A 72,089-nucleotide genomic window follows, 5' to 3' on the forward strand; every position below is an offset into this window, starting at 1 on the left:
AATGATTAAAATTCACATCCGTTTACTCACGTTTGTGAAGAATCTTTATTTTTAAATATAAATTTATGATTAAACCACCAAGTACTAAATATAAATATGGGTTCACGATTACAAGATTGACAAAGTGTAATAACTGCAAATAACTAACGTAAAAACATTCACCTACATTTAACAGATTACAACCTACACATGAAATCAACCACTAAATAACATATCAGTACACAACCAACATATGCCTACACAATTTTTTAACAGCCTACACAATATATATGTATTTAGAGAACGAGATTAACATATACCTACACAAACTTTTAAAAACCTACACAACGAATATGTATCAGCCTATACAACTAAAAATTTCTACACAAATTTTGGTTGTTAAATCCAGTTGTAGTTATTAGTTGTTTTTTTTTTTCTGTTTCTTCTTTGTAATAACTATGTAATATGTTAAAATAAAAAATATGTGTATGATGGGTGGTTGTGTAGGAAAAATTGTTTCTTCTGTGCAAGTTAATAAACCAATTATAATACATATATTTGTATTGTGTTAGAGATTCCTTTAATAGTTTTGTTAACGGTCACATCACATGTCTTTAATCATACATAAATCATGAGTTTACCCGCACACATATTTACCAATTAAGTGTAGGATTTTATCCGGTTCGTGTAGGATAGTATTTTCATTTTGGTTGTAAAACTTAAGTATTTTTATTTGTACATTATTATAAAAGTTATTTGATATTTGGGCATGTGGAAACCATCTATGAACTTGTTGTGAGATGGAAACCGAACCAATCCGATTTTTACTCACTTAAGACACGAAAGTGTGTTTTTAGCTATCAAGACTTCTATATTTCTTTAAAAATAGTTTACAAATTGATTTTAATTATTTTCTTAAGTACTTGGGAATGTTGGATCCAACTTGATCTCATAACAAAGTTTGGACCGACAAAACCAAACACTCGCTTAACGTGCGTTGTTAGTTCTAAAACAATAGAACTACATACTTGGTTAAGTGTAAATATATTTTTATGAGTTATCTCATAACATTTATTATTTTGGAAACTTGACTTTGGGTTTGACTAATTATCAAGACCCGAACCAACAACCCGAACACTCGTTAAAAACTCGTTTTAGTATCTATATTCCGAATGGACTTGCATTCTTGTATTTTTACCCACCTTATTACTTAACATAGGTTGAGTAAATATTAAAGTTAGATACTTTAACCCGGTTTCGAGCAAACTTACATTTTTAAAGGATTATTATTATAATTTCTTAAATAGTTACATTTTAAACCTTTAACTTTAATTGTTTACATTACTTAACATTTATTTTATCCTAAAGACTTCCAAGACAACTTTCCTATTACAAGACTTGTTTTAGTTTAGGCTTCGTTCGTTAAACCCCGACATACCCGTTAAACTCTAAATCAACCATCTTTTTAGTTTATTACTTGAAGGTGAGTACTTTCATACCCCGTTTTCCATATTTCGTATTGGGGTGACATTTCATACTATTCAACTAAACGCTTTATACTTGAATCTTAACCCACAAACGTTATTATATACTTTACATAAATAATTTCTCGATTTAGTGTTCTATGATTATATGCCTATGTGTTTATCGTTTTGGTTGGTGGAACTATAAAATCCTAGTCTATTTGGCAACCCCTTATAGCAAGGTGTCGTTAACGTAATGCAATTAACGATAACTATAAAATCCTAGACTATATAGCATCCCCTTATAGCTAGGTGTCGCTAATATGTTAGCGAGATCCATTTATCCAAGTATTTCTTTTATTTACCGTCTCGTATAAAAGTTTTATGGCTTTTTATTACTATATACTTATATGCTCAAACTTTTGAATTGCTCACCAACATTTGTGTTGATAAACTTTATTTTATGAAATGTTACAGGTTTGACTTTTGTTGACTCGAGTTCTTGACGAAAAACGTTACCAAGACTATTAGGATATTAGTAAAACAAACAATACAATTGTTTACTTGTATTCAATTTGTTTGTATGAACGAGATGTGTTGTTTATTGATCTATGAAATAAAATGAGTTGTTTAAATATTGTCACTTTAAATAGTGTCTTGTGTATTTGTCCAATCACGTTGCACCCCGGCATGTTCCGCCGCCTTTAGTCTGGGTGTGACATCAGTTGTCTTTAACAACGAACTAACCATATGAAGCCAAAACAACAAACAAAAGCGACACATTCTGAAGAGGTAGGTCCCAGCAGAGCCCAGTTGGACCCACAAGACTCACCTTGAAGGGGGACGTTTGCGCAAGGACCAACTGGTTCCGCAGGACCCACCATGCTCAGAGATGAAGACCTTACGCGCAGTACGCCAGCTGTTCACGCAGGGAAAGCCTCCCAATGGTGAAGTACCCCGCCTGTCCCCGCAGCTGCGGATACAAGCCATCAGGGAAGGCTACCCGCACTAATAGCAAGGCTACACGCACAAGGCACTAACTCAATAATTCAGTGACACCTGAAGGAATGAGCAAGGCGGGAATACTCCCGCCCAAATGAGCCAGTCCGTATGCTTCTGGAAGATCTTTTGTACTATACCTGCCAAGGTATGGACAAAATAGACAAGATCTGACCAAAGCAGCCCATGAACCAATCACAGGGTGACAGCTCACCGACAAACAGTACGAGGAGCATGCTCTAGTACTGTTTGTCACTATTAGCCGCTGCCTACTCACCAACCCTTGTCGTGGCACGCACATAGCCTGCAGTTGGTGGAAAAGGAATAGTACACAGCCGGCCGGGTCACTATCAGCCGCTGCCTACCCACAAACCAGCATGGCACGTGCGTAGCCCGTAGTTGGTAGAACAGGAATATTATACAGCTGGCTGTACCTGCTTGGTAACCTACCTTCGGCTATAAATACTCCAACACCTTGGAACGGTATGATCATCTGGTATTTTACCTTCACTAGCTATTTCTCTCAATAGACACTTATATTCAGAGCAATCTAGTCTGATTCTCACGTCGGAGGGTGGTCACAAGGAGGAACCCCCCCCCCATCTCAGTGACGAGCTCACGGTTTCTGTTTTGCAGGTCATCTGAAGAACATCCTTCTTTGCCGGACCTAACCCTCGTGGGAAACATTATTTAACCCCCAGATTATCCATAATCTACTTGGGGTCGATTAGTGTTTCTTCATTGGCGCCATCCGTGCATAAAAGCTAGAACTAATTCAGTTTTTTCAAAACTTCTGAAAAAATGGTTAACGTTACTCCGGTCCCAAGGCCAGTAAGTGATCAAGAAACCCCGGTAACCACAACCCCAGCTACTGGGGGGAACACCGGTGGTTACACAAATTTTACGAACACTACCCCGGTTACCCAAGCCGGGGAAAGTGCAGTAAACAATATTTCACTGGGGTTCACTGATGCCCAGTTGGAGAAACAGACGAGGCTCCCTCGCCAAACACTCGATCAAGTTAAGGCGTGGGCCGAAGCACGTCAGAAGGAATTCCAAGCTGAGTTGGATGAACGCTTGCGTTCACTCCAACAGGCTGACGAATTCGGGAGCACTCGACAACAGCTCAACATGAACAGTGAGTGCGAGTACTCGGACGATGATCGGGAGGAATCCGACACTGACGCGAACCCTCGCCATAGGGAGAAAGGGAAGCGTAAAGAAACGGACTTCCAACCAAGAAGGAATTTCGGAGAAACCTTCAAACCAAGGAACGCAGGGGGAAACCCACGCGGCTTCTCCAAAACCTTTAGACCAACTGCTGCAAATGCGGGAACATCCAAGTTTGCAAGGGACATTACGGAAGCAATCGCCCCGAGAAGTGCCAAACAGATGTCCAACATCGGCACTTATGATGGTCTATCCGACCCAGACGATCACTTGAACAGATTCATAGCGGGGGCAACCGTCAGTAACTGGACGGAACCCACGTGGTGTTATATGTTCCAGATGACGCTGGTTGGAGCGGCCAGGGCGTGGTTTGATCGTTTACCGGTCCACCACATCTATGATTGGGCGGACTTTCAACACAAGTTCAGCCAACACTTCAGTCAACAGAGGAAATATACTGAAGAGCAGTGGATGATCCTCAACTGCGTGAGAGAGGAAGATGAATCTTTACTAGACTTCATCACTCGCTTCAACTCCAAAAAGCTGAGTCTGGGCAACATAAGTGAAGATCTTGTTCGCGCCGCTTTCATCCAGGGCGCCGAATACCCAGAGCTTATCCGCACGTTGACGGGTAAGGACGGCATGCCATCCACATGGGATGCCATCATGACGGCGGCCAAGCGCTTTGCCGAGACGGAGAAGCAACTGGGTAGGGATCTTCCCCAAAGTACACATCTCTACACGCAGAGGACCAGAGAAAACAATGTTCGGATCGCCCGGCAGAACAAGAAGAGGAAGCTAGGTATTTGGCAGTCAAGGGTAAACTTTGACACCTCATCCAGCTCTCGCCCTCTTGTTGGCGGAAGGGATAACACGCACCCTTCAAGCCGAAAACACCGGTGGACGCCACTCACCAAAAGCGTCACGGAGATATTTGCCACCGAAAAACTCTCATGGCCAAAAGCTCCAATGATCCGACAACGACCTAATGCGGATCAGAGCAAATTCTGTGACTTCCACGGGACAAAGGGTCACAGTACAGAGGAGTGTACATCCTTGAAGGATATTGTTGAAACATTCGTCAAGGATGGAAGACTTGCACACTATGTGGCATCAATCAAGAATGGAGGAAGGAATGATAACCGGTATAAAGGCAATGGACAAAAGCCCGTTGACATCAGCATCCACATGGTTCATGGCAACATCAGAGGAAGAAAAAGACGAACGACAGAACCATGCGAATGGAAGGAAGCTGAGGTGCGCTTCCCGCGAGTGCCAGGAGGACCCAGCATGGAAGGCCCCATCGTCATCAAAAGCCAGCTGGGGCATTACATAACTTCCCGCACTCTTGCTGACAACGGCGCCTCGTCAACGGTTATGTACAAGCAGTTCTTCGACAAGCTAGACGACGAAGACAAAGAACGCCTGGAAACGGTTTACGCCTCAATGGAAGGGTTCGACGGCAGCACAAACACCCCCCTGGGTATCCTATCTTTCCCCGTCATTCTCACGGACGGGAAATACTCCCGCACAGAAGACGTGGACTTCGTCGTAATGAGGAAGCCACATCACACATACGACATTCTCTTCGGGAGAGACGGGATGGCAAGATTCAACGCCGTGGTATCTTCAGTCCACGGCATGATGGGATGGCCAACTGCTGAGGGTGTAGCGATGATCACCGGTATCCCCCAGGTATGCATCGCATCCGTCTCATCTAAACCCAAACCAAAGATGGCTAAACCAACCATTACCGAACCAGAAAAATGGGCCCTCAATGGCAGATACCCTGACCAGGCTGTTACAATTGGCCCAACAATCGCTGATCTTACGCGCACCTTACTCAAACGCTTATTACAGAGAAACGCTGACATCTTCGCGTGGACACCAGCTGACATGACTGGTGTACCTCGAAGTAAAGCAGAGCATAAGCTCAAGTGTGACCCGGCTTTTACGCCAGTCATACAAAAGCGCAGAGTAATGGGGGCGGAACAGGCTAACGCGTGTAGAACCCAAGTCAAGGAACTCCTTGACGCGGGCATCGTACGCGTTAGTAGATATCAAACATGGGTTGCAAATCCCGTTATGGTACCGAAGGCTAACAAACAATGGCGCATGTGTATAGATTTCAAAGATTTAAACAAAGCATGCCCCAAAGATTGTTACCCGTTACCCGAAATTGACCTCAAAGTGGATTCATTAGCACCGTTTCGCCTTAAATGCTTCTTTGACGCATATAAGGGGTACCATCAAATCCACATGGCTGTAGATGATCAGGACAAAACCGCATTTCGGACGCCCGATGGCACATTTTGTTATCAAATGATACCATTCGGACTTAAGAATGCAGGGTCCACATACCAACGCCTGATGGACAAAGAGTTTCATGCCCAAATTGGGAGAAACTTGGAAGTCTACATGGATGATTTGGTCATCAAAAGCCCTGAGCCAGAAGCGATGTTGAAAGACATCGAAGAAACTTTCAACACGCTCAGAAAGATAAACATGAAGCTCAACCCGAGCAAGTGTTCCTTTGGGATGGAAGAAGGGAAGTTCTTGGGAGTCATTGTTACTAAAGATGGCTTCAGAGCGAACCCTAAAAAGGTCGAAGTCATTATCAAAATGGAATCACCTACTACCATCAAGCAAGCTCAGACACTGAATGGACGCCTAGTCGCACTTAACCGCTTTTTGTCAAACCATGCGGATAGGTCGTTCCCATTCGTGTCAACATTGAGAAACTGTTTAAAGAAAACGCACTTCCGCTGGACACTAGAAGCGGAAGCAGCTTTTCAGGAAATTCGGTCACGCTTGATCGAACTCCCAACGCTCACAGCACCAGAAGCGGGGGAGGAATTAATCATATACCTTTCTGCCACAGATAGAGCGACCGGGGCAGTTCTGCTAGTAGAGCGGAAAGGTATCCAGATGCCTATTTACTATGTTAGCCGTGTCCTAACAGACGTAGAAACCCGGTACTCCACCCTGGAAAAATTAGTTTTAGCACTTGTACAAGCTTCACGCAGACTAAGACGATATTTCCAGGGTCACCCAATCACCATTCTCACCAACTTCAAACTCGCAATCGTTCTAGGCAAACCCGAATTATCGGGACGTCTAGCCAAATGGGCAATTGAGTTGGGGGAATATGCGATAAAGTACAAGCCAAGACCAGCTATGAAAGGCCAGGTCTTGGCCGACTTTATTGCAGAAGTCCCCGCTTCGCGGGAGAAAGAGTGCCAGGAGGAGGCTCAACCCTCCCCAGCACAGGACATCAATGATGTCTGGCGACTCTACACTGATGGAGCAGCCAGCACCGAGGGTTCAGGCGCAGGGTTGAAATTAACCAACCCAGCAGGCCAAGAATACACTTACGCTATTCGACTGGATTTTCCAAGTACGAATAACGAAGCCGAGTATGAAGCATTCTTGGCAGGGCTGAGAATTGCGCGTAAAATGGGAGTGAAAAACTTGGAAGCCCACGTGGATTCCATGTTAGTAGCCAACCAGATAAACGGAACGTACACGGCCGTGAACGACACAATGGCCCTGTACCTCGCACAAGCAAAAACCCTTATGCGCGATTTTAATGATTGTAAAGTCATACACGTCAAGCGTAGCGAAAACAAATCTGCGGATGCGTTAAGCAAGCTTGCATCATTAGCCTTCACCCATTTGGGAAAGGACATCCGCATTGAACTCCTTGAAGCACCATCAGTCCCGCACAAGGAAATTTGTGTCATCTAAACCGGTACAGAAACGTGGATGACACCAATAATAAATTACCTTGCAGCGGGTATACTACCAGAGTCAAAAACACAGGCAAGAAAAATACGTTGTAAAGCATTAAACTATCAACTCATCGATGACATCCTTTACAGACGTAACTTTCTTAGCCCACTCTTAAGATGCGTGGACAACCAAGATGCTGACTACCTCCTAAGGGAAGTAGACGAAGGCATCTGTGGAGTACACGCAGGTCCACGCGCTGTTGTAGCTAAGCTAAACAACGCGGGATACTTTTGGCCGGGGATGCATACGGATGCGCTGGCATACATCAGAAAGTGTAGGTCTTGCCAGCTCTACGCACCCAACACGCATCGCCCGAAGAATGAACTTGTTCCAGTCACCTCTTCATGGTCATTTCAGAAGTGGGCCATCGATGTGACAGGCCCATTTCCTACAGCAGCAGGAAACGTTCAGTTCCTAGTGGTAGCCATCGACTACTTCACCAAGTGGATAGAAGCAAAACCCTTAGCCCAAACAACCGCAAAACATATTAAAAAATTTATTTGGGAATTTATTATTTGTCGTTTTGGACTTCCACAGACTTTGGTGAGTGATAACGGCACCAACTTTGCTGACAAGAAGCTACAAAAGTGGCTAGAAGAACTTCAAATCACCCACACCTTTACCTCAGTGGCACACCCGCAAGGTAACGGTGAGGTGGAAAGAGCAAATAAAAGCATCGTCGAAGGCATAAAGAAAAGACTCCTGGAACACAGATCCGGCTGGGTAGACGAAGTTCCACACGTCCTTTGGGCAAACAGAACGCTGAAAAAGGCCAGTACGGGAGAAACCCCGTTCAGCCTCACTTATGGCACTGAAGCCATGGTCCCAGTCGAAATTGGTTTGCCCTCACCAAGGGTCTTGATTCAGCCAGAAGACAATGATGCGGAAAGACGGTTAAACCTTATGCTAACTAAGGAACGCAGAGACTTAGCCGCAGCGCGCGAAGAATACTACAAGCGACAAATGCAAAAGTACTACAACACGCAGGTAAAACTCTGCAACTTCAATGTAGGAGACTACATATTGCGTAACAACGAGGCTTCAAACCAAGAGCGCCCATGAAAACTGGCACCGGTCTGGGAAGGACCGTACATTATCAAAGAAGTTTTGGGAAAAGGCGCATACCGGCTCGAAAGGCTCGATGGCACTCCTATCCCAAGAACATGGAACGGAGCTCAATTACGCAAATGTTACATGTAGATCAATTCCAAACTTGTAAAGAAAAGGCCTAGAGCCACTTCTAATGGAAATGATTCTCCTTTCACATTGTGTTGATAGCCTTACCTTTATACTTATGAACTTCCCACGCTGATATGCGGTATTCACCGCATAAATATGGGAAGAAGTAAGTCGTTGCGTGTGGAAGGCGGCAAAACCCGCATAAACACATAAAACGGTAAAAATTTCTAAGGAAAACCTTCACGCAGGTCAGCTATAGGTGAAGTTCGGTCATCCCAATAAATGAAAGTGACGGTCCTACCCGCACAATCATGATAAAGGAAACTGAACATTGACCTATTGGCAACCGCGCGTCGAAAGGTTAACTTATTCAAAACACTTAAAAAATTTCAAAGGAAAAGATGAGGAAAACTTCCACACAGGTCAGATATAGGTAAAGTTTAGCCATCCTACTAAGTGAAAGTGACGGTCTTATCCGCACAATCACGAAAGAGGAAAAAAAACTTTAACTTATTATCTGTCACGTTGAAAAGTTAACTTATCTAAGTACTAAAGAAATTGCTAAGTTAAAACAAAATATGAGCGAAATAAATAAGGCAAGGCATTAACAAATAATTTTTATTCCATCAACATTCAAACATTACAAGAATTGCTGGGTACATACCCGCATACAAGATTAGAAGTCTACAAACATAAAAATCTACTCTAATGGTGGAAAGGGATCTAAAGTATCAAGCTTCAGGACCACTCCCACTTGGACCCGCACCATCAGTAGAGTGTGGCGGTTCAAGGAAAGCTTTGAGGATAGCTAGCCCATCATCAGCAGCAGCAATCTCGTTTACCTTCTCCACCACCGGATGCGGGAAGGCGGCATACTGATTCACTGCTTGGTCATACGCAGCTTCAGTATCCACATTGTAAAGAGGGAAGTTGGAAGGCGGAATGCCTTGTTCAACAAACCCTAGACCAAGCAGGAAGCCAGCCTTTTCCCCATCCTCATGAGAAGCGTTGAGGGTTGCGCTCATCGCATCGTCATATGATGTGTTCGTGAACACCCGATGCACAACCTAAAAAACAGAAGTATATCAAAAACTCTTCAAAGTGTAAGGAAAAGCGTAAAGAAATTGTGAAACTGCGCATACCTGCGACAACGCTGCTCGAAGAAGACATTTCTTGGTAACCAGAGCCTCCTGGAGGGCAGCTTGAGCTTCATTACGGGCGCGTTCGGCTTCGTTCTTTGTAAGGTTGGCAAGCAACACATCTTTGGCTGCAGCCTCTTCGACGCCCTTTAGCTTACGCTCAGTGTGGTCAAGCACCCCCATCTGGTCCAAGATCTCTTGGAGCTTCTGGGCATCTTCCATGGCCAAAGCATCATGAGCCTGCTGGAGCCTCTCTAATTTGGCTTTAAGTTCCTCATTCTCGATGCGTAGAGGCTCAGCAGCAGCTTCAGCCTTGGTGGCCCTCTCGGTTGCGTTCCGTGCAGTTTCCTTAGCCAACCGAAGCTGTTCATTAACAGCTTGGGCGGCCTTGGAACGGGCCTCGAGACGAGCCTGAACGTCAACCTCAAGGGCCTTGAAGGCCTTCTCCTTTTCCGCAGCAACGGCGGCAAGCTTCGCATTCTCCTCCCGGATAGCCCGCGCCTGAGCCACTTCAAGGCTACGCGCCGTCTTTAACTTGTCGTTTTCACGACAAAATAGCTCGACGCGCGGCTGCATCCGGGCGAGGAAGATTCGAAGCTCGTTGGACAGCCTACCCTCCTGGTAGCTGGCCATGGCCTCCCCCAGCGCACCGCTTGGGGCGGCGTGACGCGCCCATTCGACGCAATCTTCAGCAGTCCGGAGGGTCGTTCCCCGGCGGATCTTCCACCGAGGAGCGTACACCTCGTTGGAATCACGAACTGCAATAAAACAAAAAACAGTTGAGAGAAATGATGAAAGGGATATAGGCCAAAATAACCCTACGCACCTGTAGGGTCGATAACAGGCCGATAGCCACCAAACCCATCACCTGAACCTAAGGGATATCCATCCAAAAGGTCAAGGAGACGGGAAGGAGGCAGGGATTGGCTAGACGCCCCAACCCCAAACGTACCTGAAGGACTGGCCGTAGTCGCAGGCGCCGGAGGAGGCATGGTGGAGGCTGCCGCGGTAGAACTCACCGGAGGTGAACTCACAACCGTGGCCGCGGCTGCGGAAGAACCCGCAAGAGAAATCACCGCCGGCTCAGTGATGGATTCTGTGAAAATGGCACTGACAGCCGGCGGGGATAATGTTACAGCTGGAACAGTTGGCTCAACGGGATGAGCAACTGAACCAGTACTGCAAGCAGGCGTAGCCGCCTGGGTCATCGCCTCGGGTAGGTTGACCAAACCTACCTTCATGGGTCTAGAGCTGCTCCCTCCCGCTCCACTCTGGAATGCCGTAGCATCCACACCTGCACGAAGTCAAGATATATAAGTATAATAGCGGAAAGATATGAAGTTAAAGTTATGTGCACTTACGGGTCTTTTTGAGCTTGAAGGTGCGAACAGGCGGGGACGAACCCGATGGAGCCGACCTCTTCGTACCGGTCACCGTCGTCGTACTGGGCTGCTAGGAGGTGACAGCCGTTTCAACCTCCGGAGCAGTGGTCTCAACACCACCTGGGTTCCCCGCCGCCTCTTCACTCTCGGTCTCCGACTCAGACCGGTTCACCTGGTCGGCAGTGGAGGCTACCTTCGCCTTGCCCTTCCCGCCAGCAACCTTCTTCTTCTGCGCAAGAAAAGGACCATCTGCGGATTCCTCATCAGAAGATGACAAGATTAGAGGAATTCCGGCAGAGGTTTCAGCATTCAGAGGGCGAGGGTTAAATAGTCTTTTACCTGGCCGCGTGGCGCTCAGTATTTCGTGGCCTGGCGGGTAGGCCTCCACAAACCGATCCGCAGTCTGTGCAAGGATGGGCAACTTGTTCTCGTCAAGAGCCCGAGTACCCAACCGAGCGGGACCGTCAGCTTCCCGTGGATGCAGGAGGGACTGCAAGTCATTTCCCTCTGAAATAAAAAGAAAAACAGTTAGAAAAAACCTTAAATCAACAAAGAAGACGGAGCATACCGTAAGGGATAAAGTTCAAACCGTATTCAAGTACGATGGGAATCTGTTGCGCATCCGCCCCAGCATCCTTTCACACCTTGCTCATACCGAGCATCACCACCCCGGACTCCGGAAAGCAGTAAACCGGAGTCTGGATCCGGGAAATCTTGGAGAACCATTCCGCCTCCTGGTAGTTGGAGGCGTGAAGGCTGGGGAGAGCTCTCCTGTTCTTAAATGTCATCGCTATAGGGACGACAAGGGCAGAGATGTAAAAGAACTCCCGCTTCCAAGACCGAAGACTGCGCTCGGTAGCGCAGATCTTCAAACCCTTGATCCGGGTGACCAGGGTGTACCAGCCTTGGATGCACCTCCAGGAGTAGAAGGTCATCAGGCGGTCGATATGGGGATCCACGCCAAGAATGAGGCACACCCACTCAAAATGGCGGATCTTGGCGATCGCCATTGGGTGTACCTCCGTCAGGTGCACACCGTGTCTATCCAGAACACGGTATACAAACTTCGTCAATGGGAACCTAAGATTCCCATAGACGAAGAAGGCGGCATATACCCCTATTTTGCCCTTGGGGGCATCGTACACCGTCTGGTGTGGCTCCGGAAACTCAGGCTCGAACGGCTCGAGCATGAACTTCCGGACGATGTACCGGTAAAGCTCGATGGGAAGAGCACACTGGCATTCGCCAGCAGTGCTCTTATCGTCCTTATCGGACGTAGACATCGGGTTCTCGACATACAAGTCAGACTCCTCGACGATAGCTTCTGGATCATGAGTAGACGACATGTTTTGGAGGTAAAGAACGATTTCAGGAGAATGCTCGACAGAAAGAGTATTCGCCGGAAATCGCTTAGAAGGAGAAGAGAGAAGTGAAAGTGTGGAGTACCAGGAACTCTCTCCCCCTTTATATACTCATCGTAATGAATGCGATGAATTTAATGCGGAGGAGAGAGAAAAGAGCTGGTGCAATGAAACTATGACACGTGGAGAAAGCAAGCTGGCAACAGCTGTTGACGGGACGCGCGCCGTAAAATCCGTACCCACGCGCCCAAAAAATCGCGCCCACGCGCCTGAAAAAGCGTCTGGAATGACCATGTACTGTCACGTCGCCATAACTTCCTGCACGTCCTGAAACTGTCAGAAGAAACCGTCGGACGACGTTTCAACAGTTTGGACTGTTCTTATCCTTTCACCAACTCTTCGAATTTCAAAAAGATTCAAAAAGATTCAAAAGTAAGCGGGACTATACCCCTTACCTTGGCAACCAAGTAACTATAAGACAGGTGCGAGTACAGCGTTAAGGCAAAACCCTTCACATACTTAGCACCTGCAGGGAATTGAAGCCAAGAATACCTCGGCAACCAAGTAACTATAAGACGAGTGCGGGTACAGTGTCAAGGCAAAACCCTTCACATACTTAGCACCCGCAGGGAATTGAAGCCAGGAATACCTTGGAAGTAAAGTAACTATAAGACGAGTGCGGGTACAGTGTCAAGGCGAAACCCTTCACATACCTAGCACTCCGCAGGGAATTGAAACCAAGAAGGATCTGGGCCATGCTTGCGGAAACGGGAATAACAGCCCCGCATAGCGGGAACGTCGAGAACTAGATTGTTTGAAGCTCCAAGATGGAATTGGTTGTTTTAACATAATTGATCACTATGTTCAAAACTACCAGAACCTCATGGAGAATCTAAACAAGTGGAACTCAACGCTCCTGACTTGCGAGGAGGTTACAGACCTACCCGCATCATACCCAAAGATCAAGCAGAAAAGTCGGGAATTTCTGCACGTGACATTAGGAAAACCGCGGGAAGAATCCCCACGGAAAACCTTAAAACTTAAAACCCTTTTCAAAACCCTTTGCTTAAGTCCAAAAGTTCACCTCACTTATTTACAATTCATGAGAAGAACATTGGACTGGGGGGACTTGAAGAGGTAGGTCCCAGCAGAGCCCAGTTGGACCCGCAAGACTCACCTTGAAGAGGGACGTTTGCGCAAGTACCAACTGGTTCCGCATGACCCACCATGCTCAGAGATGAAGACCTTACGCGCAGTACGCCAGCTGTTCACGCAGGGAAAGCCTCCCAATGGTGAAGTACCCCGCCTGTCCCCGCAGCTGCGGATACAAGCCATCAGGGAAGGCTACCCGCACTAATAGCAAGGCTACACGCACAAGGCACTAACTCAATAATTCAGTGTCACCTGAAGGAATGAGCAAGGCGGGAATACTCCAGCCCAAATGAGCCAGTCCGTATGCTTCTGGAAGATCTTTTGTACTATACCTGCCAAGGTATGGACAAAATAGACAAGATCTGACCAAAGCAGCCCATGAACCAATCACAGGGTGACAGCTCACCGACAAACAGTACGAGGAGCATGCTCTAGTACTGTTTGTCACTATTAGCCGCTGCCTACTCACCAACTCTTGTCGTGGCACGCACATAGCCTGCAGTTGGTGGAAAATGAATAGTACACAGCCGGCCGGGTCACTATCAGCCGCTGCCTACCCACCAACCAGCATGGCACGTGCGTAGCCCGTAGTTGGTAGAACAGGAATATTATACAGCTGGCTGTACCTGCTTGGAAACCTACCTTCGGCTATAAATACTCCAACACCTTGGAACGGTATGATCATCCGGTATTTAACCTTCACTAGCTATTTCTCTCAATAGACACTTATATTCAGAGCAATCTAGTCTGATTCTCACGCCGGAGGGTGGTCACAAGGAGGAACCCCCCCCCCCCCTTCTCAGTGACGAGCTCACGGTGTCTGTTTTGCAGGTCATCTGAAGAACATCCTTCTTTGCCAGACCTAACCCTCGTGGGAAACATTATTTAACCCCCAGATTATCCATAATCTACTCGGGGTCGATTAGTGTTTCTTCACATTCGTTCATGTCGACTCCGTATATATATGGGGATTGATACGGTGCATGTAAAACCTTACTACGTTTTGCCAGTTTGAATATATAAGACCCTTAAACGACCGATAAGCATATAGTGGGCCTAATAGTGGCCAGCGGCCCTAACCATAGGGCCAATACAAGGCTAAATCGGCTCATAACTAACTGTTTTGAAACATTTACATAATAAATAATATTTAACACGAGTACCATAAACATAATTAATATCTATAAAAACCCATACGATGTAAAAGAGATTTAAAAGTCTAATTGTTATCTAGATAAGAATTAAAAATTTGAATGTTGTTTATTCTCACAAGTTTCCGATAATTAACCAAACATAAGTTTTATTTCCTCTTAACTATTTCCCTACTAATCCATAGCAATCATTACTACAGTATAGTAAAGGATGGCATGCATTTCATACACCCTACAAACCTGAAACCAAATTCTAACTATAAATATTCTTAATCAGTTAATATTGTTCTTCAATTTCATAAAGAGTAATCGCTAGTTTATATATTCCTTGATATATCAACCAATGACGTGTAGGTACCCACAATTGCAACAAAAATCCCGATGAACACAATAAATCCAATAAGCACCAACTCGAGTCCAAATCTCCTGTAACTACCCGAAATCTTCAAGTAACACAAAGATGGCAATATGATCGATACTGTGATACTTAAAAACGCTCCCACAAGTGACATCAAATATCCAAAGAAAGGAAGTGCCAGGGCCACAACTACTGTGCTTATTACAAATATTGTTCTCATCAAGATGATAAACTTTTTAGTGGTGTAAAAAGATAGAAATTTTTCTTCAATTGTGTGGACAACCGGGGTCACCATGAGTGCATATTTAGCTATTGGGTTAACCAGGGTGGTGCATATAGCCACTTTTGAGCTTATTTTGTTGGTAGGAAGGTCTAAGGTAATCTGCGAATCTACTTGTGAACCAAACATGAGGTAACCAACAACTGCCATTGACGAGTAAGTAATTGTGCAGAAGACAAAACACACCAGCAACACCTACATTTTAGAACCCATAATAAATCACTTTAGAACTCATCATAAAAGGTTATAGTAAGGTAAAAATCTAGGACAATTATATTTAAAAATGAGTAGACAAAACATTTTATCTCTAAACGCTGAATTAACAACCAATCTTAAAAGTTAATTCTAATGCATAAGAATGCAAGAAACTACGATGGAGCTAGTAAACGTCGAATGTATGGTTAACCACAACATACAAAATTATATATTAAAAAAAATAGAGAGAAGAAGAGAATTATTTAATTTTTATTTGAACTTAAATATTTTGGTTCACGAATCCTTAAGAAATTAGACAATTTCTATTACCTTTGAGAACTGATGTTGATTTCTCATTGCAGTATACAAAGTAGGGAAAACGGGATGAGCACAATAGCAGAAGGCATACAAACTAATTGCTGAAGGCATCCCATTCCAGTTTATGATCGTACCTTTTTCCTGGAACCCGACACCATCAAACTCACCAACCCACAAGATCGAGCCTAATACGATCAAAGACGCTAGGACACCACTTGCTGATACATACGAAAGAATGCTCATATTATTCAACCAAATTGTGGGAAGTATGATAGCAGCAACAATAATAACAAAGCTTTTTTTGCTATCCACATGAATCCCAAAAAGATTAATGTCAAATTCTGGTAATAAGTTGCTTAGATTGTCGCCTTCTAGGATCAAGAAACCTGTAGCAACTAAATAAAGTTCTATGTTCATGGTGACTGATACTATGATCCTTCCTGTTTTACCAAACGCTCGGTCTCCAATGTCTGGATAACTTCTTATTGTGGGATCAATATCCATACATCTTTTAATAAGTATCCCTATGTAGAAAGTTGAGATGGCAATTATGAAAAGCAGTAGTAAGCTCAACCACCCTCCTGATGCCAATGCATATGGTACTGATAAAATCCCAACACCTAAGGAAAAAACCGTTAATAGTAGTATATTTTTAAGATTCTTCAAGTCATCCAAGGAAGCCTCAATAAAAACATTTTTTTACTGCATCCTCCTAATTATCTTATGCTCTTAAATTTATGTAGTTTACAAATATATACACGAGATATTGCGTCACATAAGCACGAAACTTCACTGTGGTAGTAGTAAAAAATAAATTTGAGTTGCTGGTTTGCTGGTTTGCTGCATATATATAGTCATCCAAATTTATAAATATATATTTACTTGCAGTTTTGCTTGATGGAGCCATTCATTTTCGCAAACCTCAACAGAACTTTTCTTGATCATATATATCGTAGTTATTTGGGATCCAAAATAATCCCAAAAGGGGTTTCTCTTAAAAAATGCCTCCTGGCATTGTCTCGGTATGCTAGCTTAGTTGTAAGTTTAGACACATTTGGTAACACATTTATTATTTATACTATTGCATGCAATTCAATTTTATTAACTTAGTTACTACAAAGCGATTACAATAAAGTGGCAAGTAAACGGGCAACAAGCTGCGTCGCAACCCCCTTACGCATATTTGTCACTATTACATATAATGCATTTATTGCATGCATTACGCATATTTGTTTATTTTGTGTAACACATAAATTGGTAGAATGGAGTCCATTTTGAACTTTTTTAGTGTTTTGTAGGTACAGAGCGTTTACTAAAAACGACAACGGATATTGACAAAAACAATCGAAAGATTAGAGTTGCTAAAATGAAATATTATGCAATTTGTTGTTGGACTATGAAATGATTAACAAGGTGTATTGGCGGACCTACAAAAATTTTATAAAAAATTTAGGCTCGGTTTGGTCGTTCGGGTTAGGCCAAATCGGTATATACATTTATTGGTCCGGTTTAACCATCCTGATCTATTAGAAAATAAGTATAGAATAGTATTTTATTATTTAAAGTGTTTATTTGTGTATATCTTGTTGGTGTTTTAGATTGATTGGGTTTCCTTTTCATTGTATCTATGTAACAATATATATACCCTTTTGGTTAATAAGAATGATCATCGATCCATTCACCTTAACATGGTATCAAAGCCTAGTTTTTTTCTCTAATTTCTTCAGCCAAACCTACGTGCAGTTTTTGGTTTCGACCACTGCTATTATTTTATTATTATTATTTTTTCTTGATTACTCCACCTTACTCCACCTTTTGCTGCAACTTTTCACTACCATGGGTGATAAGCCAAGTGACGATAAACCAGTTGCTCTTCATCCGGTGTATACGGTTACGAACATTCAGAATAAGGTTCGTCTTCTTGATGGCAAAACCGTCACTTACTCTTCATGGGTAAAGTTGTTCAAACTAAACGCGAAAGGTTACAAGGTTATGTCTCACATTGATGGCACTCCAGCCCCTGCTGCCACCGACCCGAACTTCGCCATGTGGTCCGAAATCGACGCCATTGTCCTTCAATGGATTTATGGTACTTTGTCTATTGACCTTCTGGACCGCGTTCTTGAGACCGAATCAACTGCACACGAGGCATGGAAACGACTTGAAGCTATTTTCTTGAACAACAAGGCTTCTCGGGCCGTTGCTCTCGAGCATGAGTTCACGAACTTAACTTTCAAAGCCATGCCCTCACTTGAGGCCTATTGCCAACACCTTAAGGAACTCGCCAATCAACTCGCCGACGTCGACTAACCCGTTACCCAGAAACGCCTACTTCTACAATTGGTTCGCGGGTTACCTACTGAATTCGATGTTACCAGTTCCATAATCAATAACTCATCACCCTCTTGGGAAGATGCCCGAAACATGCTTGAACAAGAACAACAAAGACAGGTCGCTCGAGACACGATGACTGCTCCACCACCAGCCCCTGCCCTAGCCGCTACAGCCACATCTGAGTCACCACGTCTGCGACAGGACAACCCTAACGGGTCTCGCCAATCTGATTCTCGCAACAATTCCAATCGAGGGGGTTACAACAATCGGGGCAGAGGCAATAACCAAAGATGGAACAACAATAATCGGTAATCGGGTCAGAGATTCAATTCCGGTCAACGATGGAACAATAACCAACAGCCCCCGTATTGGCCTAACTGGTGGAATATGCCACCGCCTCCTTGTCCCTATCCAGCTGCTCAAGGCTGGGTACAACCTAACTGGACTACAAGACAACCCGGCGGCCAGTCTTCCGGTGGACAACCCTGTCCAACAACGTCAAGCCAACTTTAATGCACCTGAACCCACTGACTTGGGCCAAGCGTTTCAGGCAATGAACTTGAACCAGAACACTAACGATCCATGGCTCATGGATACCGGGGCCACCTCTCATTTAACTGCCAACCAAGGTAATATTTCTCAACCGTCGACTTGTTCAATTAACTCTATTTTAGTCGGTAATGGCAACCGTCTTCCAATTCTTGGGTCGGGACACACAATTCTACCACACGCACGCAAACAACTTAAACTTAACAATGTCCTTTATGCCCCTCAAATAATTAAAAATTTTGCTCTCGGTTCGTCAATTTACAATTGATAATTGGGTTTCCGTTGATTTTGACCCTTTTGGTTTTTCTTTGAAGGATTACCCGACTGGGGAGCTTTTATCTCGCCACGACAGTAGCGGTCCATTATACCCATTCACCACCACTCCTCCAGCATCTAGTTTTGTCGCAACCGAAGTTTCCAAATCATGGCATGATCGGCTCGGGCACCCGGGAAGACCTGTTATGGATTTTTTAGTCTCAAATAAATTTATTTCGTGCAATAAACTTTGTTCGTCTTTTGTTTGTCATTCATGTAACCTTTCAAAGCATAAGCGTTTACCTTTTCTTGATTCTGCTTCTAATACTTTGCTACCATTTGATATTGTTCATTATGATTTGTGGACCTCTCCTTTAATTAGTCATGCCGGATACAAATACTATATGGTACTTATTGATGACTTAACACAATTCACATGGGTTTATCCATTAAAATTTAAATCCGAGGTATATGAAAAATTTAAACAATTCCATGCCTTCATCAAAACTTAATTCCATGCATCCATTAAATCATTCCAAAGTGACATGGGACGAGAATTTGATAACCATCAATTTAAATTGTTTGCCGCTACAAACGGTCTACAATTTCGATTTTCATGTCCCCACACCTCGCAACAAAATGGTAAAGCCGAGCGTATGATTCGATGCCTAAACGAAATTATGCTCACACTCCTAACCCGAGCCTCCTTACCCGGCACTTTTTGGGTCGAGGCGCTTCACACATCGGCCTATCTTCATAACATTCTCCCCACACCTCTCCTTAAAAACATCACTCCCACTGCCACTCTATACCGTCGTAACCCAACCTATGATCATTTGCGTACCTTCGGATGCGCATGCTACCCTAATGCTATGGCCACCAGACCCCATAAACTTGCACCTCGATCCTCGTTGTGCATTTTTCTTGGTTACCCGGCTGACCATCGGGGATATCGATGTTTCGACATAACCACGGGAAAGGTAATTCTCTCTCGTCACGTTACATTCGACGAGCACACATTCCCATATGCCACCTCTATTAACAACCCGCAACCAGACTACTCATTTTTAGAACCCTCTCCTATTTTCTTTCAACAACCAATCCCATATGAACCTTTACCAACGGTACAAATTCAATCCACATCCCAACCGTTCACATCTACTTCCCCTCATGCCAATATGCCAGCCCAACCACTCAGCCCCATTCCAGTCCAGTCCACACCTTCCTATCATGTCCAATCTGCAGCTCCTACCCAACCCTCCACTACTCACGACCAATCATCTTCCCCTTCACAACCTAATCCACCATCAAACTCTCATCACATGACTACTCGTGCAAAGCATGGAATATCCAAACCCCATATCGTCTTTGACCTCCACACTCAACCTGCTCCTGCCATCTCACCCATACCTAAATCCTATAACCAAGCCTTAACTGACCCTAATTGGAAACATGCCATGATTGATGAATACAGTGCTTTGTTGAACAATGAGACATGGGACTTGGTCCCTCGGCCGCCAGATGCTCATATAATACGCTGCATGTGGCTATTTCGACATAAATTTCATGCAAATGGGTCGCTACAGAGGTATAAAGCACGTTTAGTTGTTAATGGTAAAACTCAAGAAGTTGGCATTGATTGTGACGAGACATTTAGTCCAGTAGTTAAACCTACCACAATTCGAACAGTTTTAAGTCTAGCCGTATCTCGAGGTTGGCCCATTCATCAGCTGGATGTCAAGAATGCCTTTCTTCATGGCGACCTACAGGAAATGGTTTTTATGTTTCAACCACCTGGTTTCACGGACACAGCACGTCCGGACTACGTGTGTAAATTAAAGAAGTCTTTGTATGGACTAAAGCAGGCACCTAGGGCTTGGTATCATCGGTTCGCTACTTTTATTACCCGTAGCGGTTTCAAAAGTTGTGTAAGTGACACTTCACTTTTCATTTATCGGCAGGGCACTCAATGTGCTTACTTATTACTTTATGTGGATGATATCATCCTCACCGCTTCCAGTGACACCTTACTATGACAGATCATCGGTACCTTATCTAAGGAATTTGCTATGACCGACTTGGGTGACTTACATTATTTTTTGGGCATAAACGTTATGAAGAAAAACGGCGGGTTATTTCTCTCACAGGCCTCTTATATCAACGATATTTTGTCTCGGGCTAATATGACTACTTGTCATCCGCTTACCACTCCCGTTGATACTCATTCTAAATTGAGTGCAAATAGTGGCCCTCTTGTGACTGATGGTACTCTATACCGGAGTTTGGCCGATGCACTTCAGTATTTAACGTTCACTCGCCCGGATATATCCTATGCTGTTCAACAAGTTTGTCTCTTTATGCATGATCCTCGAGAACCTCACATGGCATTCCTAAAGCGTATACTTTGTTACTTAAAAGGTACAATTGAGTTTGGTCTTCACATTTATCCCTCTAAATCTATGCATCTTACGGCTTATTCTGACGCGGATTGGGGGGGATGCCCAGATTCTCGTCGTTCCACATCTGGTTATTGTGTTTTTCTTGGTGAAAATTTGATTTCATGGTCCTCAAAGAGACAGGCTACTATTTCACGCTCTAGTGCCGAAGCAGAATATCGTGGAATAGCTAATGCTGTTGCTGAAACTAGTTGGATACGAAACCTTTTAATGGAGCTTGGTGTATTGACTCGTTCTGCTACTATTATTTATTGTGACAACGTGTCTGCCGTTTACTTATCTAGCAATCCGGTCCAACATCAACGCACTAAGCACGTTGAGATTGACATACACTTTGTTCGTGAAAAAGTTCAGGTGGGTCATGTACGTGTTTTACATATTTCAGCAGAATTCCAATATGCGGATATTTTCACAAAAGGGTTTCCTAAGGAGTTATTTACGCGTTTTCGGTCCAGTCTGTGCGTCCGACCTCCTACTACCGCTTCGACTGCGGGGGGCTATTAGAAGATAAGTATAGAATTTGATTGGGTTTCCTTTTCATTGTATCTATGTAACAATATATATACCTTTTTGGTTAATAAGAATGATCATCGATCCATTCACCTTAACATGATCGGTTCGAATCGGTTCGGGTCATATAAAAAATAATATAACCAAACAATATATTAGATAATCATATGTATTTAAAGTTGTTTTCTATGAGTTTTCATTTTTTGAAATCTAACCATTACACCATCTACTTTAACATTCATACATAATTCTTTCACAATGTAACAAATGCATATCCCTTAGATTTCATCACCCGCCTGATTACGCAAATCGAACTTCAAGTACTTCATTGCCGAAAAGCATCTTTCAACGCTTGCGGTTGCGACGGGTAATACGAGAGCTAACTTTAATAAACGATACACCAATGCAAATGAATGGTGTTTCTTTGTTTGAACCATCAATTGAACAAGACTTGCTAAACCATTCAAGTGGTTAAATCGTTTATCTCCTTTCAAATTTTTATGTATGCTGCGAGTTCAACCGGGAGTCTTCTTTTATCACTTTCATTGAAATCGTATGGGCACATCTCGATTAATCGTATTTTTTTTGGAATAGACGTGAAGGATTGAAGGGTTGAAACTTGAAAGTGAGTTGTGGGGTTTACCGCTTCAAAAATCAAACAAAATAGAATTGGATTGTGTTTTGGGCTAACAATTGGGTAGGTTTTGGGCTTAAAAATTGGGTTGGGTTTTGGGCTATTGGAATTAAAGGTTGGTATTAAAATCAAATATAATAGGAAAAATTGTTTATTATTTATATAATTATATATGTAAAAATTTCAATTTATTTTTATTGGGTCAGTCTCAAACTTTCATGGGGTCATATTAAAATTTAGCAGGGCCAGTGCCAAAATTTTACATGGGTCGTTAGGAAATTTTGTGGTGTATTAACACTAATTTTTTTACTGGGGACAACGAGACCCCTCACTTATGAGTAGGTCTACCAATGACAAGGTTGCAAAGTGCATTTACCCATTCATCACATAAGTGCAAAAATACTTCTCTCTAACATTTTTTTTCCTTTTTAGAAGCTTTTATAAGATTTTATTTGTTGGTTTGGTTTTATTTCAATAGTTTAGTTGATTTAGTCATTAATCATGTCCAGCTAACTCAATTTTAATTTCGACCCTTAGGTTTATATTTTTGGTTTGATGCAAACTCTTTTGTGAAATGATAATAAGATCCGATTTTTGAATGGTGTGTTTTCGTTTTTTCTTGGTTTTATATCCGATAGTCCAAAAACATATTAGGGGGTGTTTGGTAGAGGGAATTGAGGGGTGAGAAATGGAATTGGAAAGAATTCTCTTGTTTGTTTATGAAAGAAAGAGGTGAGAAATGGAAATAAACCATTTCCATTTCTCTGGTTTTGTTTCTCTACAAAAAGCGGAGAAATGGATTTCTCTGATTTCATTTCTCAGCCTCACGCCTCTCCCTGCCATCTGAGCTTGCCGCGTTTCAACGGACCAACAAAACCACTGGTAACGATTGCTTTATCTTCAACGGATTCAAACTATCCATAATCTGTAATATATTTTCAATTCAAGTTTGCAACCATTTGATTTTGATTTCTAGGGTTTTGATTCCTAAACATGAAACAAGCAGGAGTTCTCATTCTTTCTACAACACAACTAGGGTTTCTCTTTCCTCTTGAAGAACAAATCCCAAATTTCAAAACCCTCAAATCAATCTCTTGTTGCAGATCGAATTGGGAGGATGGGAAGAGGCAAGTTTAAGGGCAAGCCTACCGGCCGCCGTCAATTCTCCACTCCCGAAGAGATGTGTATATCAATTCAATACACTCCTGCTTTTATTACCATTAATATTCGTTTCTATTGTTGATTGATTGTTATTCGATTCATATCTGATGTATGTAAGTTTGCAATTCATGAGTGGATCCGTCTTACGCTGATTTAGGGTTCAATTTGGGGTTTTAGCTGAAGTTAGGTCTTGTGATTGGTTAATTTAAGATTGTGATTTCAAATTGATGATTATATGTGATGGTCATTGGAATAATCAGTTTGAAGATGTGAATCTGTTTGATTAATATGGGTTTAATTCACTACATGTTAAACAGAGGAGCTGCTGCTTTATGTATTAACTTATTAATTAATGTTAATATAAAATTAGTATGCAACAAAGGAGCAATGTTTTAAAAGATTCTCAATATGCCAGATGAGTGTTGACTATCGAGCAAGGTTGTGGTAGTCACTAGTCGGGGGTGGGGTGGAATATCTCTGGAAACCGCTGATTTTGGTTGGAATCAGGCCAGAAAACGCCGACCAAGTCTGATTTATTCCGAGTTTGGTTGGCCGTTAGACTGATTAGACCAAAATTAATTAGTAGGGTGGGGACCAATTATTAATCGGGGATTAATAGGCGCCTAGTCGGGATTTTTACAACCATGCTATTGAGTTTTGACCTTGTGCATGATCAATGAACCTTTCTTGTTAAATATATCTTTTTGTTGTAACGGTTGAAATTTGATAATTCTTTAGCGCGATAATTAATTTTGTTTTGTTTTTTTCTTGGTGGTTGCAGTTGCCGGTACTTCTTCTCGCCCACGCACGTTCAAAAAGGTAAATATGGAGGTTAATTTGTAACGGTTAGTAAATTCTTTCTTTTTTCATTTTTATTTCTTTTGTATCCACTTTGGTGTTTTAAAGAAGCCACAAGTATTGAATATGTTTTGCTTGAACTGGGTTTGGGCAAAACATGCCAGCTTTTCTCTGAACTACTTGAGGACTCCATGTATTAAATATCATCACAAAAGCTATTTTAGAAAAGTAATGATCTAATTTTCACAAACAAAGGGATTTATGATATTATACGCATTTGAGTAGTTTCAACAACTTTCAAGTTTCAATCAATTCACTTGTTATTTTTTCTTACCTGTTTGTTTTGCTATTGGTTTAAGTAAGCATATAATTATAATATCACCGGATGCTCATGAAAAACGAGGAAGCGCAAATGCATTTAAATCACGTGTTTAATTTTATGTTGCAGTGAAGAAATTGCGAAACAGAGGGCTCATGAAAGGTATATGAAGTTGCAAGAATAGGGTAAAACAGAACAAGCAAGAAAGGATTTGGGTGAGCATTCTGATATTTATTTGAAATTATATAATGGTTGTGCAAAATATGCACATGAAATTCATATAGCATTTATATATGTATATTTTTTTGGAAAAAAACTTGATAATTTTACTAATTTCTAATGCTACTATGGCCAATATATATATATATATATATATATATATATATATATATATAAATTCCAATAAATGTGACTTATAATTTAGCTCTTTGATTGATTTTTTATTTCATCTATATATATTCAAATGGTGACTTTGATTCGTGTATTGTATTTGCCAGAGCGTTTGGCTCTTATCCGACAACAAAGGGCAGAAGCTGCTAAGAAGCGAGAAGAAGAGAAGGCTGGTAATGTTCAAAGTTCTTTTTGTTTTTTAAAAGCTGGGTTTGGTAACGGGTCAACGATGGTTTCCATCAAAACGGTTTTTTTAGTCTTGTTCATGATTTGGTTAGGTTGACAACTTGACACAAAACACTATTTTAGAAGTTATAAATAGCAACTATGTTAAATAAAAACTATATTGTACACTGGTCTACTTTTCAGATAGTATGAATGTATGATTTTGGTTAATGAAGCTACCTATTTGGAACTAGATAGAAGTATAAAACATACTTTTTTGTACATAAAAAGTTGAACAAACTAAAGTGCTAACGTTTATATTACTTAGTAAAGCAATCTTTCGCGCTAGGCGCTCACTGATTATATAACCCCATTTTGTGTTTTCAGCCAAAGACCAAAAGAAGGCGGAAGCAAGGAAATGAGGCTGTTTGGCAACTGATGAATGATGGTTGGAAACCGGTAGTTTTTTATATTATGTGTAACGTTTAGTTGGTTTTATGTTGGAGATTTATACATGCCTATTGTTGGGGTATCTATGTTTTTATCATTTAAATTATCTTAAAAGCAACTTTGCATAAATCATTGATTGGTTTTGGTCTCTTGTTAACTCTGGTTATTTTTTGCCAAAATTTTCTCAAGTTTTAATGTTCTTTTTCTGTATGTTTTAATAAATGAAAACATCTTACATATTTATAAATGTACAAACATATATTATTCAACCTTGAACATTAGCTAGAGCAACACCCTGCATTATTTTTATTGACAGTAGGTACATCATCTTTCCCTCCAACATCAATTGTTTTGCCTTTTGATGGTACCGTAGAATCATTACTGACGTCGAGCGCCCGTTTGCTCACGACATGATAAATCCGAGTCAACACTTCGGTGAAAGCGTTCTCAACGTTTATCGATTCGAGTGCTGATGTTTCCATGAAAAAGTTGTTCTCTTTCTGCGCAAACATCTTTGCATCTTCTGTTTGAATGGCCCGTAGGTGTCGAAGGTCCGCTTTGTTCTCCACGAGCATGATCACAATGTTGTGATCTGTGTGGTCCCGAAGCTCTTTAAGCCATCTTTCAACGTTTTCAAATGTTACGTGCCTTGTGATGTATGGTTGAAGTATGTTTTGTATGTGAATTGGTTTTAACTATGGTTGACGTTTTTTGCTTAAAAACTATGTTTTGTATGTGAATTGGTTTGATCAATGCATATTTTGGTTGGAATTTATGCATCTTTTTATATGTTTTTTATTTTTTAATAAATATTTGTTATGAAAAAAATACTTGTGCTAATGATAAAGTTGATTTAATTCTCTGTTTATTTTCTATATACCAAACAAGAGAAATGATTCTCAGCTATATTTCTCTACTGAAATCTTTGTACTACCAAACAGAACAGTCAATTCTCATTCTCCAGACCAATTCCCTTTCTCTGCAATTCCATTTCTCTATTCCATTTCTCTACAATTCCATTCTCTGTACCAAACACCCCCTTAGTTTCTTGCTAAAAATTGGTCACTTTGGTTTAACATTTTAATAAGTTCAAGTAACTAAACCCTAATAAGTTTCTACTATTTATTAAAAAAGAAAAAACAATCGATTACGTTTGGTCTATGAATTTAAACAGTCATAGAATCACTTAATTAAACATTCCTAATGGCGTGTGGTTGATTATAACTGGTACTTTTATCACTGCAACCCGCACGCTAAGATCTAAAAAGCATGAGCTTAGAGTAGTGAGTTGACTCTAATCGATAAACTATGCTCGGTTAGCCTAATGATGGAGTAGAGGTTGGAACAATTGGTTGTAATATACAAACCATTTAAATAAACGATCATTGAACTATACTGCAAGGCGTATCAAATTAAGAAATTACCGTATAGTTTAATTGCCTTTTAGTATTAAATTCTAAAATTAGTAATCATTAGTGCAAATTTTCATAATTAAAACAAAAGTTTTCCAAACCAGAGGAGCTTGCCCCAATGACCAGGAACATGATGGATGACCCGGGTGTCTCGGGGTCGAATCCTGATTCCGACCAGATTTTTCCAAAGCATTAAAAACCTGTCGTGCCTTCGGGCGGGGTGAGCAAACTGGGTTTTACCGGGAACGCCAAGCCAAACTTGGATGCCAGCGTGGATCCCGATCATGTCAGCATAGCTGGCCTGAGTGGGGTGGTGGGACGCGACTTGGTCGCGTAGTGTTAGCTTAACTGTGAAAGTCACCGTTCGAAAAAAATAAAAAAGTTTTACAAGTTCTAGTTTGATTAGTTTACTTTATTTCTTGTCCTTTTTTATTAACAGTTATCTTCTTATCTTACTGAGGCACTTTCATGTGGCTGTTTGGCCTGTGGTCAATATCACTCAGCCTAATATATAAACCACTCTTACAATCAATACAAAAGGAAAATTGATAGTAACCTGATAGAGCATTGAGACCATTGAAACATGTGTTGAAGAAGGAGGAAGTGCCGGTAGTGACAGTTGTTGTGGGTGCATGCTCCTCGGCCGCCTTGGTTCCGTTTTCGTGGTGAAGCAGTAGAGGTACTGTAACCGAGTAATCTTCCAGTGTTTTCCCCTCCATCTAATTAGAGCTGATTTTTTAGTGGTATGCAGAGGGTTGGAAGGTAAAGGTGTTGTTATATTGGCAATATTGCATGGAGTTTGTCGTATGTATTTTGAGTTTTTCCAGCTAGGTTGCTTTCTTTGGGACCATAGGCAATCCATGTAGCCACTGCTTATAGGCTGGTTCATCTTTTACAAAATGTAAACCTAAGGTGAGCACGATTCGGTTTGGTTTGGTTCGGTTCAGTTATTGAGTGAAACCCAAACCTAAACCTAAGCTATCGGTTATTTTAGAATACCAATCAATCGGTTTTCGGTTATTTACGGTTTTTTTTATTGTGAATAGACATTACAAAAAAAAAAGAATTAAAAAAAATAGAGTACCTCATACATATTGAATTCAAAATACAAAAATAGGCACGTGCTATGTGAAACCAAACAAATATAAAGTTGTTTGAATAGTAGAGTTTAAAATTCAACAACGTTCTTAATAAAAAAAACTAAAGGTTTCCAGAATCTTCATTCATTGTCTTATTCATCTTCAAATGTTAGACCCAATCTTGATCATCTTCATAATCTTCATCACCATCAATGGTATATTCTTTTGGTGTTTTGTTTCTAGTCTTAACATCTTAAAAAAACACGTAGAAAACATAGGTTTGATTAATCGGTTCGGTTTTTTTCGGTTTTTTTAAAATGGATAACCTAACCTAAACCAAAAATCGGTTTTTCGAAAAACTAAAAAATTAACCGTCGGTTAATGCTTCGGTTCGGTTTTTTCGGTTATTCGGTTTCGGTTCAGTTAATTCGGTTTTATGCTCACCCCTAAAACTAACTAGTATTTTACCCGGCGCGATGTCGGATATGTTTGTATACTCGTTGCGTTGTAGTGGTACACTAATGTGGATTCGGTTGGTACCATAATTAAACTCAAAAGATTCGGTAGGTAAAACCTGAGCGTTGAACCAGGTCGTCCCCGAGAATGCATGGGCTTTCATAGACCCTATGTGAGGAAAATAATGGGCCCTAGTTTTGACTTCAAACTGCGTGATGGCTCCGATAAGTTTGGTCAAAGAAAATCTGATTCGCAATGCGAGCGTATTACGCATCGCTCTTTATAATAAAAATACGACATCAAGTTAAAATTCAAAACGAATACGTACTAATTCAAAAGAGTTTGTTAATATGACCGAAACATATAAAGCATTTATACAAATATACATAAGCAAACTACTAGTATATAAAATCAAAAGCAAGGAATTTTGAAAACATTATACTATAGATTAATATTGATATGTCGGTGTCACAAAGTCTTTTTAAGCACTAATTGTTTGACCATTTCTACAATTAATTTAAGTATGCAAACATAATTGATAGTTGGTCTGATGGCTTAGGCATCTTTTACTAACTCTTCTAGAAAAGTGTTGTGTCTTGTGTTCGAGCCCCCAGGCCCCAAGTTACTATTTTTTGTTTACTTTTTTTTTGCTTTGTTTGAGTTATCTTCCAAGTGCTTTTAATTGTTATATTAACGATTATTTTTTCTCTTATTCAAGTGACTTGGCTACAAGTTTTTTAGCTATTTTTTATGTGTTGTTTATATCTATCTACTTATAAAAGTACCTTTTTTGTTTAAAATATGAAAATTGTTTTTAGGTTTAGTTCAACGTTTGCAACAAACCTAACTAATACCGAACGTCTTCGTGTTAACTCACCGACGCAACGCCCACGTTTTTTTTAATATGTTAACTTGACGAAATTAGTTTTTGAGTTTAGTTTTGGTATCGTTACACACGTAGCCGATACCGCTTGAATTCACATCGACTCGATCCACCTTTTTTGTTTAAAATATGATAATTGTTTTTAGGTTTAGTTCAACGTTTGCAACAAACCTAACTAATACCGAACGTCTTCGTGTTAACTCACCGACGCAACACCCACGTTTTTTTTAATATGTTAACTTGACGAAATTAGTTTTTGAGTTTAGTTTTGGTATCGTTACACACGTAGCCGATACCGCTTGAATTCACATCGACTCGCTGCTGCAATGTTCGTCTTTTACCGACTGAATAAGCGACGTTTTAAATATGTTATTTTGGTATCATAGGCTATACGAGTTTCAATACTATTTTGGACGTGTATTAATTTACTTTTAGGGTTAAATTCATATACCGGCACGAACCTAATCGATGGCGACCAAATTCGTGTAATTTTGATTATAAGTTGTATGTGTTCCGATACTCTTTTGAGTCTTTACAAAATTAATTTTTATTTAGTCTTGATGTTGTAACAAACTTAACCACTACCAATTGAATTCGTGTCCTGTCGCCGCAACGCGGCATGTTTGCCATCTAGTTAAAATAAAAAATCAGTTCCTGTTGTCAATCTTTGTTCTTCCGCCAACACCAAATACGGGTTTATTTGGGTTTTCATATTTTTGGGCAGGCATTTTACCTTTCTGGGCTACGCTTATATGTAAAAGTCTAATGGGCCCCTAACGGTTATGGGCATTGCACAACCTGCACATGCCCAAATCCGGCCCCGCGTTGAACCCTTACGGGTAAAATTGAGCGTTACGACATATTTGGTCAATATTGATCACGTTCATTATGATATAAGCAATGACGGTAAAACCAAGTGTTAAAACCTAAAAAACAAAATCATCAAACTAATATTGAAAAGGACTAGCATACAAACAAATAAAATATTTAAAACAACATTCATTTGGTCGGAAAAACCAGAATATTAGTAGAACCCAAGCATTATAGGTTCCATTAAAATCAGTGTATATTAATGGTAAAATATTAGGCTTTTTTAGAATAGCTTGTCACGAGCTGAAGAACATATTTTTAAATTTACAAATTTATTTATTATGGGACTCGGCCCCTTAACCCTTAACCATTCGAAGATGACTGCCACTAGCTACACATATTGATTCCACTAGCTTCTAAATATTAGCAGTTGATTTAATTAACGAATAGATACAACATAATTATTTTCCATCTCTAGATTATATATGAAAGTTTCTTAAATACACTTTGATAGAATCAAAGAGAACAGAAAGAAGTTTCGATCAAATTAAGTCTACCCTTTCATTACTCACTCGATCCGTTATAATACCGGTTACTAACTAACAATCAGTTAGTTATTACAATTACACAAAATAGTAGTAGAACTGTGAAAACAATTACATTTTCATCCCTACACTTATTATTATACGTAACAATACCCCTTGCTAAAAAAAATTCTTGTCCTCAAGAAAAAAAATCCGGAAATCGGAGCTGCTATTCTTACAAATCCTCCCAAGAAGCTTCTGCAACTGGTAAGAGATCCCACTGAACAAAGACTTGCACCCCAACTCGATTATGTTTCTTCACCAATTTCTTATCCAAAATTGCACGTGGATGCAGGGTAAAACGTGGTGCCTGAGGAAATTGAACTACTGTTGCTGCTGGGCCTGGTGCCGCTTTTAACAATGAGACATGAAAGGTCGGATAAACCAACGAATTCGCTGGACGATCCGCATGGTAAGCCACTAAACCAAATTTCTCAACAATTAGGAAAGGGCCATAGTATTTAGGACCCAATTAATAATTGTTGTGATGTTTAAGAAATTTTTGCACATAAGGCAGTAATTTTACATAGACCCAATCACCAATTTTAAAATACCTCTCAGAACGCTTCTGAATCGCAAATTGTTTCATTATGTTCTTTGCTTTGGCCAAATTAGTCTTTAAAGATAACAAATTTAACTCTCTTTCTTTGAACCAATCTTCTACTGAAGCCAATTTGGTGTCATTTGGAATATAAGGCATGTGTAATGGTAAAGGAATACCATACAAAGCCTCAAATGGTGACATTCCTATAGTAGAATGAGTGGTAGTGTTGTACCATCATGTAATATCCTATTTTTGATAATAATAATAAATAAAAGGAAATGTGTTTATTTAAAAGTGTGTTAATATTTAATTAAGTTAAATAAAGTAATAGAGTGTGTGTTTGGTTTATAAAAGATAGAATAAGGGGTGGTGATGGGCCTTAGATCCATGGGCTTAAGGGTATACATACTCCCTTAAATCTCCCTAAAACCCTAAAACCCTCATTCTTATCCTCTAGCCTCTCTACACACTCAAAAACACATACTAACACTCTCAAACTTACGGCCAAGATCCGAGATCCAAGAACCATGCTTGGATTTAATAGATCTTTAGCTAAGCAAGCAAGAGACAAGCTCCTAGTTGTATGTTGAAGCTAACCCGTAGCTTAACATACGTCAAGAGGTACGTTTTATGTATAAAGGTTTAGCTTTTAGGAACGGTTTACCCTAAGACTTGGTGATAAGGCAAATCGGGTATTTTTATACCATAAAAATGCAAACTTGATATTAGAAGTGAACTTAATGAACTCGTTGGTATGTACGGTTCATGTAAAAACCTTAGATATAGCTTAAACGAGTTTGAAATCAATAAAGGTTTAAACTTTATTGATGAGTAAGCTAGATCTTGGTCTAAGATAGAAATGAAAGCGTTTAGAAGATGATATATTACTGAAAAATGGGAATGAGTATTAGAAAACGTGGTAATAATGATAATAATATGCTACAGTAACATTCGAACAGAAAGGTATTCGAATGAAAGGTTTTGGATTGAAAAGTATTCGAGTAAGAAGTATTCGAATAGAAAGTGGGAAGGATGGAAAGCATATGAATCAAGTTCTTAAGGAAACCTTTGATTTAGCAAGTAATCGAATTGAAAGTGGAAGAGTGTTCGAATCGAATGACTATTCGATTAGAAAGGAACCATTCGAATAGAATCTGACCATTCGAATAGAAGTCCATTCGAATAGAATCTGACCATTCGATAATAACTGAGAATTCGATTAGATTAGTCCAGACTTAGAATTTTCTGATGAACTTTTAGTAAATAACAATTAATGAAAATAAAATTTTTCTAAACTGACCTGACAGCTTAACCCCAGCCAGGGGCTCTGCCCCTTGGACCCCGATAGGGGCTTCCGCCCCTAGAACCCCGTTGCCAGGGGTGCTGCCCCTGGACCCCCGTAGCTAGGGGTTACAATAACTTAGAAGTATGATAGAATTAGAAGCGGTTAATTGATAATATTTATGTGTTCAACAGTTAGCCGTGCACAACTAAAGAAAGAGATTACCATTAACTCCGAACGCAATCGCATTCAGGTGAGTTTCTAGCCCCATTTCCTTGTTATGTTTCTGGGACTGTGTGCATAGTCAATGTGATTAGTTAATATACTTACCGTAAGTGGTAAGTGTATGATATGTGTTATTATGATATATGAAGTATGAATGATGTATGTATGCTATTGTAAAGATTGAAAGTATGTATAAAAGTTTATAACTATAAAGATAAAGAAAGGTAAGGTATGGTTTTATGGAAGATAGGGAACCGAGCCCTAATAATACTCGAGGAATAAAGGAACCGAACCCTAATAATATTCGAGGTAGAATGGGAACCGGCCTCTAATAATATTCGAGGAAGTAGGGCGAAATGCTCTTTAAAACGTAAGATTAATAAGTATGTATTAGTAGACTAAAACAAGAAAGTATGAGAGAAGAAAGTATGAAAGAATGAAAGCACGGAAGTGTAAAGTATGTATATTTATAATAAATGAAGTATAAGCAGATTAAGAAAGTAATGCGTGTCTTCGGATACATATAAGTAAGTTTGTGAACGTATTATATGTTGTCTGACTAACTAGAACTAACTCAACGTAGCTGACTTTTAGTATGTACGCAGGTGAGTAGAATGAGACAGCTGACTTGAAGAGGGACACATGGCGAAGGAACATGCGGCTGGCATCTGAAGACTTTAGTTATTATGTTTAAACTCAAAGACATATTTATTATTGTTTAAATTATAAGACTTGTGTAATGAATGGTTGACATTTATATATTCCGTGAAAAGTTTTAATTAACTCTGATATTTAGAATTGTGTTTATGATTAAATCCAACGCCAACGTAGGGCACCGGGACCGGAGCCTTACAACTAAGAAAAGATTCCATGTTCACTAATGGTTATTTTACGGAGTAAAATGTATAAATTAAGGAGAAAACGTGTTTTATTTTTAGCAACCACTATTTATTTGACAATTATGTTAAAATAATTTTATGCATTATTTTTATGTGTTTAAAAATATAAGATTTAATGTAAGTTAATGTTTGTCAACTTAAGAATTGATTTGAAGTCAAAACTTATATTAGGTCAAAAAAGTATTATCATTTTATACAATAAAAATAGTGATTAAAATACAAATTAAAACATAAATTAGTAGATGATATATATGAATATGGTTGATGTCTATTAAAGAAACGTTATAATTAATTTTATTTAAACGAATATAAGTTGAAAGTTACAAATACTTTTTATTTCTAGTTAGGAATAATGTATTGATATATTTGATACCATAATTAAAAGTATAACAATTACTATATACATAATTAATTTGATAATAATGATAATTTTGGTCATACGATTATTATTGATATAAAACGAAGATTGATTTTTGACTCTAACAATAATGGTTTTTTATTTTATAAAATATTGTAACAATAGAAAGTGAGTTAATTTGATAATAATGATGGAATAAGAAAATGCTTAAGGTACAGAAATTCAGGAAGTCAGTTGATGCTATTTTTAGGCATATGCATTTTGACATCTAGAGATAATTATAAAATTGTCAAATAAAAAAATGTAAACTTTTTTAAGATTGGAAAGTATCGAAATCTTTTAAATGTCAATGAGAATTTGTCAGATAATGTTTGCTGAGTTTGAGATACGACTACAAATAGATTATATTGCTAGAATTTGATAAATTATAATTGTAGTGTTTGTTAATAAGATTTGGAATGAAGAGAAAAATACATGCTTTGTATATGAACAAAAACAAATAATTATATAAAAACTGTAATCAATAAATATACAAATTGTTATAAAAGAATTTTTTAATTTAACCTTTGTATAAGAAACATTCAATAACTTTTTTGTTAGATCTATTAAATTCAACGCTAGAGTTCACTTTTACGAATAAAAAAATTATTAGTAAACTTCAAAAAAATATTTAGTATAGTTGTATTGTAATAAATAATTTCGACATAATTACATTTAATATCAAATTCGTTAATTAGTCAACTTCTGACATTAATATGTAAAAAAATAATTTTTTTTTATTTTTGTAATGTTAAAATGGGGGTTTGTTTATACATTAGTTTTGACATTCAATTTGTAAAATTTTGTATTTAATCGGTTATTGAAAATATGTGGGTTTTACTAAAAGTATGAATCTTGAAATTTAGACATAATTAAAAACGGTTAAATATATAAAATAGAAATAAGGGTTTAAAAATATGTTATGAACATTAACCATAAATTAAAGGTATTATATAAAAACCGAATTAAATAAATTTACATTTTATTATATATTTTATTTTTGATGTGTAGGAATAAATATATTAATAGATTTAGTTGAAATTGACATTAAAATCATAATAACTAGAAATATTTAGAAATGGTTATTAAAAACATATTTTTTTTTTATTTAAGGCATTAATATTGAAAATTTATGAAATGGTCAAAATTGTTAAATTTCAGTTTTTGAATAACCGGTGAAAGTCAAACCATATAACAACATTTTTGTAAACTTCCTATAAATAGAGAAAATCCGAATTTGAATGGTGAAAATCGGTTTCTAAAATGTCATATTAAATGTGTATTATTTTAAAATGTTAAATAAAGAAAATATTGGAAAATATAATACTGTTTTAAATTGTGTTGACATTAGGGATTTAATTGAAATTTGACCAACAACAATATAAGATTGATTATCTTACTATAACTAATTTAATGTCTTATAGAATGATCAATTAAATTTTATTTTCGGATTATATAATAATCAATTAAATTACATAAATTGTGAATTATAAATAAATACATGAATAATAATGATAATAATAATAATAATATACATTAACATTAAACAAAAAATAAGACATCTTGTCAACAAATCTTCAATCCATTATATCAAGTTGGAGACAATAACATAAAATGATAAAATTAAATATTAATATTAATATCTCATAATAAATAAATTACCAATTATGTAATATCTGAATTATGTGAACAAATGTAAACCTTACCGGAAAACGATATAACCTTACCGGAAAAAACATATAAATGTGTATTAGTACAAAATCGGTGAAAACCTAACCAATAAATATAAAAGCATTCAACATCCAATAATTAGTACAAAATTATGTGAATAATATACTAAAATTAATGAATGTGTAATTTGGAATAAATGTAAAAGTCCAGATTATGGTAAGCTATTTCTTTTTATGTAACAATACCATTTCGTCTTGCAAAATCATCTCTATCGACCAATCTTCTCCGGGCTTGTTATTGTCCTTGAGACGCCATAGTTTCAAAATACGAACCTTGAGACAAAGTTGTTGTTAAGCACATCAATTGGTTTAACATTGTAATGTTTGTTGGCTCCATCTTCATGGTGGTGAAAAAATAAAAATAAACAAACTATTAATTTTTGAACAATTATACTTTGAACCGAACAACTAAACAACAAAATGAATTATATAAGCACGACCATATATACCTTACAGACAAATAAATTCGATTTTGCTAAATCCGGTGTGATGGTGTAAGAATAATTGTGTGAATGTTAGAGTATTTATACATAAGAAGTACATGTTTGAATTTTGATAGATGAGTAAAGAAGGAAGGTATAAATGTAAGTAATTAAATCATAAAATTAGGGATTTTGAAATTGCTTAAAATATGGACGAAAATTAGGGGGTCTACATTAGGGATTTTGAAATTTAGAAATAGTAGAATATAATGATTTTAAATTATATTATAATTACAATAGAATTTAAATTGTTATGTTTAAATCGACATCATATTTCAAAATCTGTGTTTACATGATATTGGGTTTAACTTATATTTATTTGTTTACACCTTTTTTGACCAACTTAAATTACCCATTTACATGCAAACCTTAAAAGAAACTTTATAACCAACCCTTCACTCTTTCTCTATATAAACAAGGACAATACATCCCATTTGGGTTTGCTCTTTCACCTCAAACTCTCCCTAATCTAGATATAAGTATTATCTCCAAACTTTCTCTCAACCCAAGTGTTCATTTTCAACATCTTGTTAGTATGATTACTTTAGGTCAAACTAATGCAAACCTTGTTCTAACTAATTTTTGTTACTTAAAGCTTGATGTTGCAACATATATATAATATTCACCCCTTGTTCATTCGGCTGTCACTTCTCTAGTCACGGTCGGTTGTAGTGTTGTGCTACAAGGCAAGGCTACATGGAGGGCTATTATAGTCCTTGATATATACTTAACTTATGCTTTAGTTTACGCTTTAATTTTGTTTATGCTCATCAATATAGTTTAGTCCTTACTTACTTTTAGTTTCTAAATCATTTTTAATAGTTTAATGGTATTGGGTATGTGGCCACCATTTTCGGTTTCATCTCGAGTCAAAAACCAAAACCAAAACCAAACTTTTGTTTAAATACTTTATTGTTAACATATTGTATGAAAGATTTGAGTATTATTATTTTTAAGTTTATTTTAATGAGTTCTATGGTATTGGATATGTAGCCACCATTTTCGGTTTCATTCCGAGTCAAGAGCCGAACCAAAACTGAACTATTGTTTTAATACTTTATATTTAAAATGATTTATTAATATGTTACAAGTATGAATTGTGTATTATAATTTCTAAGTTCGTTCTAATAAGTTCTATGGTATTGGGTATGTGGCAACCGTCCTCGGTTTTATTCCGAGTCAATAACCGAACTAAACCGAGTTCACTCGCTTAAGATACACTAGTGCATTTTGAGCCACCAAATATCATATTTTCTTTAAAACTATTTTATAAACTAATTTAAATTGTTTTCTCAAAACACTTGGTATGTTGAATCTAACTTGATCTATAACAAGTTTTGTGACAACCGGTAATTTCCCAAACCCATAAGCTAAGTAATCAACCTAATAATTAGGTGATTGTAAATATTAAGCGCGTGCATTTGTTATGTGCGCCCTGCGCGAGCGCGCCATGTTAGTCAGCGCGTGCAGTTATGTGCAACCTGCGCGAGCGCACCATGTTAAGAACCAGCGTGAGCATATGTTATATGCGCCATGCGTGAATGATTTGGCTTTATGTTTTCATGTAACTTAAACGTTATGTTGTCTATGGGTTGACCATCCCGCATGATGCTAAGGCGGGTGCATCCTACATCGTTTATGCGCGTGCGGAAGGGAACTAACCTACCCGCATGGCGGGAACGTTGAGAGCTAGTTTGTCTGAAGCTCCAAGATGGAATTGACTTCAACATGACTGATCACTATGTTGAAATACCAAGACCACCTGGAGAATCTACAAATGAAACTCAAATGTCCCTAACTGCGAGAAGGTTACGCACCTACCCGCAGCAAAGACATGTCCTATACGCAGAAAGCTATGCGCACCAAGTTATACGCGCAGAACACTTGGTCTATTCTCCAGTTAAGGAGATTACTCCCGCCCGAAAGGAAACAGTAGCGTGTTTCAGAGATTTTCCACTTTTTACTGTACACTGACAAAAGTACCTGAAAAAGCACACTGTAACATGAAAAGTCAACTGTCAGCCACCCTATTCTCACCAACCCCAGACCTGCATGTTCTGTCCAAATCAAATCAAAATCTTTTATCCACCACTCCACTCTTAAGTAAATAATAATAACTTCCATACTTTATCATCATTACATTTAGATATGAAAAGATTTCAATCCCCTAAAGCAAGGGATTGTGTTCCCTTGAGTTTGCCTATAAATTTGTAGCCTAAATTATCACCCAAAACACACTTCAAAGAACTACAAACTTGCACTAATCCTTTCCCAAGCATCCGTTGTTTCCAGCTCCGATCCTGTTACTAGGTAAGCCGAGAATATAACCTTGAGACCTACTATCCAACCCTTATATTCCCCTATTTCTTGATCTTAATATATATACTTGTTATTTAATCGTATTCTAGACCTTCGATTCCGAGGCCAACACCAAGAAAACCCGAATCTCGATTAATCTCTTAACAAGAACCACAGGTGAGTCTCACAGCCCCTATTTTCACTGTTTTCACTGTTTTTAAACTGCTTTCGGGGCGAGGGACACGTACTTAAATAATGTTTTATCATGGTATACTTACAAGCTATGAAAGCGATTATGTGTTTAAGTTATGTCTCATGATGAGCAATGCAAACGGTTATCTAAGGTTTTCAATGTATGTGCGCTAGAACTCGAGTAAGTGATCACTTTACCATTGGAACTCTAAGGGTAGGGACTGCTGGTTTGATCCGCCCACTCGTAGGGGTCGCACCTCTTTGCATGGACGAGTGCCTGGCATGGGGCAGTACTATGGGGTTGAGCCCGCTCGTAGGGGTCGCGCCTCTTTGCATGGACGAGCGCCTTGTTTTCCGGCACAACGTCTGCGCGTAACCCGCGGGACGGTATCCTTAGCTCGTAGGGGCAATGCCTCTTTGCATGGACGAGCACAGTTTCTCAGAATTGTTCGCGCGTAACCCGCGGGACAGTATCCTTAGCTCGTAGGGGCAATGCCTCTTTGCATAGACGAGCATAGTTTTCCAGAAACGTCTGCGCGTAACTCGCGGGACGGTTTTACGTTATTTTAGCTCGTAGTGGCTGCGCCACTTACATAGACGAGCACCGTATCCAGAATTTGTTCACGTGTAACCCGCGGAACGATTTTTATCAGAATATTGTCAGAATTATGTGTTAATACGATTTTACCAAGCAGATGTTAATGAGGTTGCCAGAAATGTTTCAGAATGATTTTATCAAGTTACTAAAACTTGTGAACTCACTCAGTTTATACTGATTCAAATGTTTTTACGTGTCTTTCAGGAGATAACTAGGTAGCGCATGGAGTCACACTTAGAGCACCATACGCTGAACATCTAAAACAAGCTTTTTGGAAGATTTTGGTTTTATCCCCTCGATGCGCACGGTTACCCGCCGCGCAAGGGGATATGGCGAGGAAATCTTCAGTTTTATACTTGGATGTTTCTTTTTGTAATCTTTGAACAATGTAATGTGTTTGTACTAAACTTCTCATGCGCAATAAAAATCTTTGAATGTTTTGCAATGGCCCGTGCTTAATTATCAATCCCCACTCGTGCGCGCCCGGCTGTTTCCGCCGCTCAGGGCCGGGTGTGACAGATTGGTATCAGAGCACTGGTTATAGCGAACTAGGAAAAGAAGTTTTTAACCTAGACTATAACCTTTGGGGAATCGCATGAAATATTTTTCAAAGAATATTTTCAAAAGAATATTTTCAAAAGAAAAATCACACACGCACTTAGGAACACGGGTCACAGTGTCTAGAGATAAGAACATTATGTGCTCTGAGTACATGCGCTAAGTTTGTTATATTTTCTTTTTATGAAAAGAATGCCTCCAACCAGAGCCAAGGGAATTACCATGACACCCGAGGGGCTCGCAGAAATAATCGCGCAGGCGATTGCAACGCATGAGGCCAGCAAGGCCGAATCTAGTCAGGGTCGCCAAGAGAACGAGACCCCAGAACCCGAATCAGGAGCCTTGAACAAAGGATGCTCCTATAAAACATTCATGGCCTGTAGGCCTTGGCCGTTCAAAGGCACCGAAGGAGCCATTGGGCTCTACAATTGGATTGACAAGATGGAGACCGTTCTCTCCATCAGCGGATGTAGTGAAAACCAGAAGGTCCTTTACGCGACCTGCATGTTCCAAGAAGCAGCTTCGTCTTGGTGGAAGCTCCAAGTAAAGACCTTGGGGCGAGAAGTTGCTCTTCACAAGACCTGGGAAGAATTGAAAGAAATGATGATGAGAAAGTTCTGCTCTCGCGCAGAAATTCAGAGCTTGCAACAAGAATTCTGGAACCACACCATGGTAGGAACGGATATCGATGCCTACACCAATCGTTTCAACGAGCTTTGCCAGCTGGTGCCAGACATGGCAAACACAGAAGAAAAGAAAATCGAGAGGTACATCTTTGGGTTACCTCCTGTCGTTAGAGTCCCGCTCAACGCCGCCGCACCTCCGACCTTTGACGAGGCGGTTGCGCGAGCCATCACCCTTACAAGGGATACGGTTCGTGCGGGTATGTTGACCGCTCGCTTGAACGAGCAGCGAACCTCTGACTCCAAGAGGAAATGGAACTCCCACCGAGGGTCAGACTTCAAGCAGCCACCGCCCAAGAAGCAGGAAAGCACAAGGGTTTACGCGATTCAAGCCGCGGAACCATCAAGGAAAGGATACAGCGGGCCTCGCCCATGGTGCAGCAAATGCAAGTATCACCACGAGGGTGAATGCGCAAAAATCGAATGCGCCAAATGTGGCAGACCAGGACACAAGGCGATGAATTGTCGCATCAGAGAAGCTGGATCGAGCGACAGCTGCTACGCATGCGGGAAGCCTGGACACTTCAGTCGGGATTGCCCACAGAAAGGAAACCAAGCTCGCGGGAGAGCTTTTGTGATCGGCGCGGGTGAAGCAAAGGAAGAGCCGAATGTGGTAACCGGTACGTTTTTGCTTAACGGTCATTATGCATCTGTCTTATTTGATACTGGCGCTGACCTAAGTTTTATATCCCATGAGTTTAAAAACTCCCTGGGCTTAGCGACCAGTAGGCTAGACAAACCTTATACTATAGAACTAGCCAATGGTAGGCAGTTATGCGCGAATGAAAGGACTGAGCAATGTGTATTAGTCATGGGAGGTCATGAGTTCAATATAAACTTGTTGCCAATAGATTTGGGAAGTTTCGATATTGTGGTAGGTATGGATTGGTTGGTCGAGAATCTCGCGGAGATTGTTTGTCATGAGAAGCAGGTTCGGATTCCACTGTTGAACGGAGAAACTTTGATGATTCAAGGGGAAAGAAAGGGAGTTGCGACGAAACTGATTTCGTGCCTAAAGGCGCGCAAGTGCCTAAGGAAAGGGTACTACGCCTTCCTGGCGCATGTAATAGAGAAGGGAGATGAGCGAAGAATTGAAGACTTACCTGTAGTGCGCGAATTTCCAGAAGTTTTTCCTAAAGATCTGCCCGGATTGCCGCCACCGCGACAAATCGAGTTTCGAATTGATTTGGTCCCAGGAGCTGCGCCAGTAGCCCGAGCGCCTTATCGATTAGCTCCATCTGAGATGCAAGAGCTATCCAATCAGTTACAGGAACTTTTGGATAAGGGTTTCATACGCCCAAGCTTTTCACCTTGGGGAGCTCCAGTACTGTTTGTTAAGAAGAAGGATGGTTCGTTCCGGATGTGTATTGACTACAGGGAGCTGAATAAGCTGACAGTCAAAAATCGGTACCCCTTACCAAGGATTGACGACTTATTTGACCAGTTGCAGGGATCCAGTTATTATTCGAAGATAGATCTACGGTCAGGATACCACCAACTTAGGGTCCATGAGGAAGACGCGCCAAAGACAGCCTTCCGAACCAGATATGGCCATTATGAGTTCTTAGTGATGCCTTTCGGGCTAACTAATGCGCCGGCTATATTCATGGATCTGATGAACCGTGTGTGCAAACCATACTTGGACAAGTTTGTGATTGTGTTTATAGATGATATTCTAATTTACTCTCGAACCAAGGCCGAGCATGAGCAACACTTGAGGTTGATTTTGGAATTGTTAAGGAAAGAAAGGTTGTATGCAAAGTTTTCTAAATGTGAGTTTTGGCTTAGAGAGGTTCACTTTCTCGGTCACGTTGTAAACGAGAAAGGAATACACGTCGATCCTTCTAAGGTTAAAGCCATCGAAAACTGGGAAGCGCCAAAAACCCCAACTGAGGTGAGGCAATTCCTTGGACTAGCTGGCTACTATCGACGCTTCATTGAGAACTTCTCCAAGTTAGCTCTACCTCTGACCGCGCTAACTCAGAAAGACAAGGCGTTTATTTGGGGCGAGAATCAGGAAGCGGCATTTCAAATGTTGAAACAGAAGTTATGTAGTGCGCCAATTTTATCTTTACCAGAGGGGACGGATGACATCGTCGTTTACTGCGACGCTTCACACCAGGAACTCGGATGTGTCCTTATGCAGCGAGACAAAGTTATAGCGTATGCCTCGCGCCAACTCAAGACCAATGAAAAGAACTACAGAACGCATGATTTAGAACTTGGAGCGGTTGTCTTCGCGCTAAAGATTTGGCGCCATTACCTCTACGGTACGAAATGTGTAATCTTTACGGATCATAAGAGCCTCCAACATATACTCAATCAGAAGGATTTAAACATGAGGCAACGAAGATGGGTTGAATTGTTGAACGATTATGATTGCGAGATCAAGTATCATCCGGGGAAAGCGAATGTGGTAGCAGACGCGCTAAGCAGAAAGGAGCGAATAAAAACACTACGGGTCAAGGCCCTAAAGCTAACAATTCACGCAGAGCTCTCTACGCGCATCCGAGACGCTCAGCAAGAAGCCTTGAAACCAGAGTTTGTTAAAACTGAATCCCTTGGGGGTATGATTAAGAATTTGGAACTTAAAGGGAACACTCGATATTTTGCCAACCGCATATGGGTCCCTCTCAAGGGAGGACTGCGCGAGCAGGTATTAAACGAAGCTCACAAGACGCGGTATTCCGTACATCCTGGCGCAGACAAGATGTACCAAGATGTTAAAATGTTGTATTGGTGGCCCAATCTTAAAGGCGCCATCGCGACACATGTCAGTAAGTGCCTGACGTGTTCAAAGGTAAAGGCTGAATACCAGAAGCCGTCGGGGTTACTTCAACAGCCAGAAATTCCCATGTGGAAGTGGGAACAAATCTCCATGGATTTCATCACCAAACTACCAAGGACACCTGGGGGTTACGACACGATATGGGTTATTGTAGATCGGCTAACTAAGTCAGCGCACTTCCTGCCGATTAAAGAAACTGATAAAATGGAAAAGTTAGCCCGACTATATATTCGAGAAGTAGTTTCAAAACATGGAGTCCCAGTGTCCATCATTTCTGATAGAGATAGTCGGTTCACCTCAAGGTTTTGGAGATCATTACAAGAGGGGTTAGGTACTCGACTGGACATGAGTACGGCTTATCACCCCCAAACGGATGGACAAAGCGAACGAACGATCCAGACATTGGAAGATATGCTGCGCGCGTGCGCGATCGATTTTGGAGGTAGTTGGGATACCCACCTTCCGTTGGTTGAATTTTCTTACAATAACAGTTATCACACAAGCCTCAAGGCAGCGCCGTTTGAAGCGTTATATGGGCGCAAGTGTAGATCCCCACTGTGTTGGGCTGAAGTGGGCGACAAGCAAATGACTGGTCCAGAAGTGATCCAAGAAACAACAGACAAGATTTTTCAGATAAGGGATCGCCTTAAGGCAGCACGCGACAGACAGAAAAGTTATGCTGATATGAGAAGGAAACCGTTGGAGTTTCAAGTAGGGGATAAAGTACTTTTGAAAGTCTCTCCATGGAAGGGAGTCCCCCGTTTCGGTAAGCGAGGAAAGCTAAATCCGCGCTACATTGGACCATTTGAGATCCTGGAGAGGATCGGTCCAGTTGCTTATAAACTCCGTCTACCCGCCGAACTCAGTGGAGTTCATGATACGTTTCATGTATCCAACCTCAAGAAGTGTTTATCTGACGAAACGTTGATTTTACCGTTGGAAGAAATTCATATTGACAAACAGCTGCACTTCGTAGAAGAACCCATAGCAGTAACCAATTGGAAAGAACAAAAGTTACGCAGAAGCAAAATCAAGTTAGTAAAGGTTCAATGGAACTCGAGGCGTGGGCCTGAATTCACTTGGGAAAGAGAAGACCAGATGCGCACAAAATACCCACACCTCTTTCAGAACATGGCTTCTGCCAGCAACGTCTCCTAAATTTCGGGACGAAATTCGTTTTAACGAGGGGAGAATGTGACAACCGGTAATTTCCCAAACCCATAAGCTAAGTAATCAACCTAATAATTAGGTGATTGTAAATATTAAGCGCGTGCATTTGTTATGTGCGCCCTGCGCGAGCGCGCCATGTTAGTCAGCGCGTGCAGTTATGTGCAACCTGCGCGAGCGCACCATGTTAAGAACCAGCGTGAGCATATGTTATATGCGCCATGCGTGAATGATTTGGCTTTATGTTTTCATGTAACTTAAACGTTATGTTGTCTATGGGTTGACCATCCCGCATGATGCTAAGGCGGGTGCATCCTACATCGTTTATGCGCGTGCGGAAGGGAACTAACCTACCCGCATGGCGGGAACGTTGAGAGCTAGTTTGTCTGAAGCTCCAAGATGGAATTGACTTCAACATGACTGATCACTATGTTGAAATACCAAGACCACCTGGAGAATCTACAAATGAAACTCAAATGTCCCTAACTGCGAGAAGGTTACGCACCTACCCGCAGCAAAGACATGTCCTATACGCAGAAAGCTATGCGCACCAAGTTATACGCGCAGAACACTTGGTCTATTCTCCAGTTAAGGAGATTACTCCCGCCCGAAAGGAAACAGTAGCGTGTTTCAGAGATTTTCCACTTTTTACTGTACACTGACAAAAGTACCTGAAAAAGCACACTGTAACATGAAAAGTCAACTGTCAGCCACCCTATTCTCACCAACCCCAGACCTGCATGTTCTGTCCAAATCAAATCAAAATCTTTTATCCACCACTCCACTCTTAAGTAAATAATAATAACTTCCATACTTTATCATCATTACATTTAGATATGAAAAGATTTCAATCCCCTAAAGCAAGGGATTGTGTTCCCTTGAGTTTGCCTATAAATTTGTAGCCTAAATTATCACCCAAAACACACTTCAAAGAACTACAAACTTGCACTAATCCTTTCCCAAGCATCCGTTGTTTCCAGCTCCGATCCTGTTACTAGGTAAGCCGAGAATATAACCTTGAGACCTACTATCCAACCCTTATATTCCCCTATTTCTTGATCTTAATATATATACTTGTTATTTAATCGTATTCTAGACCTTCGATTCCGAGGCCAACACCAAGAAAACCCGAATCTCGATTAATCTCTTAACAAGAACCACAGGTGAGTCTCACAGCCCCTATTTTCACTGTTTTCACTGTTTTTAAACTGCTTTCGGGGCGAGGGACACGTACTTAAATAATGTTTTATCATGGTATACTTACAAGCTATGAAAGCGATTATGTGTTTAAGTTATGTCTCATGATGAGCAATGCAAACGGTTATCTAAGGTTTTCAATGTATGTGCGCTAGAACTCGAGTAAGTGATCACTTTACCATTGGAACTCTAAGGGTAGGGACTGCTGGTTTGATCCGCCCACTCGTAGGGGTCGCACCTCTTTGCATGGACGAGTGCCTGGCATGGGGCAGTACTATGGGGTTGAGCCCGCTCGTAGGGGTCGCGCCTCTTTGCATGGACGAGCGCCTTGTTTTCCGGCACAACGTCTGCGCGTAACCCGCGGGACGGTATCCTTAGCTCGTAGGGGCAATGCCTCTTTGCATGGACGAGCACAGTTTCTCAGAATTGTTCGCGCGTAACCCGCGGGACAGTATCCTTAGCTCGTAGGGGCAATGCCTCTTTGCATAGACGAGCATAGTTTTCCAGAAACGTCTGCGCGTAACTCGCGGGACGGTTTTACGTTATTTTAGCTCGTAGTGGCTGCGCCACTTACATAGACGAGCACCGTATCCAGAATTTGTTCACGTGTAACCCGCGGAACGATTTTTATCAGAATATTGTCAGAATTATGTGTTAATACGATTTTACCAAGCAGATGTTAATGAGGTTGCCAGAAATGTTTCAGAATGATTTTATCAAGTTACTAAAACTTGTGAACTCACTCAGTTTATACTGATTCAAATGTTTTTACGTGTCTTTCAGGAGATAACTAGGTAGCGCATGGAGTCACACTTAGAGCACCACACGCTGAACATCTAAAACAAGCTTTTTGGAAGATTTTGGTTTTATCCCCTCGATGCGCACGGTTACCCGCCGCGCAAGGGGATATGGCGAGGAAATCTTCAGTTTTATACTTGGATGTTTCTTTTTGTAATCTTTGAACAATGTAATGTGTTTGTACTAAACTTCTCATGCGCAATAAAAATCTTTGAATGTTTTGCAATGGCCCGTGCTTAATTATCAATCCCCACTCGTGCGCGCCCGGCTGTTTCCGCCGCTCAGGGCCGGGTGTGACAAGTTTGGACTGACAAAACCAAACACTCGCTTAACGGACGTCGAGGTTCTTTTGATTTCATTGAGTTATCTCATAACATTTTGGAACCTCGGCTTCAAGCTTGACAAATTATCAAGACTCGAAACGACAAATCCGAACACTCGTAAAGTCTCGTTTTGGTATCTATTTAAATTTGCAATATTGCAATTACACCCAAATATTTACTTAACAAAGGTTAAGTAAAAACTAATAAATAGAATACCAAGACCCGACTTCGAGTAAATTTACTTTTCAAAAATCATTACTTTAATTCCTAATGTGGTTACATTTTAACATTCAAACTTTAATTATTTATGTTACTTGTCAAGTTATTTTACTTTAAAAAGCTTCCAAAACCATCTACTAACTCAAGACCCTTTTTAATCTTGGTCTTGCCCGTTGAACCTACCCTTCCCCCGTTTTATCGCAAACTATCCTTCAAGTTACTTATTTCACGTGAGTACATTTCACCCCCCCCCCAGTATTTAGTTTAATACTTTGGGGGTAACATGCATACTTATCCAAAACAAGAACGATTTATAATACTCTATTTCCAAACCACAAACTTTAGGGTGTATGATACTTAGAATACTTGTTCTACTGTGTGTTATATGTTTCATATGCTTTACGTGCACGAGTGTTTATTTTATGTTGTTGTGGAACGCAATAAGTATAATCATACGCACCCCTAACTACTTAGCCTTGTGCAAGTAGCATAGGGCATCATTATCCGAGTATGTAGATTGTTACCGATTAAAAAGGATCCTCATTTACATATGTTTTATATACCATGATCGATGCTTTTATTTATAGTCTCATATACGTTTGTGGATTTCGCTCATATTGTATATACTCAAAACTATGAAATTGCTCACCAACATACGTGTTGACAAATATTATTTTATGCATTGTTACAGGTTTGATTATTACTTGACTTGGAGTTTGAAGACGCTATTCTATTTGATACCGCTAGGTTATTAGAAGAATGAACAACATTTATTTCTTTTATTTGGTATTTATTTGTATGAACGAGATGTGCTACTTTCGTGATTGAATGAAACTAATGAGTTAGTTTAATATTGTCACTTTAATAGTGTCTTGTGTTCATGGGCAATCCGTTGACACCTGGCATGTTTCGCCGCCTTTGGTCGGGGTGTGACAATAAACTCTTTACTTGTATACTTGTGTTCAAGTATTACAAGCATCACCACCTTGTTCAAACACAAGCACCATTACTTGCAACATTGCAAGGCAATACACTTTACTAAAGACTTTCGCTGTCAAAACACTAAAAACCTAACCATCAAGGCTTACTTAGACCAAGTTATAAGGCCGCACGTGAGTCAAGAAGATAACTCCGTGACACCTAGCTTCATTCATCAAGTCTAGTTATTTACATGATACATAAGAGTAATCTGGTCCTTTTTACATCTATAATGTCTTTTCTTTTGTAACTTACTCACCTCTAACACGATTTTAAGTTGGACTGACACAAAATGATAAGTAAGTCTAAAGGTGTTGTCCGGCATAGCTCTATACTATCAGGCCTCAGGGTTTCGATTTTGTCAAAGAAGTTGTTTCCAACGGTGCTTCTCGTAAGATGTTGGCCATGGGTTCATGAGAAATGTATCAAGGTTGACAACTACTGCTGGTGATTGGGTGTGTGTGTGTGTGTGAGAGAGAGAGAGAGAGGGGGGGTGAGGGGGATAGGAGAAAGATATAGGAGAGTTTTATTTATATTTGTGATTATTATTTTTTTTTGTTTTATAAAGATTTTAATCTTATTATAATAGAATAATGTTTTATATAAAAAAGGAAATGATATTTTGATCTTTAAAAAAATGAAGTTAGTCATTTGGGCATAATTGACAGAAAATAATTATACTATTTGGGCATAATTGACAAAAAATAATTATATTTTATGGTCCAGTGCTCTAGTTGCAGAAAAAAAATTCTATACACGAAAGTCACGTAATTGATTAAGGGAAAATTTTTAAAAGAGCCTCTTTTAAGAGAGAGAAACACAGAAGAGCCCTTAAATTTCCATTACTCCATAAATGTCAAGCGTTCTGACGGAATTTGCAAGCCAATAATAAACTGACACGTGTTCCAACATCAAGGTCCGACAGTTTTTGACCCAAGTTCATCGTTCACGACCAATTTCATATAATTTCATATTTGTAGCTTTAATTTGAATTTTATATTACTATAATAATTTTAGTTTTCATTTACAACTTTTAAAATATAAACTTTCATAAAATTTTGAATATATCTGTGCTTAGTTTTATCTACATGTTGACATAAATTTTACTTAAAACCGAATCGGGTCAAATTTTTATGAATGTTTCAATATAAGTTTAACCGGGCTCGGTTTTGAACAGAGATTATGTTGACACATAGATAAAAATAAGTATATCTGAACGATATATTCGAAATTTTATTTAAAAAATTATATTAAAAATTATAAAAGAAAAACAAATTAAAAGTAAAAGTAATTATAATAATATAATATTCACTTTAAAATAATGGCATAAGAGTTTTGTACAAAATGAGTTACAAACAATGGGAGACGTCAATTTTTTGATTAGTAAATCCAACAGGTTTAGTTCAAATATTTTAGGAGGCGACAAACTTGGGCCAAAAACTGCCGGGGATTTTGATGGTGGAACACGTGTCAATTTATTATTGGTTTGCAAATCTTGTCGGAACACTTTCCAAAGTGAAGTCCCCGTCCACATTTAACATGACATTAATTTGAGGGACCTTGGGTTATTTTAAGGAATTTCCCATCGTTTGAAACCTTATGAGCGATTTTGCCACTTTATTGTTTATTGTTTGTAATAAATAAATATGTTTCGATAGATAAGGTATGCAACTTCTGAAACTTGAGTGGGAAATCTACCTATTTTAATAAAGTAAAATAACTGTGACACATATCAGTTTTTGGTTAAACCTCATAACTTTTTTCCCTCTAAAAACTAAGATCTTAACCATAATATATGCTCAGATTCACTTTCCTTTTACATTTTATTTATACATTTTTATAAAAATAAATATTAACATATTATTTTACTATATATTTCAAAGTACTTGATGAAATCCAAAAATTAACAACAAACCATGTTTTTTAAAGATTGAAAAGAATATATAATTTCAAATGTTATCTTTAACATATTTTACTATGTATATTGTTGAACATTATAAAGAAAAACAAAACTCGAACGTGCTTTCATTTTCCAAAGTAATTTTTTTAATTATTAAATCATGAATCTATGCCTAAAAGTTGATCCATTTTTTTCAAATCAATTCATTTTTCTATTATTATTATTGTAAATTTTTCATATAAATTTATAAATTATAAATATATGCTTAAATCTATCAATATATTTTTTCGGTTAATTTAGTAATATATATCAATCACTTTCATATATAACAAAATTTATTATATTTAATTTCTTAGGTATTTTTTTATCAAGGATTGTTTCGGGTTTTACTTAAATTTGGTTTTTATAGTAAAAAATTGGTAAATAAATTGTTTAGAACAAGTTAACTACATTTGGGTCAAAATTTGTTATGAGTCATAAATGAGAAATCTGAGTATTTTTAAAAGTTTGAGAATGCAAATAGATTTATCGTCAAATTTGTTACGGGTTCAAAATATTGACTTGAAAATCTCAAACGGATGAAATTTAGTATCTTAAACATAATTTGGTTTTCAAATTTATTTTTAAGGACATTTTTGAAAAAAATCAAAAGGTTCGGGATTTGGGAAATTGACAATTTTTCCTCGATTATTAAAATTTAAGAACAGATAATGAACACTTATGACATGCCACCCTAGCCCTCTCAATCCTTCTAACTTGTATCAAATTTGAAACATTTGTGTCAATATTAATTTTTTCTTTAATGGTGATCAGAACGTTGGATGTGAAGCATGTCATGTATAACTATGCTCAAATGAAGCAAAATATCAGAACATGTTATTTTTTATGCTGTCAAACTTATCAAAATATTTTTCATTGTTTAACTCAGAAAAACATAGTTCTTGAAGAACATCCGTTGTTATAATTTAATGTTCTCATTTCCTTTTATGAATTCTAAATTGATAAATATATCAATAAAGGTAACGCTTATTTAGAATTTTGGTTGAGTGGTCAGAACTATAATTGTATGACTATTATATGAGAAATCTTCTTCCTGAATTCTTTCAATTATACATATATGATACTGAAAATGAAAGTTTCAATAAAAGAAGTGTTTTCGGGTACGTTTTTACACGTGCATTTTTTTATTAAGTTCATTAAAAAAATCATTTTGTGATATAAATAAAATCAATTTGCATACACATAGTATAGATGCAAGCGTATATGTAATACATTTTTTATATACGTTATTTAATTATTTTCTATACTTGTAATTTTATAACTTGGATATCCCGTGTATTACACGGTTCTAAAACTAGTAATATTTACACTAGTTGAAGGACTTTATAGGTAAAACAGGTGAAGATATAGGTAACGACAATCGATGGAACTGAGCAAAGAAACAAGCATGTTGTGTTGTGGCGCATGAAGTACAATGAACACATAGCCCATGTTATCCAGTTACCATCCACGTGTCTTCCCCATATCATTTATGAAGGTCACCGCCACCCTGTCATTTTGCATTCTTTTCTTTTCCAAGAAAGTATGCATACAAAATTTTGTTAATTATACATTTATACATGCTAAACTAATCGATTTGTTAAGAGCTTGATTCGTAGTGCATACAAAATAAGTTAGCACATATAATAGGATAAGGGTATAGATACTGTACGCTAATGTCTAAACGTACGATAAGTACGTGAGATGCTCAAATACAAAATACAAAGGCAAAAGTACTAAACACTCAAAAAAACGCTCAGCCAAACCCTAAAACGCTCAGCCAAAAACCTAAAACGCTCAAAAAAACGTTCAAAAACGGTTTTCGTGAAAAAAAGTGAAAACTTGATCGATTAACCATCCAAAACTGTTTTTTTCGGTGAACCAATGATTAACTGAATATGTATTGACGATTCCGAGATGTTTGGATGTGATTTCATGGATCATTTTCGTGAAAAATTTGATTCGCGTACCTATTGTACGTTAAAGTATTATTGTATTGGATCTTTTCCCAATAGAATAATACTATTTATACAATTGTTTGATAACTACACTAAATTATATTGGTAACAATATTCAAATATTAAGATGTAACAAAATATAGAAAGCAATATTAATGGCATAAATAAAGACAAATTAAATAACAAAGATGATCCTTTTAATTTTCCAGTTGTTTTGAAACTCTCTTTTAAATCTTAACGTACCTAATGATCCATATTAACGCCGTAAATCAAGATTTTCTTATGTTAAACTCTCACCTCTTGTATGTATACACTTTGGGTAATATTAATTTAAACCTGGTCCCTTTACCGCATGCAGCCTATCTCTGCTCCTGCAATCTGCAAATTGTCTCCAACAAAACCTTCACAAACACACAACTTACTATCATATCATACTTTCAAATATTCATTTTGTTTTTTAACAACATTGTCATGATCTTCATGTCTCCAAACATCATCTTCACTCACACTTAATACTTTTCATTGATTCTTGAAAGCTCTATCTCTTGTTCATAAAGAAGCTAGGTGCAATCTCAGATCACTTACCAAATTGTGCATCTTCAAGAAAAAGAGTTGTTTCTGTATATTGGTTAGGATTTGTTTCAATTTTTGTTTTGTTGCTTATATTATTTTCCACTTTTTCTTTCAAGAGTCCCAATTCAGATAAGTTTTTCTTCCAAGGGTTTAATACAAGTAACAATAGAATTGTTGTAGAAAATGTCACCAAATTAGAACAAAACCCTAAGAGTTTGGTTAATGAGAATAGGGCTGAATCAAATGGTTATAATCTTGATATTAGATTGAAGTTATTGGGTATTGATGGAAAAGAGAATAATACCCATTTTGGGAATTTCACTAATGATGTGAAAAATGGAAGCTTTAGTGAAATTTCTGTTAAAGTTGTTGAATTTAAGGATACCCATTTGGTTAAAGTTAAAAAAGATGTGAAAAATGGGACTTTTGGTGCAATTAAGGTGACAAATTTTCAAGAAAATGGTAATTTTAGTGTTAAAGCAGCTGACTTGGAACAAGATCATGGTAAAATTTCTCAAATTTTGAGTAATTTTAGTAGCTCTTTTGAAGATTGTGATATTTTTAATGGAAGATGGGTGAGAGATGATTCAAAACCATATTATCCAGCTGGTTCTTGCCCTTTTATAGACAGGGATTTTAATTGTCATCTTAATAAGAGACCAGATGGTGAGTTTGTAAAATGGAGGTGGCAGCCATTTGGATGTGAAATCCCAAGGTAATAATGGTTATGGTTACTTTTAAATGCTAATAATTGCATGATTATGATGTTAAATGTTTTAAAAAAATACAACTTAAATGCTAATTTTCTTGGTTTATGATATAAGATTTTTGGGTTAGAGTATTGCATATTTAGAAACTTTTTACTAAATGGTTGTATATAAAAATAGGGTACAATCCTCAAATGGCAATAAGAACACACACTCTTTATTTCCATAACAAGATTTTATTATTAATGTATATTCCCATATTTTTTATTGTTAATGTAATGAGCTCATCCTCTAAAATTGATTCTCAATGTCTAAGATTCACTTCATGTTTTAAAATTAAAGACTATTTAACTTTTTGAACTTGTGATTATGAACTTTGTCGTAACTCATGTCTTTTTAATGATGACATGGCAGTTTGAATGCAACCGACTTTTTGGAACGACTCCGGGGTAAGAAAATGGTTTTTGCTGGGGACTCTTTAAATAGGAACATGTGGGAATCACTTGTTTGCATACTCCGGCATTCTCTCAAGAACAAGAAACGGGTTTATGAGATATCGGGAAGAAGCGAATTCAAGAAAAAAGGATTTTATGCCTTTAGATTTAAGGTAAGCTTTACTACTACAACTTTGAAACATGTTTTGACTTTTGAGTTCAAACCTACCAACATTCAACTTCATATTGATATTGATTTGTAATGGATTTTACCTCTAACCTTTTTCGAAATGACACATCGATTTAAGTTTTGATGTGACTGCTGACTTTTTCATGAAAGTTTTGGAAACTTGATGCCAAATTGCAGGTTGAAATTTTGAACATTTGACCTTGAAAGTCATACTAGTTTTGTACTTTGTGTAGTGTGTCAAGAAATGGTTATAATTTGTGTAGGACTATAACTGCACGGTGGATTTTGTTAGTTCTCCGTTTCTAGTGCGAGAGTCATCTTTCAAAGGTAAAAATGGCTCTTTTGAGACATTAAGATTGGATTTAATGGATCGCACGACCGCAATGTATCAAGATGCCGATATTTTGATCTTCAACACTGGACATTGGTGGACTCATGAGAAAACTTCCAAAGGGTGAGAATCATTAGTTTCAGTAAACATATTATTATTTGTAATGCTAAATTGGATTCCTTTTTCTCATGTTAACAGGGAAGATTATTATCAAGAAGGCAACCATGTTTATCCAAGACTCAAAGCTCTTAATGCATACACAAGGGCTCTTTCCACATGGGCTCGATGGGTTGATAAGAACATTGATTCCATGAAAACTCAAGTTATCTTTAGAGGCTATTCACCCACTCATTTTAGGTATTTATTATTTGGTCAAACTAATTATGTTTCAACTTTAAAATTCATATGAAACCGAACAAGTTTGAGGCTTTGAGCTAATCTTGATGACTACATCAAATATGTATGGCATTTATTTCACAAAGAAAATGATGATTTCAATTCTATCAAGAAAATTCACATCATCATCATCATCATATATCCCACCAATAGCAAAGCTATGGTAGGGTCTGAGGAGGGTAAGATGTAGACAACCTTACCTCTATCCCATATGGATAGAGAGGCTGCTTCCGGTGAGACCCTCGGCTCGAATTAGTATTTAAAGAATTCTAGGTTTGACTCAGAGTCATCAATTTAGTATTTAATGAATTTTAGGTTTGACTCAGTGTCAAAGTTGCTATGCGAGTAACCATGTAAATAACCGAGCGTTTAGTAAAACGTTCGGCTAGAAATTCGTTAATATAATAAACAAACAAAAATTTAACAAGAGTTTTTGTTCCTTTAGTTAAACGAATGAACATGAACACATGTCTTGTTTGTTCATTTATGTCTGTGAACATTCTTCTATGTTCACCCATTTACATTCGTTTATGTTTGTTCACCTTCTTTTATATTTATATTTGTTAGTTTATGTTTGTTCGTCTATATGTTCATTATTTTTTAGGCCCATTACAATTTGGTCTATTTGATTAGATTAAAATATCACCCATTACAATTTAGTCTTGTTTTATTACCTTTTTAAATCGGTATTTGGTTAGTTATGGTCATTTATACTCATTCAAATATGTTCAGTTATATTCATTCATTTACGTTTGTTAACTATTTGTTTATACTATTAATGAACAAGCATGAACAAGTTCATTTTCTTAACGACCGGGGACGGACAAGAAACTATGTTCGTTTAACGTGCTCGCTCATTCGTTTACACGCAACAAAGCATGTGATGAATCATTGTTTGCAGGTTAGGGCAGTGGAACTCAGGAGGGCAGTGTCACAAAGAAACTGAACCAATCTTCAACACAACTCATTTGACCAATTACCCATCAAAGATGCGAGCTTTTGACAACGTGTCGCATCTGATGAAAACTCCTGTAATATATCTCAATATTAGCAGGCTAACGGATTATAGAAAAGACGGTCATCCATCTATTTACAGGACGGTTTACAAAACCATGTCACCCGAGCAACGAATTGCTGCACAAGATTGTAGCCATTGGTGTTTACCGGGTGTACCGGACACTTGGAACGAGTTGTTGTATGCATCATTATTACAGGTTGGGAGAGGGTCTTGGAAAATAGTGAAATTTGGTGTAAAAATACTAGAAAGTTAAGGGTTTTTTTGATTGCAAGATTTGAGAGAATTAGGACTTTCAGTTCTTGTTAAGTTTGTTAAGTTGTTGAAAAATGGTTTGTGGGTTTTAGTGTGATACTAGTTCAGAGAGAGTGTGAATTATACTTCATCTATTTTCAAAAAAAGAAAAGAAAAAGAGAGATCATGATTATAGTGAGATTGGATTTGAATACAAACTATCACCCATGATTTGATAATAATTCATGCTAATAATATGATCAGTGACACTTTTAGCTTTAATTTCATTGTCAAGGAAAATTTAACTCTAACTGAGAAGTAACTATGTGTACGTCGGATAAAAATTGGCTAATTTTTATCTCAATCAAAATGTTATAAATTATTTTTGAGCAACATAAAAGGTTACGGGAAGACAAAAGTGCATTTCCGTTAGATTGACATTTTTCTTGTAAAAAGAAAGTATAACTTAGGAGTTTCATTAGTCGTGTTGCTAGTAGACTTCCAATTAGGATTATTAAATTTAATTTTCCTTGTTAAAACAAAGACCGGCTATTGTAGAGTAAAAACTCTATAAAATAATACATTTGGAACCACCAAAATTTATTAATTAAAAGAGTTATTAATTAATTGATAAATTAATAATTATTAATTTATATATTAATTAATATTTTATTAATTTATAGTAGAATACTTAGTTTACAAACAACTTTGAAGCTTCCACTTAATTATTGTATACAATGCGTGTATATCAAATAAACGACCCAATTTGAAAGAAACCTTTAATCTTCTATCTTATTATGTTTCTTGTGTTCAATGTATCACGTTATGGACATTAAAAATATTTTCTATATAAATAAAGATCAAAATAGGTTAACACAAACAAATCATACACACAACGCGAAACGAAGCTATTAAAGCGGCAATCACATTGAACAATTTCTTGTTGAGCTATGAGAAAACAACACCAGAAGTTCTTACCATGCTAAGGAAAATTAGAGACGAGATTCAAGGGGAAATTGATTTCAACAAAAAACAAAAGACAATTGAGTCATTTTTTAAGAAATCTTCATAAATCATTAATGTAATATACTATATATAAGGAATTATTAATTTATATTTTATATGGGGTTTAAAGAAATTATCAAAAATGTATTATCTTATAATTTTAGTGAATTATTAATTTAGCACCTATCTCCGAGTCGGGACCGACAAAAAATATTATCTTAAAGTGTTTATTAAATAATCGAGTATTAATTTATCAAGTTTCTACTGTACATGCTCTAATTTTGTCACTACCTTTTTCTATACAACTTTAATCCTTACTTTAAAAATAAGCTTAGATGTTCTTATTATCTTATGCTAATTGCAATGTATGTTACCAAAGGGCTAAAGGGAGGTTTTCATTTCGCAAAATATGAAGTATAAGCGTTATTTTTTCTTTTTTTTCTGAAACGATAAATTTCTTTTAATCCTTGTCGTCTGTGTGATTTGAACCTGGGACCTCCCCCACTCAAACCCATATGTATTAAATATATGTTGTTTTGAATCTTAAACTTAGAAATTAAAAAATCTATAAAATTTTTAGGACATTAGGATATATGAATATCCAAATGTTTCAATAACAAAACATGCACAAATTAAAGAAAAATCTAGAGTCTATATTGAAAAAATCCTTAAAATCTTGTTATCTAAGCCGGGATAGTCCAAAGTGTCGATAGTTTACTCTTGGTCCTTGTCATACCTCCATCTCGGGCCTAGGAGTGTGATCAATAGTTGGTACCATGTTTGTAAATAAATCAGAGTTGCAGTTATTAGCGGAAGACTTTATAAAACATAAGGATCGATATTATAAATATTTACATTACAAAAGAACGAGACGAAAGTCTCGTTTAGTATTTACTTGTTTATATGTTTTACAAAAAGATTATATTTTAATATTTAAACAAAATTATTCGAGCAATCGGATTCTTGAGCTTCTTCGTTCTTCAAGCTCTAATCTTGATTACCTGCAAAATGTTATAAAATACGTCAGCAATGAATGCTGGTGAATATGCTGACGCTAATGTAAGGCCCCGAACCCGGTAGCCTTACTTTAGCGTCGGATTTACTCATAAACACAGTTCTTACAAATCAGAGTTCATTAAAACTTTCGCGGAATATAAAAACTTTCATAAAAACATTTCATAACAAAACACGTCTTGTCTTAAAACATCATTTTATCTTTCAAAATAAACGAAACATTAAACTTAAACGTCTTGAGTCTTCCGATGCCAGCCTCTTATTCAGTGCCACGTGTCTCCTCAAGCGAGCTGCCTCATCCTACTCACCTGCGTGCATACTAAACGTCAGCTACGCTGAGTGAGTTCTAGTTAATCACATAATCATACAATACCTTCTTACATTTCATACTTAACCTCTTAACTTTCTTTCATACACTGTAACATCCTAAAATTTTTATATTGATAAATAAAAGAAAGTTATATTTAGTAAATTCACGTTTTAGTTATTTAATGTCGAGTAAGGAACGGGTCTTGGGCTTAGTTATTTTATGAACTCGGCCTGTCTCGACCCGTAGGAAGCCAACCCGAGCCTAACCAAACCCGTAGTATATAAACGAAAGTTCTTGACACTTCCACCATTTTCACCATCTTCCTTCACTTACACCCACCCAAACACTCTCATTTCTAGAGAGAGAAGCTAGAGAGAGAAAGTTCTCAAATCACAAATCCGAGTCCACAATCTTGTTCCTAATCGTTTTTGGTAAGTCCCTCTCGAAAATCATCCGTTTTCATAACCATTTCGGCCTCAAATCGAGCAAAAACGTAACTTGAGTTTTCGGGTCAAAAACCGCCTTGTTTTGGTGTCAAAATGCAAGCTTTTGTGTTTAAAAGTACTAGGAATCGATAGCCCTTTCAATCCCGAGCATTTCCATGTCAAAAACTTCGATTTTGGGTCAAAAATCTGGAAAATCTGGAAAACCCGTGGGTTTCTCCGTCGCCCAGCTTGAAGGAGTCGAATCAGACTCATTCGATCGAACCAGTCGATCGAATCAGTCCATTCGATCGAATGCGTAGATCGAACAAGTCCAGTCGACCGAATAGGGAAGCAACCGAATGGTCTCCAACTCATTCGATCGAACGTGTTCCTATTCGATCGAACGTGTTCCTGTTTGATCGAACGTGTTCCTATTCGATCGAACGTGTTCCTGTTTGATCGAACGTGTTCCTATTCGATCGAACGTGTTGTATTCGATCGAACGTGTTCCTATTCGATCGAATCAAGCCAGAACCAAGTTGTTTCCAAGATTCGCCTGAAGTGAAGTTCGTTTATGATATAAATTAAAAACCTAATGGAAAATGTGTTAAGGCGGTTATCGAAAATGAGTAGTAGTAATAGTGGTAGCAGTAATTGATATATGTAAATATTATACAGTTAGCCGAGCCCAGTTAAAGAAAGGAATTACAATCAACGGCGAGCGTAACAGGATCCAGGTGAGTTTCTAGCCCCATTCCTTGTTATGTTTTCGGGGCTGTGTGCATACTTGATGTGTTGTTAATACATTTATCCAAAGTGATAAGTGTATGCCATAGGTGATATATGTGATATGTATGAATGATTGCTTGATGGTTCGTGAACGATCTTCGGATATTGCACGTACTGTCAGGTTGTAACGTTATAAATATGGCAAGTATGATATGTATGTTTATGTGTATGAACGTAAGAAAGTTAATAAAAGAAGGAAATGAGGGTTGTATGGTTGTATGGTTACAAAAGGGGTACCGAGCCCTAATAATACTCGAGGTATGATGTATGGTTGTATGGTAACGAAGAGGGAATCGAACCCTACTAATATTCGAAAACATGGGACCAGACCCTAATAATATCTGTGATGTTAGGGACCAGACCCTAATAATATCTGTGATGTTAGGGACCAGACCCTCATAATATCTGTGATGATAGGGACCAGACCCTTATAATATCTGTGATGTTAGGGACCAGACCCTTATAATATCTGTGATGTTAGGGACCAGACCCTTATAATATCTGTGAGGTTATAGGGCGAAAGGCTCTTTAAAACGTACGATTATGAATGTAAAGAAAGTATGTAAGTAAGAAAGAAAGTATGTAAGTAAGAATGAAGGTATGAGTACTTATGTGTGTATGAAAGAAAGTTATGAGGTTAAGTACGTATGTATGTAACAAGGTATTGCATGGTAGTGTATGACTAACTAGAACTCACTCAGCGTAGCTGACTTTTAGTATGCACGCAGGTGAGTAGGTTGAGACAGCTGGCTTGAGTGGAGGACACATGGCAGAAGACTAAAGCCTGGCATCTGAAGATCCGATATGTTTTATAAGTTACGTTTTGATTTTGAAAGACAAGAGGAATGTTTAAAGACATGATTATGAATTGATATGTAATGTTTTATGAAAGTTTTATATTCCGCGTAAAGTTTTTAATTAACTCTGATATTTAGAACTGTGTTCATGAGTAAATCCAACACGAAAGTAGGGTTACCGGTAACGGGGCCTTACAAGTTGGTATCAGAGCAAAGTTCGAGAGATTTAAGCATCCTACATGCTTAGACTCGAACAGAGAATGGGATTTAAGTAAGAAAGGGAAGAAGATGCCAGTTCAAGAATGCCATGTGTCGCTCAAGCAAGATCAGTGAAGGTAAGGTGTATGATTAAATGATATATATTAATGAGAAAGGAAAGATATGTGAACGTCAGGGATAGGAATAATTGATTGTTTGATTTGACAAACTGCTTAAGTAGAACCAGCACAAATAGACTCATAAAGGGAAGTGTATAGGACACGGAAAGTAACGTGATCAGCTAAACACAACTGGCCACTGTTATTACCTGTTAGCCTTACTATCCTTGTACTAAATAGTTCCTTGAGTGATGATGTTTGTGTTTTCTCATATAGGATACTGATGGCTGGAGCTGGAGAATTTGTTGAAACTGGGGGTCGCACTGGGCGTCGTGGCAGGCCTCGTCGTGTCCGGCAACCCTCGGTGGAAGAAGCTTCCCACACCGAAGATGAGGGAAGCGCAGCTGGAGGAGACCAGAACAACAACGAAGAAGTTCAACTTAGCCCCGCAGTTCAAGCAGCCATCGTTCAGGCTGTAGTTGCTGCTGTGAAGAACCTGAATCCCGAAGGATCTGCTGGAAGCCGTGAGCGAACTGCTGAAGGGGCGGGTGGTGATGGTAGAAGGGATGGGGAAGGTGAAAGAGGGGCCTCGAGTGGGGATAAGTCTGTGAAAGTCGATGATAGGAGAGGAGGACAAGGTGGGTGCAGCTATAAGTCCTTCAAAGGTTGTGACCCGCCTAAGCTGACTGGTTTAGGAGACGCAATCGCTACTCTCCAGTGGATAACCGCTATGGACAAGGTTATCCGCATTAGCGAATGCCGTCCCGACCAAGCTGTGGGTTATGCTACTCAGTCATTCGTAGATGAGGCTATGTATTGGTGGGAGAGTGTGGAGCAGAGGAAGACCCGTGAAGAGATCAAAAAGATGAAGTGGGAAGATTTGAAAGAGTTGGTAATGAAGAAGTTCTGTGTAGATGCCGAGGTTGAAAGAACGGAGATGAAGTTCCAGAATTTAAAAGCCGGTATGATGACGCATCGTGAGTATACCACGGAGTTCAACCGACTATCTAGGTTGGTGCCTGACATGGTTGACACTGAGGTCAAGAGAATCAAGTGTTATGTGAGGGGGTTGCCACAAAAGGTCCGCATGTTAGTCAGGGCGATTCAACCTGCTACTTTTGATTCGGCTGTTGGACTCGCGGAAATGGTCTATGCTGACGTGGCCGCGGATGATAGGGTGGAAAGGGACGAAGAGAAAGAGAAGAAAGGGGTCACTCCTGCTAAACGACCCGGTACTCAGTTATGGAACTCCAGGGATAAGAAACAGAAAGTGTGGGAGAAGAGATCGTGTAAGACCTGCGGAAAGAGGCATGGTGGTGAATGCAAGTGGGGTAAAAGTTCTAATGTTTGTCTCAAATGTGGAAAGGCTCATGGTGGAGAATGCAGAATGGGGTCGAATGCCTGTTATAAGTGCGGGAAGGTAGGGCATTATGCCAATGAGTGCAGTGCGAAGCCAACATGTTACAAATGTGGCAAGACAGGCCATATGTCAAGGGAGTGCACTGAAGGTGTAGCTGGAGGTAGTGGAAAGAAGGATGCCGATCAAGCTAGGCCCAGAACTAGAGCCTACATGCTGACCCAGGAACAAGCCAGGCAGATTCCGGATGTCGTCACAGGTACGTTTCTAGTGAACGATGTTTCCGCTTCTGTATTATTTGATTCTGGTGCGAATAGAAGTTTTGTAGCTACGACGTTTAGTAAACTAGCTAAAATGAAAGGCTGCCGAGTGTCTGAAACTTTTGTAGTAGAAACCGCAAGTGACACTTCGGTGAAAATAACAAAAATGGTGAAGAATTGTAAGATAGAGTTAGAGGGACATGAGTTCCCTGTTACTTTGTATGTTATGGCCTTAGGAGGGTTCGATGTAGTCTTGGGTATGGATTGGTTGTCTGAGTTTGAGGCTCAGATAGTATGTAAAAGTAAGATGATAAGGTTAAAGTCATTGGATGGTAGTGCGGTGACGGTTTATGGTGATAAGGAGAGTTATGGGCTTAATGTCATTTCGATGATAAAAGCCGAGGGTTTGTTAAGGCGAGGGTGCGGTGCCTACCTGGCGTATGTTGTCAACGCTACGGCCGAGACGAAAGAAATGAAGAATGTTCCTATTGTGCGCGACTACCCAGAAGTATTCCCTGAGGATCTTCCGGGGTTGCCACCTGAGCGAGAGATAGAATTTCAGATAGATCTAGTACCAGGAGCCCAGCCCGTCGCGAAGGCGCCTTACCGTCTAGCACCGTCCGAGATGAAGGAATTGATGTCCCAACTGCAAGAACTCCTCGACAAGGGTTTTATCAGACCGAGTGTTTCTCCGTGGGGCGCACCGGTTTTGTTTGTGAAGAAAAAGGATGGAAGTATGAGAATGTGCATAGACTATCGTGAGTTGAATAAGCTTACGGTAAAGAATAGATACCCCTTGCCTAGGATTGACGATCTGTTTGACCAACTGCAAGGTTCGAGTTGGTTCTCACGAATAGATCTCAGATCAGGCTACCATCAGCTGAAGGTGAAAGAGGTAGACATCCCTAAAACAGCGTTCCGAACGCGGTATGGACACTACGAGTTCCTTGTAATGTCATTCGGTCTAACAAATGCTCCTGCAGCATTTATGGACATGATGAATAGGGTGTGTCGACCGATGTTGGATAAGTCGGTTATCGTCTTCATCGATGATATATTGATTTATTCAAAGAGTGAGTCTGACCATGCCGAGCATCTGAGAGAGGTATTGGAAGTTCTGAAGAAAGAAAGGTTGTACGCCAAGTTTTCGAAGTGCGCGTTCTGGTTAAGGGAAGTGCAATTTTTAGGTCATGTGGTTAATCCGGAGGGGATTACCGTGGACCCAGCTAAGATTGAAGCGATAACGAATTGGAAGACTCCGCAGAATCCGACTGATATACGAAGCTTCCTAGGGTTAGCTGGCTACTATAGGAGATTCATCGAAGGTTTCTCCAAGATAGCCGCACCGCTGACCGGTATGACCCGTAAGACGATAGTATTCAATTGGGGAAAGTTTCAGGAGGAAGCCTTTGAAGAATTGAAGAAGAGACTCACGCAAGCTCCAATCCTTACTTTACCCGATGGTGATGAGGATTTTGTTGTTTGTGCTGATGCCTCGCATCAAGGGTTAGGTTGCGTGTTGATGCAACGAGGGAAGGTGATAGCCTACGCGTCTAGACAGTTGAAGGTCCATGAGAGTACTTACCCGACGCATGATTTGGAGTTAGCAGCTGTAGTGCATGCTCTTAAGATATGGAGGCATTATCTGTACGGCACTAAGTGTACTATCTATACAGATCATAAGAGTTTAAAGTACTTCTTCGAGCAGAAAGAACTGAACATGAGGCAGAGAAGATGGTTAGAATTGATAAAGGATTACGACTGTGAGATTAAGTATTACCCCGGTAAAGCTAACGTGGTCGCTGATGCGTTAAGTCGGAAGAATGAGGAAGTCCTTGCAACAGTGAAGTCATACAAGTTGATCATGAACTCAAGTCTTTTTGAAGAAATCATCAAAGTGCAGTCAGAAGTGTTAGTAGACGAAGGGTTAGTAAAGAAAGAAAGGATTTATGGCCAGCAAGATGAGTTGATGGAAAACACTCATGGAGTTAAAACTAGATTTGACCGTATGTGGATTCCACGCCATGGTGATCTTAGAAGTCGAATCTTAGATGAAGCTCATAAGTCAAGGTACTCAATCCATCCTGGAGCTACAAAGATGTACCAAGACTTGAAAAGAGATTACTGGTGGCCAGGAATGAAGAGTGATGTAGTGGATTATGTTAGTAAGTGCTTAACTTGCTTACAAGTCAAGGCCGAGCACCAAAAGCCTTATGGGAAGATGCAACCGCTAGAGATACCTGAGTGGAAATGGGAACACATCACCATGGATTTCATAACTAAGCTACCTCGTACAGCTAAGCATCATGATACCATCTGGGTGATTGTGGACCGTTTGACCAAGAGTGCTCATTTTCTGCCCATACGAGAGGCCATCTCGTCAGAAACGTTAGCAAGCTTGTTCATTAAAGAAATTGTAACCAAGCATGGAGTACCGTTATCGATCGTGTCTGATAGGGATACACGGTTTACTTCGAGGTTCTGGAAGAAATTTCATGAAGCTATGGGGACGAGGTTGAACATCAGTACGGCGTATCATCCTCAAACCGATGGACAGTCTGAAAGGACGATCCAAACCCTTGAGGATATGCTACGTGCGTGCGTGTTAGATTTTGGTGGAAGTTGGGATGATCATCTGCATCTGGCAGAGTTCTCCTATAACAACAGTTACCATTCGAGTATTGGTATGCCACCGTTTGAGATGCTGTACGGTAGACGATGTAGAACCCCGGTGTGTTGGGGTGAGATTGGTCAGAAGGAAATGGGAAGTATAGAAGTGGTTCAAGAAACGTCTTCAAAGTTCGATCAGATCAAAGCAAGAATGAAAGCCGCTCAAGACAGACAAAAGTCTTATGCGGATAAGCGGCGACGACCAATTGAGTTTAACGTTGGCGACTATGTGATGCTTAAGGTCTCGCCTTGGAAGGGGATTATCCGTTTTAGGAAAAGAGGAAAGTTGAGTCCGAGGTACATTGGACCGTTCAAGATTGTAAAACGTGTGGGTGAAGTAGCTTACAAACTGGATTTACCCGATGAGTTAGAAGGAATTCATTCAACCTTCCATGTTTCCCATCTGAGGAAGTGTCTAGCTGATGACACGTCTCACGTGCCATTAATGGACATTGAGGTTGATGAACAATTGAACTACATCGAGCAACCGATAAAGATCGTTGATCGCAAGGAGAAGCAGCTTCGTCACAAGATTATACCCTTGGTCAAAGTGATATGGAAACACCGCAAGGGATCTGATGCTACTTGGGAAGTCGAGGATGAGATGCGCAAGTTTTACCCTAGTTTGTTTATGTAATAGTTAGGTTTCGGGGACGAAACCTCTTTAAGGGAGGAAGACTTGTAACATCCTAAAATTTTTATATTGATAAATAAAAGAAAGTTATGTTTAGTAAATTCACGTTTTAGTTATTTAATGTCGAGTAAGGAACGGGTCTTGGGCTTAGTTATTTTATGAACTCGGCCTGTCTCGACCCGTAGGAAGCCAACCCGAGCCTAACCAAACCCGTAGTATATAAACGAAAGTTCTTGACACTTCCACCATTTTCACCATCTTCCTTCACTTACACCCACCCAAACACTCTCATTTCTAGAGAGAGAAGCTAGAGAGAGAAAGTTCTCAAATCACAAATCCGAGTCCACAATCTTGTTCCTAATCGTTTTTGGTAAGTCCCTCTCGAAAATCATCCGTTTTCATAACCATTTCGGCCTCAAATCGAGCAAAAACGTAACTTGAGTTTTCGGGTCAAAAACCGCCTTGTTTTGGTGTCAAAATGCAAGCTTTTGTGTTTAAAAGTACTAGGAATCGATAGCCCTTTCAATCCCGAGCATTTCCATGTCAAAAACTTCAATTTTGGGTCAAAAATCTGGAAAATCTGGAAAACCCGTGGGTTTCTCCGTCGCCCAGCTTGAAGGAGTCGAATCAGACTCATTCGATCGAACCAGTCGATCGAATCAGTCCATTCGATCGAATGAGTAGATCGAACAAGTCCAGTCGACCGAATAGGGAAGCAACCGAATGGTCTCCAACTCATTCGATCGAACGTGTTCCTATTCGATCGAACGTGTTCCTGTTTGATCGAACGTGTTCCTATTCGATCGAACGTGTTCCTGTTTGATCGAACGTGTTCCTATTCGATCGAACGTGTTGTATTCGATCGAACGTGTTCCTATTCGATCGAATCAAGCCAGAACCAAGTTGTTTCCAAGATTCGCCTGAAGTGAAGTTCGTTTATGATATAAATTAAAAACCTAATGGAAAATGTGTTAAGGCGGTTATCGAAAATGAGTAGTAGTAATAGTGGTAGCAGTAATTGATATATGTAAATATTATACAGTTAGCCGAGCCCAGTTAAAGAAAGGAATTACAATCAACGGCGAGCGTAACAGGATCCAGGTGAGTTTCTAGCCCCATTCCTTGTTATGTTTTCGGGGCTGTGTGCATACTTGATGTGTTGTTAATACATTTATCCAAAGTGATAAGTGTATGCCATAGGTGATATATGTGATATGTATGAATGATTGCTTGATGGTTCGTGAACGATCTTCGGATATTGCACGTACTGTCAGGTTGTAACGTTATAAATATGGCAAGTATGATATGTATGTTTATGTGTATGAACGTAAGAAAGTTAATAAAAGAAGGAAATGAGGGTTGTATGGTTGTATGGTTACAAAAGGGGTACCGAGCCCTAATAATACTCGAGGTATGATGTATGGTTGTATGGTAACGAAGAGGGAATCGAACCCTACTAATATTCGAAAACATGGGACCAGACCCTAATAATATCTGTGATGTTAGGGACCAGACCCTAATAATATCTGTGATGTTAGGGACCAGACCCTCATAATATCTGTGATGATAGGGACCAGACCCTTATAATATCTGTGATGTTAGGGACCAGACCCTTATAATATCTGTGATGTTAGGGACCAGACCCTTATAATATCTGTGAGGTTATAGGGCGAAAGGCTCTTTAAAACGTACGATTATGAATGTAAAGAAAGTATGTAAGTAAGAAAGAAAGTATGTAAGTAAGAATGAAGGTATGAGTACTTATGTGTGTATGAAAGAAAGTTATGAGGTTAAGTACGTATGTATGTAACAAGGTATTGCATGGTAGTGTATGACTAACTAGAACTCACTCAGCGTAGCTGACTTTTAGTATGCACGCAGGTGAGTAGGTTGAGACAGCTGGCTTGAGTGGAGGACACATGGCAGAAGACTAAAGCCTGGCATCTGAAGATCCGATATGTTTTATAAGTTACGTTTTGATTTTGAAAGACAAGAGGAATGTTTAAAGACATGATTATGAATTGATATGTAATGTTTTATGAAAGTTTTATATTCCGCGTAAAGTTTTTAATTAACTCTGATATTTAGAACTGTGTTCATGAGTAAATCCAACACGAAAGTAGGGTTACCGGTAACGGGGCCTTACATACACACATAATTGCATATACTTTCATTCTTACCTTCATACTTTCTTTACATACATAATCATACGTTTTAAAGAGCCTTTCGCCCTATAACCTCACAGATATTATAAGGGTCTGGTCCCTAACATCACAGATATTATAAGGGTCTGGTCCCTAACATCACAGATATTATAAGGGTCTGGTCCCTAACATCACAGATATTATAAGGGTCTGGTCCCTCTTTCCTCGAATATTAGTAGGGTTCGGTTCCCTAGTTCTCGAATATTAGTAGGGTTCGATTCCCTCTTCGTTACCATACAACCATACATCATACCTCGAGTATTATTAGGGCCCGGTACCCTCTTCGTAACCATACAACCATCCTTTCATTCTTTTATTAACTTTATCACATTCATACACATAAGCATACATATCATACTTACCTTATACTTAGCGTTACAACCTGACAGTACGTGCAATATCCGAAGATCGTTCACATACCGTCAAGCCATCATTCATACATATCACATTATTCACATAAGGCATACACTTATCTCTTAGGATAAGCGTATTAACAAACATATCGAGTATGCACACAGCCCCGAAAACATAACACATAAATGGGGCTAGAAACTCACCTGAACTCTGCTTCTTCCTCCGATAGTTGTAAATCCCTTCTTTAACTGAGCTCGGCTGACTGTATAAGTTACACGTATCAATACTCGCCTGATCTAATCTGGTGGCCTAGTATTAGCTTACTTTTACTTATCGTTTTTAATTTATTTTCTAATCGAACTTGACTTTAGGCGAAGTTAAACCTTAGGCGAACTTAGCTTTAGGCGAAGTTGTCATCAGGCGAACTTAACTTTAGGCGAAGTTGTCATCAGGCGAACTTAGCTTTTAGGCGAAGTTGTCATCAGGCGAACTTAGCTTTTAGGCGAAGTTGTCATCAGGCGAACTTAGCTTTTAGGCGAAGTTGTCATCAGGCGAACTTATCTTTTAGGCGAAGTTGTCATCAGGCGAACTTAGCTTTGCAGGCGAAGTTCATCAGGCGAACTTAGCTTGCAGGCGAAGTTGTCGGCTGCAGCTACTGTTCGTCCTTAATCATCTTCGTTTCTTAACCAAATAACTCGATTTAGGTATCCACGGAATCGTCTGACCAGCGCCTACAAACCCCAACCATCAAATCGGCCTAACATCGACGTTTAAAGGGTGCGATTTAGGCATACATGTTACGGGTTCTTTTATCAATCGATTAACCCATCAAATCTTAACCATTTTCAGTAAGTTTAGCTTTGTAGGATTCATTTTTACCATACAAACACCGATCTATCATTTCTATACTAATCCAAACCTAAACGAACAAGTTCTCGATATAAACGTACCGTAAACGAGTCGAACTACGAACACGAGCTGGTCTTTGATGTTGCTTTGGTTCGTCACGACGATCTAGCACCAACGAGCTCGGGTCCTTGCCTTTGGATCTTGGTTCGGGTCGTGTGTGTTTTGGAGTGTGTAGAGATTAGGATGGATAAATGGATGGAATGGAAAGGATTGGGGTTTAAGGGGGTATTTATACTCCCTTAAGCCCATGGACCGAAGGCCCATATTTCCTTTTGGTCCATATCTAATCCCATCTAATTATCCTACTAAGTCTTCATATTTTGCTATTATTATTATCGTTCCACTAACTCGTTTATTTCACCCGACAAAATAATATATTAAATATTACTTTAGAAATTTCGGGATGTTACAGCTAAAAATATTTTCTATACTTAATTACCCCTCGAGACCACGTAAGTCTCGGTCCATCTTGGCTTAGGAATAATCAAGTTAAATAATCATCATAAACTCGAGTCTCTACACTAGGTCACCTCAGCAAAACACCGCAGCGTTTCGACGTACTTAGGTACCATAAATATACACAATGTCATTCTCACTCGAACATACTTTGGTTCGGCCCATCGTGGCTAGAGGTCGTGACCAGGCGTGGTGCGATGTGCCCACCGCATACCACATATGTAAGGATCCAGACAAACGTATACCACAGCCTGAGGGCTAGGTTTATACTCTTATTAGAGACACGTAGCCTCATGTAAAGTTTTACACATAACACATTTTGTTTGTTTGAAAACAAGTTTGTAAAAGTGGGGCGTATTCACCTTTTCAATGGGATCGGCTTCCAACACCGTCCGTGAGTCTTTCTCTTGCTATCTCGCACCTATAGTACGAGTATAACCTTTGTTAGTCGGATACACGATCCGGCTTAAGACCTTTAGTCTTATTTATCTCGATGAAACTTTAGTTCATAATCTCTTTTTACTTTAAAACCTTTAGTTGAAAAGTAATATTAATAAACCTTTAGTTTATTTATAAAACCCGACGTTTCTTCTTCATTAAGAAACGTATTTTTCTTTCTTTATTATTTAAGTATACTCATTACACTTAAATAATATATTTGATAACAAAGAATAATCTTATATACTTATATATATTCATATATATATATATATATATATATATATATATATATATATATATATATATATATTATCTTTATTTTCTTTGTTATATCTTCCTTTGTTTATCGAGAATAATATCGACTTGGGGTATTAAGCCTTTATAATATTTTATTATTATTTTTGGCCGGGCATTATGCCTACCTTGCTTGGCTTAGAAATACCCTAGATACTTGGGCAGCACTTCGACGTCGCTTGCTTTTCAACGCTTTACTTTGATCAACACTTCACTTCGGCACGCTTCTTGGGGTAACACTTCTCGGCACGCACTTCGAGATGACCGTCGGGACTTCGGAACAGCACCTCCTTCTTGTTGGAATGTCGTCGAGAAATGGTATGTATTTCGAGATGATGGACACGGAAAACGAGGAATCGGGTACGCAAAAGGAGGTGGATCGAGGATCGGGTCTCGGGAATTTAGAGAGAAGCTAGAGAGAGAAAGGTATGTGTGTTTTGGTGTGAGGATAACATGAACCCGGACCTGCTATTTATAGAGCTGAAATTGGACCCCATCGCGCTACGCGATGGGTTCCTTGGCAAGCCCATCGCGTAGCGCGATGTAGGCTTGCCGAGTCACAGGGTAGACCTGCCATGTGGCGACACGTGGCAGGCGCCGCGCCACGTGGCGGACATGTTGCCACGTGGCGGCAACCGTTGCCACCGTGTGCCACGTGGCACACGTGTCACCATCTGTCAGACACCCCATCGCGGTACGCGATGGGTGTCTCTCTTGACCTGTCGCGTAGCGCGATGGGTCAAGAAAACAGATTTTTCATTTAAGCCCTTGGAGTTTGGAAATTGGCAGAATTGGTCCCTATACTTTAGAAAATTGACATTTTTGGCCCGATATTTACGTGATGTTACATCCTCCCCACCTTGAAATAAATCTCGTCCTCGAGATTGCTTACGAGAACAAGTGGGGGTATTTCTTTCTCATTTCGGACTCGAGTTCCCAAGTATACTCAGACCCTCTTCGTGAGTCCCATCTTACTTTCACGATTTTCAATGTTCGTCTTTTTAATTTCTTAGTTTTCGAATCTTCAATTTGAATTGGTCTTTCAATGAATTTTAAGTTTTCATTAATTTCTACATCTTTTAGTGGCATTGAAAGAGATTCGTCGGCTAAACACTTATGCAGATTCGAAACATGGAATACGTCGTGTATCAATTGCATTTCGTCGGGCAGTCGCAATCTATATGCAACAGTGCCGATTCGTTCAAGTATCTCGAAAGGTCCAACGAATCAAGGACTTAGTTTACCTTTCTTGCCGAAACGGACTACGCCCTTCCATGGCTAGACTTTAAACAGAACTTTATCACCGACATTAAACTGTAACGGCTTACAACGGGCATCGGCGTAACTTTTTTGGCGATCACGTGTCGTCTTAAGTCGTTCGCGGACACTACAAGAAATTGGTATGTTTACCCACACATACGGTGCCTACACATGTAAATGTGTGGGTAAGCACTTACATATCTTTATATATGTGTGGGTAACGGCTGATGATATATTTTCTTAATGAGTAACACTTAATATGTGTTGGTAATATGTATTAACAACACTTAAATGT

General features: G+C 39.1%; 2 protein-coding genes and 1 long non-coding RNA gene across 3 annotated transcripts; 2 read left to right on the plus strand and 1 right to left on the minus strand.

Moving 5' to 3' along the window:
* Positions 1 to 14,902: 14,902 nt before the first annotated feature.
* Positions 14,903 to 28,256, minus strand: LOC143540076 (amino acid transporter AVT1I-like). Its single transcript, XM_077033228.1, has 3 exons — positions 27,908 to 28,256; positions 15,931 to 16,538; positions 14,903 to 15,600 (listed from the first exon to the last, which is right to left on the minus strand). Exons 1-3 carry the CDS (start codon positions 28,068 to 28,070, stop codon positions 15,085 to 15,087), a joined length of 1,287 nt encoding a protein of 428 aa, XP_076889343.1. The 5' UTR covers positions 28,071 to 28,256; the 3' UTR covers positions 14,903 to 15,084.
* Positions 25,061 to 26,467, plus strand: LOC143540050 (uncharacterized). Its single transcript, XR_013136536.1, has 3 exons — positions 25,061 to 25,149; positions 25,432 to 25,497; positions 25,877 to 26,467. It is a non-coding gene; the product is annotated as an uncharacterized LOC143540050 (long non-coding RNA).
* A 3,267-nt stretch (positions 28,257 to 31,523) lies between the features above and the next one.
* On the plus strand, positions 31,524 to 56,320 carry LOC143540097 (protein trichome birefringence-like 2). The gene is made up of 7 exons (XM_077033248.1): positions 31,524 to 31,575; positions 33,184 to 33,242; positions 52,955 to 53,706; positions 54,113 to 54,305; positions 54,586 to 54,776; positions 54,852 to 55,010; positions 55,951 to 56,320. The coding sequence occupies exons 1-7, from the start codon at positions 31,524 to 31,526 to the stop codon at positions 56,318 to 56,320; spliced, it is 1,776 nt and encodes a 591-aa protein (XP_076889363.1).
* The last annotated feature ends 15,769 nt before the right edge of the window (positions 56,321 to 72,089 follow it).

The sequence above is a fragment of the Bidens hawaiensis genome, unplaced genomic scaffold (genome assembly GCF_021521415.1).
Source record: "Bidens hawaiensis isolate Kalapana, Puna unplaced genomic scaffold, B.hawaiensis_p1.1 tig00012136_1, whole genome shotgun sequence".
Classification (NCBI taxonomy): Eukaryota; Viridiplantae; Streptophyta; class Magnoliopsida; order Asterales; family Asteraceae; genus Bidens; species Bidens hawaiensis.

What these genes read in the sequence shown, in the direction of transcription:
- LOC143540097 (XM_077033248.1), top strand. Translation starts at nt 31,524, where the DNA reads ATGAGACATGAAAGGTCGGATAAACCAACGAATTCGCTGGACGATCCG. An exon ending in CCGAACGCAATCGCATTCAG is followed by an intron (nt 33,243 to 52,954) that starts GTGAGTTTCTAG and finishes GATTCTTGAAAG; the next exon opens with CTCTATCTCTTGTTCATAAA. An exon ending in TTTATGCCTTTAGATTTAAG is followed by an intron (nt 54,306 to 54,585) that starts GTAAGCTTTACT and finishes TAATTTGTGTAG; the next exon opens with GACTATAACTGCACGGTGGA.
- LOC143540076 (XM_077033228.1), bottom strand. Translation starts at nt 28,070, where the DNA reads ATGGAGGGGAAAACACTGGAAGATTACTCGGTTACAGTACCTCTACTG. An exon ending in TGGTCTCAATGCTCTATCAG is followed by an intron (nt 16,539 to 27,907) that starts GTTACTATCAAT and finishes TTTTTTCCTTAG; the next exon opens with GTGTTGGGATTTTATCAGTA. An exon ending in ATCAACATCAGTTCTCAAAG is followed by an intron (nt 15,601 to 15,930) that starts GTAATAGAAATT and finishes TCTAAAATGTAG; the next exon opens with GTGTTGCTGGTGTGTTTTGT.